Raw genomic sequence first — 56,949 nt, 5'->3', positions numbered from 1 at the left:
CCTAGAAAAGGCAGCCTGTAAATGCAAGCACCCCATTTAGAGGCTGTAAGGCTCCTCTTTACAGGTAAATAAAACACTTCACCATGGATTTTTCTCAGCTTCACATAATCAGTTTTTGTAATAGGAAGAAGATCATAGGGAAAGTAGCAGAGGATTTTGTGTGGCAGAAAGAATGTTGTGATTACCCAGTAACGTTTCCTTCATTAATTGCTTGGAAAAAAAAAAATTTCTGTTTACAAAGGTAAACAGGATTTACTGGGCTACCATGTAGCCACAGGGTATAATACTTGAACAAAAGAAGAGAAAAAAATAAGTTTTAATTGTAGGTGCTTGATGTGCACTGAAAGCAAGCAAATAAAGTCCAGAATGAAATCTTTATTTGCCGAGAATCTGCATGTGAAGCACTGCTGAAAAGCTTCAGTTTATCCAACTTGATTTACGAATGTGTTACCTGTTAACCTGAAATAGCTTTTGAGGGTTCTGAAGGTAATAAGTAACATGGATTTTGCATGAATTTTCATAAATTATTTGGGTTCTAAGGATCTATGTGCTTTTCTATTAACCTACTGAATTCTATGGAATTTAAAAATGTGGGCCAGATCTGGCCCTTTTTTTTTTTTTTTTTTTTTTTTTTTTTTTTTTTTGGAGCAGTTGAAGGCTGTGAATTTCTACTACAGTGACCAGAAGAAAGTAACTGAACATAAGGGACGTCTACAGACTTACAGACTGCGAAATACTAAAGATCAAGCAGCCCACTTCTTCCTAGTCAGGTATGATGATACAAGTGATAAGTAACTTAGAGTGAGCCTTCCTTTTAAAACTGCTCCTTCTCTTGTCTCTAAAGTACATTTGGCTTTTCCCATCTACATGGAAGACTTTCTGAATGCTTATCTTTTAATGAAACACAGAAGCAAAATGTTCCTTTGCAAGTCTCATGGAAAGAAGCATTTCTTGCAAGTTTTCCATTTTGCCCAACACGTTTTGAAGGTCTGCCAGTTGTATCAACAGCAAAACAACACTGGATTGTGTTAAACAGGAGCTGAAAATACAATGTGCCTGTCCCAGAAACGATGATCACATTGTTGGTCTTCGTGACACAGCCATGGCACAATTGCAATGAAATGTATTTCCTTTGGCTACAGGAGTCCACAGCTCCCACTGACACCAGGGAATGGAATTACCCTTAGGAGTATGCAGACATTGATCCAGATGCAGGAAAACATCACCAGAGCAACTGAACCCTGCTGTAATGAAGAGATGGGATGAGACAGTGAAGGGCCCTGGCTTTGCCCACGGCACCCACAGAGGCTGAGCTCCCCAGTGAGCTGGAAGCTGCTGACTTGACAAAGCACTGTCAACCAAAAGTGACAGCCGCTCCTGTCACATCTCATCTCTGCAGCTCGAGGACCAAAAGTAAAAAGCTCACTGGAGAGAAGATCTAGAGAGGATGTCTTCTGAGTGTTTGACAGAGCCTGGCCATTTCATTGCTATTCTACCAATACTCTACAGAGGATACTAATAATGCTTTTGTCACTGGAGCAAGAATTTGGAACTCACTTCTTAAAAAAATCGGAGCCATACAGGCAAGATTTTGGTTTTATTTGACACATTGTACTCCCATTGTACCTGAATAGCACCAGTGGATTCAGCTGTGTGGGGGAGTATGGGGCTGTGCAGCTTCCAGCATCACTCTCTGCTGTGGTACACTGCTGGCTACACTGGTGAGCAGCCACCTGAACTGCAGGCTCTGAACCAGCAGGCACTGCTGGATGGGCTAGAGGAAGTTTGCCCCGGGTTCATGCCCATTCCTTCCCTCTTCAATGTCCACATATTGTGTTAAGTTCTTCTGAGATGATTATATCTTATTACCCGAAGCCCTCATTTTTGCTTAGTTGAAAAGAATCATTACACACCTGATGATTTGGAAGCTTCACTGGAACGTTTCCAAATCCCACTCCTAATTAACAAAGGAGGAAACCCAGCACAGAACTACTTACTATGCCACTTTTTGCTGCCAGCGAGTCCAACATGAGTCTTATCTGAAGCTTACAGACATAGCTTTGGACTTAGGACTGGCTTTAAAATTAATCTGAAAAAAAATATATAAGAAGACATTAAAACTGATATCTCACCTCAAATGAGAATACTGATGCTGCTTCACACACACCTTGAAATGTATGGGCTGAGTGTACAATGTTTGCACTGAACACATCCCTGGTTGTGTAACTGATTTAAATGAATAAAACAGAAATTGTTTTCTCTCCGTGGCACCCATTTTGCAAATCTTTTTAGAATAACCAGGCTCTTAAAGCACCTGCAGAGTCTCCAGGGCCCTGGACTGCTGGTGTTTCAAGCAGACCTCTTACAGACAACATCATTGAAAAGCCTCTAAGCATGAGCCCACCCTGAGAACTACAATTTGCATTGAACTGTTTCAGTTCTGATGTTGCAGAACATCTCAAACCTAGGAAGGTGAGGACATTATGAGCAAAAGGGCTGGTCACAAGCTGCAGGCTGCATCATGAATCAGTGCTGATGACAACTATTTGTCAAATGTGTTTTACACTTAACAACAAACAACATAACATCCAAAACTGTCTGTTCATAGCTCACTGGTCTGAATTTATTTAGCTAAATGTTTCCTATGATTTCTTTCAACATGGGAATCATGGCCTTTAGCGCATTTCTTATCAAAGGAATCAGGCTCTTATTTCTCCCTAGCAGACTCAGTTCTCTGCTGTGTTAGATAGCAGATCCCTCCATTAGCTTGTATTAATACCTCCAAAAGCCTGTCAATGTGGTTACCTAAATCCAGTAAATAGCAGATCCCTCCATTAGCTATTAGGTATTAATATTATTAATATATTACCTCCATTAGGTATTAATACCTCCAAAAGCCTGTCAATGTGGTTACCTAAATCCAGTAAATGTGTACTAAATAGCAATGCTAACAATTTAACAATCTAGTTACAAGCAGTAAGTTACAAAAGAAGTAATCTCTGCCTTTCATTAATTTTCTCCTTAATGGTCTCATTAGTTTTTGTAGTTGGGCACAGCAGTTAATGGCCTCAACAATAAATCCTGCAAAGTGAGATTTTAAAACATCAAGGTAAATCTGTGCCACTGGTTTGTCTTGTTATTTTCTATGCTGACCTCTGCTACCTTTATTTAGGTCATTCTCCCTTAACTTTTAACTGTTTCAGAGTCTAACAAGTGATATCTAATTCTGAAATACTAAATCTGGACCGCACATATGCCAAATGAGTGCTCCAGGCTCTGCAAAATGATATAGCAAGACCTTCCAGGATTACAGTAGCTTAAAATAAGAAGTATTTGAAAACAGTGACAGTGAAAACATAGTTCCTTTTTATTTGTGTCTTGAACCTCTGAACTTTATTATTCAGGTCCTTCCAGCAGCCCTGTGATGGTCAGAAAGCCCCTTTTAAAAAATAACAACACAAAGCCGACAGTTTTTATTTAATCATCTGACTTGAGCACCTGGGAGCTTAAGGAAGAGCAACAAGGGAAACAAAAGTCACAATCAGAGCTCAAGGCTGGTAGCAATGTGCCTGACACAAAGACCCTGCTCGTGACTTTGGGATCAGTGTTCCACAATAATAACCAGATTAGTGATAAAGATCATTGCATTCTGTATTTCCTTTCTCTTGACAGATTTCATATCTGATTCACCAGGGTGCTTATTGAGTCCAGGGGTGTTCAGCCAGTGTACAACTGGAGTAAAACAGCCATGAATCATGCCCTGAAAGTGCTCTTTACCACAGCCGCTAACACTTTATAATGTTGTCTAGAAATCCAAAAGAATGATTTAGTCAAACCACGGCTTCTATTTCATTTTTATTAAACCTGGCTCTCTGCCTAAACTCTTGGCATTTTGAACAGTGAATATATTGCTTTATCCATAACATTTGTAACCTTCATTGATCCGTTCAGGTAAAAGCACCAAGTAAAAGTCCTTTATTATTGATGTGGAAAATATTACTTCTCCATTGCTTTTCGTCCACAAACATCTGTCACTTTTCCCTGACAAATCTCCTTAATCCTTCTTTGTTCTGGGCCTAGAAATCCCATCCATGATTATTTTGTGGGATGGAGTTGTTTTTCCATATAAATCATAGCATACTTTGGTTTGAAAGGGACTGTCCAAAGTCATCTGGTCTAACCCTGAGCAGGAACATCTCCAGGTTCAACCTGACCCTGAAAGTTTCCCCGGATGGGACACCTATCACCTCTCTGGGCAACATGTGCCAGTGTTAATTGAGTGGTTAAATTAAAACTGATTCACAGCACCTGCCCCATACCTCAGCTCTGAGTACAAACACAAAAATTTTGTGTGTGCAAAATTTTTGTGCAAAAAATTTTGCACAAACACAGCTTTTTGTGGCCATTCATCTTCTCAGAACAAAGTGGTATTTTCCTACAGCTTTGGGGAACCCTTGCCAGGGACCCCATTGCATTCACTGCAGCAGCACTACCCCAGGGTGAACACCCTTCCTGAGAGCACAGCAGGTCTGCAGCCTGCTCCTCCCAGTGTGTGCATGTTTTCCAGAGGAAAGTAAATTGTCAGCATAGCTTGTTGAGCAGAGCTTTGTTTTCTGATTTTATCACTCCTGTTTTTATTGCCCCCTGCTCCTCCTCTCCTGGTGCCACAGGAGCCGAGCTCCCCCCAGCAGTGGGGAGACAAACATCTGCACCTGCCCCAGAAGCTGTGGGTGTAATATCATGGCTAATGATTTCCTGATTTTTTTTTCCCTGCATGATGTCTCTAGTCTCTGCATCTGACAGTTTCAGCAGTGTAAGCAATAATTTTCCCACCTGTCACAAGTCCCATGACCCAGCTGCAGCCTGGGGAAGGTTGCTCTGTGCCTCTGCCCTGCCAGGGCTGCTATTCCAGCACCCTTTTTGCTCTTATGGCTTCTGAGGCAGAAGAAGCCTCCCAAGGTTTTCGGTCAGTGCATGGCTGTCGTATTTCATTTTGCCTAAGACACATCAAAGTGATACCTTTGACAAGTGCATTTTCCTATGCTATTTGTTGATTCCTTCTCTATAATTCCACCTGCTGGGACCCAAAGTGTCTCCACATCAGTCACCAGGGCACAGAAAATTTCATTGGCTATTTTCTGTGATTGTGTACAGTTGGGGTTTTTTACTTATTAGCACATAAAATTATTATAGCTTATTTTTTATGTATGTGTCTTTGGTGTGTATGAGTGTGCAGTTGCCATTTTTATTATTTCTTCATTCCCATCTGGGCCACATGTTAACTTTGTGTATATTGGTTTGCATATTGAGGGTGATATCATTCATCCCTGTACATGCATGGTGTGTGGGTCTGTGTGCATGCAAGCAGCTTACTTTATTCATCTCTTCTTCTATGTGCAGCATGTTCCTGTCTGTGTTACACAAAGATGAGCCAATGCTGTGGTTTGTTCTTATGCATGCAGCACATCTCCGTCTGCATGTTAATATTCCTCTGCACCCTGATGATTTAATCATGTACTAGGGGAGGAAGTCAGCACTGCTTCCCAGTGGAGAATATTTATTTTATGTTTCCATTTTCAGAAATTATTGCAGGATGATTCTCCACCATTATGAGAGGGGAAAAAAAGTAGCCCACTTGACTAAGCTATTTACTCATATTGGGATCAGTATTGTGCTCCTGCTGTACTAAAGAACATCTCTGGATCCAGTGGGGATGGATCCACCTCCCCTGTCTATGGCCATTGCAAAGTCAGGCTACTCCAAGCTCATCCTCATGGCTCCTTCTGTAGTCAGTGAAAAAACCATACAGATGTATAGACTCCCTCTGTAGACGGCCCATCCTGTGACAGATGTCTAAAGCTGTGAGAGGACCCCTGCCTAGGGACAGGTGTTTGTAGCAGCCCATCAAAACTTGCTGGGGTTTGCATTGCTCATGTAGGAGGAGAGCTGTACTCGCATCTTTATCTGATAAGGTCAGTCCTGGGACTCCAGAAAAGCAACACTAGCTGAACTGAATGTGTCAGGTTTTTTATGTTTCACGACTACAGTTGTTCTTGCAAGCAGGTTTTTCAAGTCTAGACATGACCCACACTGGATGAAAGGCATTAAAGGGAGTGGACTAGAATATGTAACCTATAAACAGCAAAGGCATTTAAAAGCAGAGATCCTAGACTAGCCCCAAAGCCCATGAAAACCAAACACCTTGAATTTATGAGCTGGAGTATCATCCCACAGGTGAATGATGATTATCTTCCAAATGCAGAAATCATCTGAATTTTAGTGAAGGTCAAGATCAACAGCTAATGTTTGTACTACACTGTAACTGCTGGTCAAACAGGTCATCAGCACTACAGCACTGCTGAGACTGACATGGAATCTATAGTAGCTATCCCCAAAGAAGCCTGAAGATGCTGAGCAAAAACAGTACAATCCAGGCAATGATCAATTAATACCCAGTTTTGGATGACTTCTCCAAGAGAACTGGGGAAAGATAAAAATTCAAGGTGAAACCTACTGCATTTTGTATCTATTAAAACATAAAACAGACACAGATTTGAACTTAACAAAACTACAAGATGTCTGTTATGCAGTGTACCTGGAACATCAAAAGGGTCTTGGAAGTCTAATAACATACTCAAATTTGTACAAAAGGGAAAGATATGAGCTTTCTCTTTTTGGGCTTTGATACTCTTGAGGCAATCAGTAATTTGATGGATCTAGAGAAGCACACTTATTTATAGAACAGAAAGGTTTTTTATGAGTATCAGGTTGGTGATATAAATAAAATTTACAGAAGTGGGCTTCTACGTTCCAAACCTCTCCTCTTAAAGTGAGTTTTTTAATGTGTGATCTGTTTACAGCTTATCTCTTTGCAGGGTCCCAGAATGACAGAATTTGAGGAAAAATAACTGCCAACACCTAATTTAAAGGGCTGAGAATTTATTAATCTTTTTTTTTTAGAATGTCACTGGACTTTGGTGGAGCTGAATCCAACTGTTTTGGAGACTGTATTGGATTTCACTGGTTTTACCATCAGAAATGTAGAAATGCTTCAGATTATTACTTTTTTCCAGGGCTGTAATGGTTGATTTGTGTTAGGCTGCCTTATAGCTGTAGCTTTTCATTATGTTCTTTGTTCCTCCCCTCCTCCAACATCCCATGACCCTTGATTCCTCGGTGTTCCTGTCTTCAGAGATCTATAGCACTGCATTTCCTTCCTACCAAGCAGCATCTTCTTTTGCTCTTAGACTTGGACCTGAGAGTGTAAAACGAAGTAAAGAAACATAACCTAACAATTCTCTCTCTTCCGTTCTTGAGTGTCAGCAGTACCTCTGCTCTCTCTTTTATATCTTATCTTTAATGCTGTCATGCCTCACTAAGAGGGCTTGACTCATGGGTTGGACACTACTGCTTTTGGTGATGACTTGTTACTTTTTTTGCCTTCTGTTTATCACGTCTGAGTGAACTCGACAGCATTCAGTCACTGCCAGGTTGTCAACACTGGACCCAGACAGTCTCTGTGCTCAGAACAAATGTGGTCATCTTTCCAAGTACAGCATCTAAAAGCCTGCTTCTCTCTGCTTCTTTCCTCTCCACATCAAATACGGCTCAATTTTTTCCTGGAGAGATGACACTGGCCCTGGGGAGGAGGGATTTGGCTTCTTTACTCACTTGCCGCGCTGCCTTTCAGTTGAGATGCCAGCCTGGGAGTCTGCAGTGATGCTGGTGTTGGGATGTGGCTTTCAGCAGAACTGGAATGGCTGTTTCCCATCTGGTTCAGAGCAGCTGTCAGACACAACGAATGCCAGTATCCGACAGCAGGAGCCTGTTTTTGTTGTGTGTGCTTGTTTGTGTGGTGCACGTGTAACTTCTGAAGAGCCTCTGTGCCGGGAAGCAGCTCTTCTCTTTGCTAATGGATGCTCATGTAAAGGTACACATAACCTGTGCTGTGGTCTGCAAACCACAGCTTGCATTGCTCTGGCTCACTAGCTAAAAGACCAAGTTAATGTGTAAGACTCAAAGTAATTTAATGAACTATTAACTGGAAATACACATTATTTATATTTTGCAAAGGGATCTGGGAGAGAAGCCAACTTGACATTTTAACTAAGAATCAAAAAGGACTGTGATAAGTCCTTGGTTTAACATATAACATGACCCAATGGCTAAAACATCAGCTATGATTTGTGTTCACACAGGAAACACGAAGGGAAGCAGGCTACCTGCAGGGTAGTCCTTCTGCAAGGACACCATGTTTTCAAGCATTATAGAAGCATCCTAAAGCCTGTAGCAAACCCACAAAATGGAAACAGGTTTAAAACTTTCCCTAACAGAACATTTTCAAATAAAAAAACTGTATGTCTTCTGGACAGCAGGTCAGTTGGAAAACTAAGGAAAAGTGAGGAGCATTTCAAAACTGATTATAGGGGAGGAAAGAAACCTAAATAGGTGAGTCACATTAAAAACGTGTGCTTCTTGTCTAGAATTCTGGACAAATCTTCTGTGAAGTTTTAGTTGCTTCAAGTATCGACTGGGTAACAGGACCAGCCTTCCAGCAGTTGCTCTTGCCCATCTGGCTGAGGCACTCTGTGTGCTTGGCCAGAACCTGGAAGCTTTCAGGACTGCTGGTGTGTGGCATTTAACCAGGGGGAGCAGCTGTTCCTTGTTGGAGAGCCAAGATCTTGCCTAGTCCCCAACTGAGAGCTTGTCATATAACATAGCTCCATAATGGAGATAATAATGCCTGCCCTTCTTTAGAAATTACTTTGAGATCTGCCAAAGAAAAAGGCCTATTCAAATGCAAAGCCTGATGCTTTTATTTATTAATAGATATTGTGCCAGAGTCGCCAATCTGCTCCTGGTGCCTTGTGTGGCTTTGAAAACAGAGGATCTGCTTGCTTGATTGAACCCAGCTGGTGAGTTGAGGCCTAGGGCTGTTTTGTGATATTGGAAGGAGAAGGAAACAGCCAGATGTTAACCAGCAACTACTCAAGCTTGGTGTTTCCCTGCCCATTATTCCTCTAAACCAGAGCAAACATGGGAGTGCCACCAGCAGCACCAGTGCTTCTGATGTGGAGGACTGGGCTTCTCAGAGCACGGCTGTTTCCTTAAAGGAGCTCATATGCTTGCAAAAAATAGCAGTTACAGGTAAAACTATTGTCTCCCCTGGGAAATATATTTTATCTACTCCACAGGATCCCATGGGAATTCTGTGCTGTAGCAGGCTCCTGGTGGGACCTGTGGTCCTGTGGAGAGGGAAGGCCATGCTGGAGAAGGGGAAGAGTGTGAGGAGTTCTCTCAGCAGAGGAGGAAGGAGTGGCGGGGACAACATGTGATGACCTGACCACAGCTCTCATTCCCCATTGCCTGTGCTGCTTGGGCATGGGAGGTAGAGAAGTCAGGAATTAAGTTGTGCCCAAAACCAAGAAGCGGTGGCAGGAATGTGTTTTAAAAATTAGTTTTATTTCTTATATTCCTGCTCTAATTTGACTGGTAAGAAATTCAGTTAATTTCCCCAAGCTGAGTTTGGTTTCCCATGACAGTAATGGGTGATGTCTCCCTGTCCTTATCCTGACCCATGAGCCTTTTGTATTTTGTCTCTGTAGCAGAGGAGGGGAGTTGTAGAGAGGCTTTGGTGGGAACCTGGCATCCAGCCAGGGTTAGCCCCCTATGGACTCAGAAGCACAGCACAGTATTAAAGGGTTCACCTGAAGCATTTTCTTTACTACAGCACTACCTGGCATCTCTGGAGCCTCTAGCTCAGTTCAATCCCAACAAAGATTTTCAGGAAAGACAGGCAGAAAAAAAAAAAAGCTTTTTTCAGTCTTGCTCTAGCTTAATCTCTCTGCTGTGAATGATTAACAGGTGGGAGGTCTGCTTGTGTAAATTTGTCCCTTCCTTATTTTATTTTTGGCTGCACTTTCCTGGTGTGGAAACCCTGCTACTGATTTCAGTCAATCCATGGCTCCCACTGCTCAATTCATTTTTGCTATCCTCAAGGGAGTCTTTCCATAGAATCACAGAATCACAGAATGTCTTGAGTCAGAAGAAACCTTAAAGACCCCCTTGTCCTGTCACTACACGACCTTGTCAAAAGTCCCCAGATGACTTTTTGAAACAATCCCATTAAAATGGAAGCAGTGGGTATGTTTCTACCCACAAACTGGTTGACAAACTTTATTTTATCAGATGAAATATAAATGGAAGTAACTTTACTAATGTGCTTTTACCAAGCTATCTCCTTAAGCTGATATGTTATTGTCCATTTCTTTCGATTTCTCATATTTAGAATTGATTTCTCACATTAGGATTTTTCCTGTAGCGTTTTTATCCCCGACATACTGTAAAGTGATGGATAATTTAAAAGGCTCCCTTACCACCTCGTAAGTTCGAGAGAGCACAGTAGAGCACTGCTGCTAGATGATGTACAGCGGGATGTTTTGATAAATAAAGGAAGGGCTTCAGCAGGACCAGATGATTTCCTCGCGGGGCTCCGAAGGCGGATCCGGCCGGGAGAGCCGGGAGGTGGCAGCCTCGGCTCGGCAGAGCCGCCTCGGCTCCGGGGCGCTCCCCCTCCTTAGACACAAAAATAAAACACTGCGTTGCCATGGATTTAAAGGAAAACCGAAGGGGTATTGTCAGGGAAAGGCTTTGCCTTGCTGCCCGGACGGTTCCTGCGGCCGCTTTCAGGGGGAACGGCGAGGAAAGCGGGACGGCGGCGAGGGAGCGGCGGGGGGAGCGCGCCGGGCTCGGGGAGCTCGGCGGGACAGATGCGGGCTCATGTCACCCGGGGCACGGCACTGCCATCCCCAGGTGCCAGAAGAAGAGGCTCACTGCAGCCAGTCGGGAGAGAAAAAGGGCAAGCTCTAAAATCAGTCCTGTTTGCTTTTCTCTCTGATTGCTAACACCTTTTAATGATGTTCTCTCTCACTACAGGGTGGATTTTCATTGGCTTACTTCACTTTCCATTGAAGTAACTCGGAAAATTCCAACAGCTTTGGTGGAAACAAATTCCCATAATCTGGGATTCTCTGAAGTGTGTTTCCTTTCCAAGAAACATAATCCTTCTGCGATAGAGAGAGCTCTATCATCTGCAGAACCTTAATGCATCACTTTTAATGCTGAAAATGCACCACACCAGAAATAATGCCCAGTGCAAATGCAATTATACACCGAGCTCCCTACTCAGATTAAATTGCACATTTAAAATATCTTGCATTATTTTTATTTGGTCTTTAATTTCATTTCTTTGCCTGACATTTGAAATTTATTGAACAGTCCAAGTTACACTCAAATTAATTCACTGTCTTCAATGAGTTTGACTTATATAGTGATTTTGGTTGGCTGTCTTTAAACATAGATTTCCGCTTCTAATTAGCAAATTCCTGGAGCTGTAAATGCTTTTCTTGATTTTTCTTACCTCCACAGTGCTGCTGTGAATTGATAGAATCACTCAGAAAGCAAAGCTATTTTCGGGTGTCTCCCTGGTCAATAAGGAAAAATGTTCCTCTTGCAAAAGAAAACTGTTTCTCTTCTGCATGAGTCATGACTCTGCTTGTATGCACAGAGCAAAAGATTTCCAGCTTCTCAGGCCTCACTGGCATTTGGGGTAGGATTCAGCCAGCCAAGATTCACATGTGGAAACTAAATATGGTCATAGGGTTACACTCCCATTTTTTGCCCATTACTCAGGCTTCTGCATGGTGTATTTCAGTGCCTACTCCCTTTCTGCTGCTGCATATCTCCCTCTGCAGTGATAGTTTACTCTGTGGATACTGCTAGTAAGATGTTAGCACTGGTTACAAAAAAGTAGTGTATTTCATCTGCTTGATGAAATAAAGAGAATCTGTAGTAATCCTGGGAGGAAAGCTAAAAGCTCAATACCTTTATAAAACTTCAGGCTAGAGAGTGTAATCTTAAGTCTTACTTGAGCTTTTATCTGTAATAATCACCACAGTTTTCATGGCAGAACCTGCCAAAAATAGACAAACATGAGGAAAAGAGCATGTTGTTTTTTTGAAAACAAAACAGCCCATGTATTTTCAGCAACAACAAGTCAGAGAGACATTTTTTTAATTATATACAACGTTAGAAGGGTTCTGATGTCATGGAAGTCAGAAAATACATCCTAAATTATACCACATTTCACTATGGAGGTTAATCAGCATGACAATGCTATTTTTAGGTGCCAGTAAAGATGTTCAGCCCCTGCTTGGGACTGGTCAGCAAGTGTGGCTGTGGAGGCGCAGCAAACACAAATTATGGGGTGTTCAGCTGTGCCCTGCTGTGACCCCCAGACAGCTCTCAGCAAAGCACTGCCTCCCTTCCCACCAGCTCTCCAGGGCCTCACAGCCAGCCCCAGGTGCTTTATAGATCCCTGTGGGAGTAGCAGGGGGTGGACCTTAGACTCAGGCATCAGTTTTGACTTCCTTAAGGGCTCTGTGTTCTCCTTTCATTTTCTGAGCTATTCTGGAGACACAAACTGCAATGCATCCAGAGAGATGGAGAGGTGGAGAGCTGATGTCTGTGTAGGTCACACTTTCCACCTTCAATTTCCATCCAGAATTCAGTACAGAATAGTAACAGCACCATGACCAAAGATTTCTATGAATGAGGCCTGTTTTCAGCAAAGCTTTTACATAGTGTCAAATTTATAAATTCTCCCAGGAAATTATATGAGACAAGACTTGATTAAAACAGAATTATGGTCAGGCTGGATTACCATTTGGTCAGGAGATATTTTGTTGCCTGATGAATTACACTTACCCTGTATAATCTCTGTGGGACTTTGTGGCTTGCTGCAATATTTCTACTAGAAACAAAACCCAATAATGTTTGACAATAGCTGTGGTGACTACATAGATTAGAACCATTGAACTAGGAGTATTTTATACAAATTTTTTCAGTCAAACATTTTAAATTACACTTATACTTTTCTACATTTTGTTGTGTTTAACTATAAAATAGTTACCAGTAGAAGAAATGAAAAATAAATTATTCTAACTTTAATTAGATAAATACAGCTCATTTCCACAATAAATACCACACACTAGAGTACCACAAAGTTTAAATTCACATCTGGCTATGCAAGAAAAATTCCTGCATCTTATTTCTTTACCATGAGAACCAGCCCTTTGAAGAGATGTAGGATAAGCAACGCTGCAGGGCAAAATGAAAGTGTTTCTACTTCTGTCATGTGTACCAATATTTATTCTGGAAACAGACAACTCCTTTTGTGAGAACTATTCCATTTCATGCCCCTTTCCAAGATTATTGAACTGGCTTTAGAAATATTCAGACGTTCCTTATGCCAAGTATTTGCACCTGTTACATTCTTTATGCAAAATTAAGTCACTGACTGTAAAGGTCCTAAGGGACTTATGTTCTGCCTCAGAAAATCATTTGGTGTTTATACATATGAAATTTGATAATGTGTGCCATGAAAATCAATCAGCATGACTGCTCATCTGGGCCTCAACTACCCACCTATCCTTGGCTGACAATAAGCTGGTGTTTCTATATTCATATAAGATAAAAGTGTTATTTTTTAACAGATTTTCATAAATAGCAGTGTTAACCCAGAAGAACAGCTTAGTTTTGAGAAGCACTTTAAAATTTGCATTGGATGTGACTCTTGGAGCCATGGCAAGTAGCACCATATACTGAAAAAACTGGATCTAATACATTGTTATCTGATCACATAGCCATTACCTGAATTTAGAAAAATAGTCCCAGAACTCAACACAGGGAAATAGAATGGTTATCTGTTACTTTATTAGTCACATTTTATCTGATTTCCTTAAAGAAATAAAGGCTTTTTGCTTCTAGTTGGTGTTTGCAAATGGAGACAAAAAAGAATGCAAGCTCCACCTCTGAGAAGCTTATGAAGTATTATTGAACAGGGAGAAGAACAGAGTGCTTTTATTACCCCTGTACCTGGCATGGGTGAAGCTGCACCTCGAGTGTGCCTTCAGCTCTGGGCCTCTCATCACAGGAAGGATATTGAGGTGCTGGAAAAGAGGGGCCACAGAGCTGGTGAAGGGTCTAGAAGAGTGAGTCATACGAGGAACAGGAACGGCTGGAAGAGCTGGGGGTGTTTGGCCTGGAGAAGGGAAGGCTCATGGGAGACCTTACTGCTCCCTACAACCACCTGGAAGGAGATTGTAGCCAGGTGGGATCAGCCTCTTCTCCCTGGCAGCCAGAGACAGGACAAGAGGAAATGGTGTCGAGCTGCACTAGGGGAGGTTCAGGTTTGACATCAGGAGGACTTTCTTCCCTAAAAGGAAGGTCAAGCATTGGAAAAGGCTGCCCAGGGAGGTAGATTCACCATCCCTAGAAGTGTTCAAGAAATGACTGAATGTGGCACTCAGTGCTATGGTTTGGTTGATATGGTGATGTGTGATCAAAGGTTGGACCCAGTGATCCTTGAGGTCGTTTCCAGCCTAACTGATTCTATGATTCTATTTGCATGAGCTTTCTATCCAGAATCACCTGCATAACTGCTGGAAGCTCATGCTGAAATGGAGGAAGCCTAGAACAGAGGTTAAAACAGAAATGGAGCAAGGACTGCTTTAAGACTCCTGAAAATTGTAGACCTGCTTCAAGATTTGATGAGCAAATATGGAGGTGACTTTGGAAGGAAAGAAATACCTTGAGCAGAAGCTGCTGAACAGAGAAGCATGGCTCTGTGAATTCTCTATAAGTGTCATAAAAAAGGGGGGTAAGGCTGAGCATTCCTATCAGCCAGCAACATGTCTGTGTAAATGAAGGAATTCCCAGATGTTGGGGTGGTGTAACACTGATGGCGAAACAGGGAGAAGGGCTAGCTGGAATAACAGTAGTGATCACAAAATGGCAATAGCTGAAGGCAGTACTCTGGCTGTGATGGCTGTGAAACTAAGTAAAATGTTTAGTGCAAAGAAATAAAGATAGAGCCTTTAATTTCTGTTGATACAAATAAATGATTAATTAATCTTTGTTAATTCTTCCCAATTTTGTTTTCCTTTTCCTTGTTTCTACAAAGGCTTAGTGTTCTAAATGAGAAATTTTGCTTATCAAGAGAGTCAGGGTTCAATGTCCCTACAATTCAAGCTGAAGATTCAGACTGAATCCTATTTTGCTATTGCTAAGAGGAATCCCTCTACATTTTAGCCCAGTTCCACTTGCCATCAGCAACAGGGTTTCTTTGAGTTTCAGGTCTCAATAATCCATAATGCAACAGGTAATTTACAATGATGTTTGGTGTTTTTTTTTTTTTTGTTTGTTTGTTTGTCTGTTTGGTTTTTTTAAAATTAATTTTGGATGAGTATCCACCAGCACAGTTTCTACTGTAAATTTTTTAGTCTCCCAGCCAGGAAGGAGTAAACCGATACATGGACAAGTCCAAGATTCTTGAGAACTCTGCAACAGAAAAGCTTTCCTCAATATACTGAATAGCTGGGCAGTGCTGGCTTTAAATTCTCACTGCTGAATTATGGTATTTGCTAAGACAACTCTGCAACCTAGAGGAGTAAATCTGTATTTTCAGTGGTCTCCTTCAAAGGATATTTGTTAGGCACATACAAAGGAATTTTTATACCTATAGAGATGATGCTCTAAACACACTCAGGTTCAGACCAAAATCCTGCTAAAATATGACAAAAACTGTTCCAGTTTTTCATCTCTTAAGCATCTCTATTTCATGAGTTTCTTTGGACTGTTTCAGCACAAATAGAATGAAACTTGCAGAATTCCAGCTGCTTCCAAATCTAGTTGAATCATTAATCATTGTCTAGCAGAGAGTAAGAACACCTGCTTTGGTTAAGACAGCTGAATTGACAATTATGTGTACCATTTGAATGGGAGCATACACATCATGAAATAAGGAGATAAGTTCGAGGTATGAACTGAAAAAAGGTATGAAAAGTCATCCCCTTCCTTTTTTTCCTTTTAGAAATCTCCATCCATTCCTTTCAGATGGAAGTGTGTCTGCTGTGCACAGCTTTGCGTCATTCCTTGAATATGAAAGGCAGACCTGAGATCTCTTATCCACTTGTACTTTGTATAGAATATACCTGCTCCTTTTGATCAGACTTTTTTTTCATTGCACCAATAGTTAGCTTCCATGTCAGTTTTTTCACTTGGGATTTTCTGCCAGTAGGGTTTCTGGCAACATGTATATCTGGGCAAGCTACATCTGGAGCTTTGGTTCCTGGAGATCAGCAGGCTGAATGTTTTGATGACTAATAGTCACAGATGAATGCCTATATTCTGATAGCTGCCAAAAAGTTATACAACTCTATAGTGCTTCATCCTTTGAGGCTACTCTGAGTGAATCCTTTGGTGTAAAACACTTTCTAGCTCAGAATAAATAGCCAGGAAAAGGCTGTCAGTGCCCAGATGTGCTGCAGGGGTACTCCACACCCTGGATAAAGGTTCAGAGATATGATCAACTGAGAATATCATAATTTATATCTAAATTAGTCCCTGGATGCCAACAAAACTCTTGAGGACTCCTGGCAGTCTGCAGATCAGCCTAGACTGCTAGTGTTTCAAGCTGGAAACAGAGTTATCGCTAGAAATGCTAGAACTGGAGGCCATAACGCCTTGATTCCCCTCTGATAGCCACTGATAGCCGCTAGATAGAAGGGAAAATCTGGAGACTTTAGATCAAAAATGGTGTCACAGAGCTTAGGCAATGCCTTTAAGGTGATCTGGCTTGTGTTGGAAGCCATCATGCCACATCAGGTGTCTATGGTTAGTTCCTTCAGAGCACACCATCGGTCTTATAAAAATTGGATTCACGGTAGTCAGCAAACTGAGTGGTGAGCAGCTGAAGTTGACACCTGGGAGTGCAGTGAGAGAAGTTTAAATCCTCTTTCTCAAGGAGTGAGATGTTAGACTACAAGCCTCAGAGAGACATCATTTCCTAGCACTTGCTAGGATCCCTGAGGGTATTTCTCATTTCCAGCTCCTACAGGAGAGGATCAGATAGGATAGCACCTCCTTAATACCTCCCTGCAGTATGTATGTGTAACCTGAGTAGCCTTTCAGTGAGTTTTAATGACCATAATGGGCCAAGGAAATTCAGGTTCTCAAAACAAAAGCAAACCACTTACTAGAATTGAGCCCAGGCACTGTGGATTGTGTTTTGAATCAGCACCAAAATTTGCTTTGACTATGAGAGAAGGCACAGGCTTGTAATGAGTATAATCACTGTCTTCCCACTTGTGCTGTCCTTAAATCATTAAAGCTGGAAACGACCTCAAGAATAATGATTCTTGAGTCCAACCATTGACCAAACACCACCACATCCACCAGACCATAGCACTAAGTGCCATGTTCAGTCATTTCTTGAACACTTCCAAGGATGGAGACTCTACCATCTACTTGGGTATCCTGTTCCAATGCTTGACCATCCTTTTAGGGAAGAAAGTCCTCCTGATGTCAAACCTGAACCTCCCCTAGTGCAGCTCGACACCATTTCCTCTTGTCCTGTCTCTGGTTGCCAGGGAGAAGAGGCTGATCCCACCTGGCTACAGCCTCATCTCAGGTACTTGCAGAGAGAGGTAAGGTCTCCCCTGGGCCTCCTTTTCTCCAGGATAAACAAATCCAGCTTCCTCAGCTGTTCCTCACAGGACTCACTCTCTAGATGCTTCACCAGCTTCCTTGCCCTTCTCTGGACTCACTCCAGCCCCTCAATGTCTTTCATGCAATGAGGGACCCAGACCTGGGCACAACACTCAAGGTGTGGCCTCACAAGTGTTGAGTACAGAGGGGCAATCATTTCTCTAGTCCTGCTGGGTATTTTTTATATAAAGACCTCTAAGTAATAGCAGTTACAAATTTAGTGAGAATACTGTGCATTTATATTTTCACAGTTATCAAACGTACATTTTACCACCGTCCCTTCAGAAGCCCCTAACAGAGAAAAGCATCTTGGAGACAGGATGTGCTAGTTGTACTATACGATTGAAATTTTAATTAAAGGTTCTACAGAAGAGAGCAAGATAGAAATAAAAAACTTGTGTCACACGGTGTCCCAGTGTCAGATAACATGAAATGAAAAAGTCAGGGTTTGTAAGACATAAATGAGGATAACAAAAGTGTTCTATCTTAGCAAAGACTTTTATTCTGCGCTTCTTTCCTCCTCCTCAGGACATGAGGAAACAAAAGAATGCTGCAGACACAAGGCAATGAAAGCAAACAGGTTAACAAAGAACAGCTCTAGTTAGACCTTAGTGAGGGTTAAAAGGTAGCCTGGGTGCAGATATGGAAATTCTCCATCATTACTAAAAGCCCAAGGTTTGTCATTGTATTTTGTTGCAACTACATTTCAATAAGTATATTTTAAAGAAATATTCTGTATTTGGTCCTCAGTCAAATTCAGATAGATCAACCACACAGCCAGACAGCTCACATGCTCTCAGTGCTTGGGTACTACACCTTGTTTGAAGTGCCCAGCTCTCCCATACATTGTCTCAGGAAACACAGCTCAAACTACATGGCAAAATCTAAGAACTGGTGACTCAGAGGATGAGAAGAGTGACCAATGGCAGCCACAAAAGTTTTCTGGTAAGAGGAAAAACTATACTGGGCCCACCTGAATGCACAGGTGCTGAGGCAGTTTATGACACTGACTTGTATCTAGCAGAGTGAGGCTGTCACATTTACAGCCAAGCCAAGAAATTCCCTGGTGCCACTATCCAACACCTAATGTCTAATCCTCTACTTGACAAACGTGGATCTTGCTATGGGGTGTATCTTGGCTATGGCCTAAGTGTTATGGCAGGAGCATGGGTACGAGACCCACAGCACAGCCACGTGGTCGCGGCTCAGCGAAGCGCCAGGGACAGGGCAATCATGGTGTGAATCTGCACATCTGTCCCATGAAGAGCCTTGCAGTCATGATATTATAAACAGGGTAGCCTGAATGTATCAGGCTCTTTGCAAAAACAAGACATTTTTGGATACTGAAGGTGTATTTGCTTTTCTTTCACATTACAACCTCCCTTCTACTTTTAAAATATTTTACATTTTCTAACATAGTCCAGTTCAACATAGTATTTGCTACCACTAGCCTATTGAGTGCTGCTCAATACACCATTCTGCTATTGGAAAAGATATGATGGACTACATTTATTTGGTATCTGCCATTTGAACATTAAAATACAGTTAACAGATTTGTAGACCATTCATAATAGCATGTTTTGTTGGGCTTTTCTGTAACAACGTGACAGGTATTGTGCAGAAAACCCATAGAAATGAACTGTCCTGTCACAAGTTACCTCCATACATGGCTGAATAAAAGCTGTCATTCCCCTATTTCCATACATTAAATGCTAAGGCTAATGAGCTTTTATTAGGAAAAATCCTGTTTCTAGTGGACTGACAAAGAAAGCTTTAAACAATTTTTGTCCATGTGACTTTCAAGGAAAAAGAAGTCAGACAGGATCTACCATTAAGCATCTTTTTATTGTAGTCTTTAATGTACATGCAGAATTTTAAAAAAAGGTGTCAGTTATATCTGTAATGCTTATAACAATAATGTAAATGTTTGGATCAGCAATGTATTTGGATTAGGGACTAAGAAATCTAAGTGAACAGACATCTTTCAGGATATACACTTTATATGGTAAATCAAGAAGGTTTCCTTTGGAGTGATTTTCCTCATAAAAAGATAAAATATTTCTTGCTTACAATCTTGGTTGTTTTTAATACTGAAAAAAAAAAATCTATAATAGTACACTCTTCATTATGTACATAGAAAAACATAAAACTATATCCATCCCAGTGTCTGTTTTAAATGCAAAAAGTAGTTAATAGCTTCGTAAATTTTTGTGCACCCTCTCCCGCCCACATTTTCCCTCCCCCACCCTCACTTAAAAATGCTGCATTTCCTAAGGTTTTCAATGCTTTGGCAGAAACAGAATGGAAGGCACTTCCATGTTAGGTAAAGCAATATGTGAAATATCAGCGCTAAATAAAAAGGCTGTAGGTGTACCAGACAGCTCCATGTTCATCCCAAGGGATGAATTTTGCACTCCTGCATGTCAAGAACTGGTTTGCTAGAGATTCCAGCTGGAGCAGGCTCAGACCCCAGCCTGGTTTACAATAAAGCTGATTAGCCTCACAGCTATTCTTACAAATGCTTCACACAAACCAATGAGGATGCAGAGAGCATCTCTGAACACAGTACTACCATGGGGGCAAAAAGCTCTTGCAGCTCACAGCATCAGAACATGTTGCAAAGGCCCCACTACTGAGCCCTTCCACTTTGCAACACGGTAGTTTCACACAACACCCTCTGTTTAAGACTTCCTGATGTGGCAGCTCAGCTAAAAATGAACAAAGCAACACACAAATGTGAAGATTCTAAAGCATCTCTTGTGATGGATAAATTTAGACTCAGCAAAGCATCCTGAAAACAATCTGTGTGCTAGTGGCAGGCTGACCTCTGCTGATAGGGAAGTTTTGAAAGCTGTAGAAAAGTTTCTCGCGGGAACAGCTCCTCTCTGGCCTCCTGTGGCTTGTTTGGCACTCCTTCATTTTCCTTTAAACTCAGGATTATCTCTGCCATATGCATTTATATTAATACTTTGCAAAAATACCCCAGATGCCAATGAGATAAGCACCTAAATGCTTGCTAAGGGATGTGTCATAAGTCACAGTCAGGAAAACATTTCTGTAATGACCAGTTTTAGCCCTCAACTGCAGTCTGCAATCCTAGCAAAGGCTGAGAAATGACTGGATGCTAACTTCCAAGACAGAATGAGACAGAAAGGCACCGACCAAAGCTCTTACACGTCAATGTCTCCAGCCTGACAAAATGTTAAATTTTCAGGACATATGCTAGTTCAGTAATATGTTTACTTAACTAATTTATCATACTGCACAATATCTGACCACGACTGTAAATAGCTGCAGTCAACTGACAACACAATTGAAAAAGAACATTCTGCTAAAACCTGCCAGCTGGTCACGTTCATTCTGCTGTGATGGCTCTGCGCTCTTTAGCCACAATAAAATGAATGGCTTTATAGTGTTGCAAAGCATTTTTGTCATTCTTCAGTATCACTGTGGATTTATCTCACAAGGAATGAAGGGTAAGATAAAAAGGCATCCAACAACACTTCAACCTCTGAATTGAACAGCCAGCAAAATAATATGCAGCTGGCATGGAGGAATAGCCCTTTAAGGTTAGTTTAAAATGCAGACCAAAGTTGGCGGGGGGGGGGGGGCAGGGGGAAGGCAAAAGAAAGGAAAAAAAATAAAAAGGCAAGTAATCCAGTAAGAATGAACAGTAGAAAAAGAAACTGAGCAAGTGATTCTTTGTTTTGGGCCAGTCCACCACCAGTTGCTGTATGTTGCTTTGGGAAACACAAAACTGGCACCAAAACACTTCAAAAAACACAAAACCTTCACCCCCTTCCTAGGCTGATGGCTCTCCTCGAATTGTCCCTCAGATCTCTTTCCGTACTGTGGCTCGGATGCTGCTGAACACTTTGCCTATGGCCTCAAAGAGCGGGTCGCAGAACGTGTGGATGCAGATGGAATAGACACGGCTGATGCACTGGATCTCAATCAGGTAGCTCCTTATGCACGGCACCACCGCCCAGATGTGCAGGAATGACAAAATGGCAAAGTAGATGCCCCAGATGAGAGCCATAGGAATACCAAAGATTGCTGACAGTAAACGATAGAACCAGTATTTCGTTACAGTGAAGGTGGTAAAACTGGCCTTCCAAATCCCATCAAAGCTGTGCGTTCCCTCTGGCTCAGCAATCACATCTTCAAAATCGATCTGCAGCAAAGAACACAAAGTCAGGTCAGTCAGACATTTGCATCAAGGGCGTATTCCAGAAACACTTTTCCTGGAGAGCCGTGGTCCCCTGCAAGAAAACACGAAGCACGTACTTCCTACACCCCCACGTGATTCAACCTATTACAACCCATGATTTAAGTAATGAATCTTCAGTAACCTTTACCCAGTGACTACCAGGGAGCCTCAATGATTAGCTCAAAATTAGACATCTAACTTCTAGATGGAGTTTTCCACTAAATGGAATACATTTTCCTCATCTCCTACAGCCCTAAGGTATGCAGTGCTCTTCTGGTCTACTTAAGGTACAAAACAGGTGAATAAAATCGTATTTCATAGTTTTGACTATTAATAAATCATTCAGAAAGTCACCTAAGGAAACAGTGCATTCCAACAGGCGTATTTTAGCACTCTCTGTTGAAATACTGACCTGTTCAGGAAGCTTAATTGTCATAATATTTCTATAAGAAAATTAACAGAATTGCAATGATGGTTCAGCTCCATGTCACACAGACGTGTTTGATATAACCCACAATGCAGGATATTTAATTTAGTCAGCACAATCAATTGCATAGGCACTGCAAACAACAGGAAAAACATAACTATTCCTCTGCAAGGAAATAAATGACGGTTTAAGTCAGATGAAAGACAAAAAAAATTGCATTCCTGGGACTGGATCCTGAAGTGAGATAATAATGCTGTCAAAAGTGAAGATTTACAGGAGCAAGGTAAGTATGACAGGGACCAGCAGCCTCAGAACTCCGGCAATTGTACCTTAGCATGCTGGAAGAAGGTGAATATACATATACTCTGTGTAAATACTGCTTATACTGTAAGAAAAGGCTCACAATCACTTATTTTAGTCGAAAATATACATATCAATTAAGAAGCACTCGTTCTTCTCTCCTGCTGAAACTTTTATCACCTCCAGGCATAAGTTACTAGCAAAGGGACAAATATAATACCACTGGACTTTCCAGCTTCTTAAAGAAAAAGGATAATTACAAGCAAAATTGTACAGTCTAGGTGCAATCTACATGAATGACTGGTAAGTCCTTGAGAGGAAATTTCTGAATTATCTGTGATATCCAACACCTTGAATGCCTAACACCAGACTGGCTTAATTGAACAAATTCACATTACTCTCTCTGTCAGTGCTTCTCTCTAGACATCCAGTCATGCAAATTACAAACCTCCTCTTTTTCTGCTACTCTGAACTAGGTTCTAGTGACCTGAAAGTCATTATTTGGGATGGATATTCATTGTCATTATCACCATCACACCTAAAGGCAGCATTTGAGTTGAAACTTGATCTCCACAGAAACCTATGTCAGACTGCATTGGCAGAGTAGATTTTCTTTTTAGAATATATAACGCAAGCAGATAAACAATCTGCTTCTGCAGCTATTCAAAAGCAAACTTTTGATTGTAGCCACATCTCATGTTAGCTCGTTTTCAAAGTGAAAGGGTGTTCTTGACTTTTTATCAAAATTTTCCTTGAAATCAGATAATAAAAATATCCCTATGATGGCAAAACCCAGGATGATGACGGTAAAAAAAAGCTGCTTCTCAAAAAATATTAATACACAAGGACTACATGGTTCAGCATAGCCCTCTTATTCTAAAACTTTAGTCAATTTATTGCATGCTTCCCACCAGCTGTAATCCTTGGCAAAGGTAACCCAGCCATCATAGAGGTTCAAAGCATTGAGGGCTAGTCAATGTCATATCTAAAGTCTTTTTATTAATTTCAGTTGTAGTGGAAATGCCATCTTGTGTTATTTCAACTAGCTGATAAGGGAAATATTAGATCTCATATAGAAAAAAAGTTTTAATTGAGCTCCATCAGCCTTTTCATGGTTGCATCTTTATTTTAGCCAAATGAGACCTATTTTTATCAGAAATGCATTTTTTTGGCAAGCAAAATGAAGCTGTAGTTTAATGTGAATTTTCTAGAATTTTTAAAATAGATAAAATTAGCCCATAATTTGACAACTTTCAAAGTAATTCATTGTAATTAAATGGAAAAAGGAAGCCAATAAACTCACTGGTTTTCAAATCAAATAGTAAACTTTCTGTAATTGTGATTCTCAGTAACTAATATTTTTCGCCTGTTGTCTTCAACAAAATGTCCATGGAGAGCTGAGGAGCTGACAGAAGAATCATGGCATATACCATTTCCAGATGGACAGCCCTGTACTCCTTCCAGGAGATGATGCTAATATTAGAACATTTATGATATATCTTTAGTCAGGATTTCCCAGCTCAAGTCATACCCTGTTGTCCTAAAAGTACTCAGGAATGAATCTGTCTGTGAGATAATAGCGATGTATTCACAACACCAGTCATTATCAAGAGATTAGCTTCTTGGAGCAATTTCAACAGCTCTCAGAATGTTTCTAACAATGCAGAGGAGTAGAAGAGATGGCCCTTAGGAATGGAAGCTGATGTCACACTACTGTGTCTGCCCATTTCATTATTCCTCAAATTCCGTTTCACATTACTCTAGTTTGAATAGGGGAACTTGTGAGTGAAAAGAAAAAAATGGCCTGACAACTTAAACTTTTAGCTGAATACAGTGTTAAAATGAAGCTGTTATCTTCCCCAGAGCTGCAAGGACATTATGAAACATAAGAACACTGTGTACATGCCAAGAAAGTCCAGCTACGCCTGGCACGTCAACCTCTGCAGGGCTGTCCAAAACCAGACTTACCTGCAGCAATGTCTAAATAAAGACAGGCAAGGAGTTGAGGTAATCTGGGCTCTTCTACTCATGTGCTAACCGAACACTGCCTGGGAAACACTATTTATTCGCTCTTCAAGCAGAACAGATAAGTCGTTATCTGCAGGAACTGAGATATCACTCAGCTTCTTCCTGCAGTAAACCACTCCCATGAAGGATCCGGATTTTAACTTGTAGGGATCAGTTCTCCACAGGCCGCAGGTGGAACAGGTGACTGGATGCATTTTGCCTTGCTATAGATTACACTTACATCACTCAGATTACTCAGTCCCTCCTACTACTCTCCTCTGGTTTTGAGTTCAGCAGCACTCCCTGACGGTGAGTGTCATCAGATTGATAAAGGGTGTCCAACTGAAGCGAGTAAAGTAAAAATAGGACTGACAGGAGAAAATATGATCCTACAGAAGAAAGACGCTGTCATTTCTGGTAATGAATCGAATTGTTTTGCAAGTATAAGACAACATTTTTAGGGTATTGTTCTCAAGGTCACTTTTGTCATAGCATCATGTGCATGTAGATCTGTGAACTCTCATTTTATCTACATAAAGGTTTTCTTAGGTTGTGCACAGGTCTTGTTTAGTAGCTTGCATGCTCCTTATGTAGTCTGTTCCTCCAGAGCTGTCAGGATGTGCTGTGAAATCACACTGAGGCCGTTGCCAAGCTAGTGAAAATACGTGCACATTCACTTGTGACACCAGAGAAGTACAGGAAATTTGGTTTGACCCTCTAAAGGATGCTAATCACCTGCTCTAGCCTTCTGTTTCAGACTGAACTATTAAACACTATCAACTCCTGCTCCATGCCTACAATGCACTTCCTGACTTCAGCTATTCTTTGTTTCCTACTATTCAGTTTGGTAAAGCCAGTTTTTACATTGCTTGAAGCTTTTGTCTGATTCTGCTATGAGAATTAATGCAGCTCCTTTTGCTCTGCACATGTTTATTAAACTTCTATCAGGAAACTGAGGAACCTGCTTTGATTCTAAAATAGATTTATTTACAAGAAAGGGAAATGGTATGGGATTTATTTACAAGATTTATTTACAAGAGAGGGAAAATGTCTATTTAAAGATCAGAACTATTAATCAAAAAAGCTTAGCAGTGTGAAGTTATCGTCTGACTCAATAATATATGCTATGAAATCAGCTGACCTGCTGACCTTGTCACTTCAAGTCCCTATGTATCAGAAGCTGGCTGGCTGGAAAGGTATATTAAATGCCAGGCTCGAATCACCTGCTTACCACTGTGCTTCTCAAAACTTTGTTCTTTGAGGTTTGTAATATTCATTACATAGAAAAAATTGCTGTGCTTGGTCTGTCAGAAAAAAAAAAAATATTTTTTATTTAGACCACCAGCATTAGGCTTTGACCTACATTTCTGTGACTGTAACTATCACAATTCATACCTTTGTGTGTGGTAGCTGCATGCTGCCGCTGTGCTCACAGCACACAGTTCACATAGCCAGGCACCACCCCTATTCCACTCCAGAGGAACCCAAACAAGTGCTGAGAATGCCTAAATTTTTGTGTGCTTTCAATATCTCTTGGAGTCAGTAAGAGGAGGCTTAGACCCTTACTGTATCTCTATTGACTGATCACTAATATGTCCAGGCAGGCAGAACACTTAAATATGCACACAAATGAAAAATGTTAATTGTCCCACTGATGTCAATATGCTTATATGCTCTGCCAGACCAGGGCTAAAGTGTAGGCTGAATGTACACAGAAAAGAGCCATAAGCTAGTTTTCTTTACATTTTTATGCCCAGAGTGTGGAAACTATCTTTACTGCTTACCCTGGGCTGTTTTTAAACAGGTTTTCTCTATTCCAAGACCGTAAGTATAATACTGTTTCACTGTATTAAAACATGTCCTTGCAAGGCATGAGGCAAATATGTTTTGGTTTTTTTCTGTTGTAATAAATGCAATTTGTAAAATTACCAAATATATCCAATGTTCTTTAAAGAAATATTAACGTAAGAGAATGCATAAAATATTACAAAATGACAAGCCTTTCTATGGCATGGGTAACATTTGGAAGGTGATGTTAAGGACAGATGCAACACTGTTCTTATGTTGGAGAAGGCTGTGATGTGCATTATTAAAAATAAGAAAATGTGTGAGCATATGAGATTATTATTACATTAGCACTTCCACACGCTATTTGGAACTCAAAAATTCCCACTTACAGTGCCTGGAGAAGAAAGACATCACAGCAGCTGAAATAAAAGTTCACCAATAAACTCACAACCTTTCTGTTAAATCACTGATGCCAGTTAAGCATTTATGTATTTCCTTGATCCTTTGGAATACCACATTACCACATATGATGCTTGTCTTGACTGCTTGTCCTGACTGCTGCCACAGTTTAACAGAAAATGATGAAAAAGTTTATATTGTTTCTACTGAATCTGCAGGAAAGAGGATGGGGACTTACAGGAGAAAGCTGCCCTTCTCCCTTCCCTCCCAGACACCCAAAAACTCATTCATCCTTTTAAGAGCACTGTGTTATCTCCATCTGGCAAGCCTGTAGCTATGTAGGAAAGCTGGCACTTTGTTCCTGAACACACAGAGCTTCATGATTCCTAGATGGTCTACTTCCTCACCAATCAGTGTTCCTGAACACACAGAGCTTCATGATTCCTAGATCTACTTCCTCACCAATCAGGTCTCAACAGCAAACATTACGTGATCTCAAGTGTTTACTAAAGCAAAAACTCATTCTGTCCCACAGTATTTAGACAAACCTCGAGCAAAAGGGTGACTACAAAACACGCACATCTAGCAGTGTTTTGTTCCCTCACAAAACAAGAAATCACCTTGAACCTTGGTATTGATGGCAAGCATCTAACAAGGGAACCCCAAGAGTCCCCCCAGGCTGGGTTGCAGCATGATTAGGCTTTGCCAGTCAACCTCAAACTCTGGTCTACTTCCTCACCAATCAGTGTTCCTGAACACACAGAGCTTCATGATTCCTAGATCTACTTCCTCACCAATCAGGTCTCAACAGCAAACATTACGTGATCTCAAGTGTTTACTAAAGCAAAAACTCATTCTGTCCCACAGTATTTAGACAAACCTCGAGCAAAAGGGTGACTACAAAACACAAAAAAAGATGCCATGGCTGCAGATGGCTAGGATCAGAGCTGTTGTGTAAGAGTCACTGAGTGCAGAAAAAAATTACAAACAAGTATTTCCAAAGTGAACAAAAGCCTAAACAAGCAAGCAGAACTGTTGCACTCCAGTTACTTGCACAAACTGACCAATGAATTTGCTCTACCTTTCCTGTCTCCCTGTGCCTGCTTTCCACAGTATGGCAAGAAAAGTGTTCTGCTGGCAGATCCCTTAATGGAAATAGTGAATCTTTCCTGAGCGCTACAGAGTATGCCAGAAAAGCAAACAATGCTTTAACAAACAAGGACATTCATGTTGGAAAGTGGAATTGAAGGACTGCACTCTTCTAGCCAAAGAAGAAAGCCAGTCTGGTCAGGAGTGACTCCTACTGCATGCAAAACAAATACTCAAATGCATTATGAAAATGTGTAAACGATGCCACGGCAAATGGTAATTGCAGATCACCATTTCACAAACTGAAAATCATAGAAAAAAGAAAAAAAAATTGCTTCTATTTACTGAGAGAACAACGTCCTGCTCCCTGCCTGTGCTGGTTACATACCAGAAAAGCCCTGCTGATGGTCTTTGCTTCATCAGATGGGCAGACTCACCAAAACCTGCGGAAGTACTCGTGAGAAAAACGTGATTGATGCCAATGGGTCAGCATTGTAGCCACCAGCTGTTCTCCAGAGATCTCTTCCTAAAGCCCTTGCCTCTCCTGTTGCAACACAGGCTGGCAGAAGGAAAGACAAGCATCCTCAAGGAAAGATCTGCCCTCTGCCACACAGCAAAGCTTCCTGTGCAGGTGGGGATACCATGTCAGCTAGTTCCTTGACAAATGTCTTGATGTTGTTGGAGTAAGCAGTCAGAAAATAAAATTAGTGTTTTCCTCCCTGGAAACTGTGTTGCTGGGAGGTTATTGCAGCTTCCCCAAAGAGAAACTCTTAAGAAACTTTCCTTGTTTTTATTATTTGGTTCATGTTTCACAGTTCCTTGTTTGATACAGCTATTTTAGCAAAGAACCTTAATACATTTATGTATATCCACATACATCTGTCCATCTGTATGTTTAAAGAGGTATATTTATGAGCATGAACACCAGTGTGAAGTTTTGACTACACTAAACACAGAAATTTTTTCCTTTATTTCACTGGTGCCTGGAGCACAAATGAATCCAAAAGCCTTAATAAAAGACATTGTGTAAACTGATGTTATATTTTAAATTATATTTAATAAATATAAATATGACAGATTTCTATTTTATTATGCTTACATACTATTAAGGTAATAAGCTGCATAACTTTTTAAAACTTAGTCTAACCTTATCATTCCTAAATTTAGGCAGTAATGGGAAGTGGAAATGTAGTGATCTCAGACTCTTTAGTAGTACATGGAGAGACAGGGACCCTTGGAGGTTGTTTTAGAGCTGGAAACCACTTTTTTCTCTTTATAGTTTGTAAAGGGAGTCTAAGGAGAGGAGATTCTTGATTATATTTTCACCTTTCCCCTCATTTGTACCTGAACCATGCTTATTGCTGACAGTGATGCAGTGATGCCCAGCTGCCTCTCTTTTCCTTTAAAAATAAACTTGTCCCAGCATTTGTACTGTTAGAAGCTTGTCTTTCTTATGGAAGAGCTTAAGTTATTCATCCTTAAATATATTTCTTTAATATTTCATAAAAATCAAGCTACTTTATAGTTCTGCTGCTGTCATAAACTGTGTGAGAACAGCAATGGGACTGAGTGCAAGCTTGCTGATGACATTGAGCTGTGTGGTGAAGCTGATACTCTGGAGGAAGGGATGCCTTGACAAGCTTGAGAGCTAGGCACCTGTGAGCCTCATGAAGTTCAACAAGGCCAAGTGAAAGGTCCTACACCTGTGCCAGGGCAGTCCCAACCACAAATACAGGCTGGGTAGTAACTAGATGGAGAGCAGCCCTGCAGGGAAGGACTTGGGGATGTTGGCTGATGAGCAGCCCAATAGGATCTGGCTTGCAGCCCAGAAAGCTGACAGCACCCTGGGCTGCATCAAAAGAAACAGGCTGAGGAAGGTGATTCTCCCACTGTGCTCTCACAAGACCTCAGCTGGAGTACTGTGTCCAGCTCTGGGGCCTCCAAGATGAGAATATGGGCCTGTTGGAGCAAGTCCAGAGGAGAGACAAAAAGTAGATTAGAGGGCTGGAGCACACCCTCTGTGAAGACAGGCTGAGAGACTTGTGGTTGTTCAGCCTGAAGAAGAGACTTGGAGTAATAAATAAAGTGGGCTATAGAGGGACTTTTACAAGGGCATGTAGTGACAGGACAAGGAGGAATGGCTTTAAACTGAAACAGAGTAGGTTTAGATTAGATATTAGGAATATTAGGAGAGGCAGTGGAACTGTGCATGCCCCAACCCTGGAAGCGTTCAAGGCTGGGATGAGGAGGCTTTGTGCAACCTGATCTAGTGAGTGGCATCCCAGCCCATGGCAGGGGCTGGAGCTGGATGATCTTTAAGGTCCCTTCCAACCCAGACCTTTCTATGATACTTGAATTTGGACTTCATAAAACAGTTGATGATTTTATGGCTGAGCTCTATGTGAGATCCCTGATCTTGAGGAAAACTGATTCTTTTTTTGTAGTATCTGTTTGAATTCCAAGAAGGGATTTCAAAGTTGAAGGAGGAAATGTTGCAATCCATCTATGAGACTCCCTTAGGCTTTTTCTGGAAGTCAGAATGTAAATTCAGCACAACAGGAGTTTGGACAGAGAATGTGATGCTTTCACCTTCAGCTGTGAGAATGCCTTCTCACTTCTTATCTATGAAGTTGAATTTATCAGTTCCTATTTGTTTAACTATAAACAAACTCCACCCTTGTACATCCCCACTAACATCTAGAGCACAGCTCCTACATCTTGAATAAAATAATATTTTATCAATTAATGAGCTCATTAAAATGGGACAGTGGCATGAAATTTTTTTTTGATTGCTCATGTAATCTGGTAACAATTTCTGACAAGAATGATACTGCACAAAGTTCAAAATTTTTTGAAACTTTTTCAATTTTTAATTTTTTTTTTTAATTTTTAGACATTTTTTGAATCAAAAGACATTTTCCTAAGAAATCTGTCATGAAAATATAAAGAGACTAATGGCATAAAACCTGCCTCCTCAATAAATCAAATGAAATTAAATGGCATAATTTCTCTTTCATGTTCAAAATAAGCAACCCTTTTAAAGTCCAAGATGGGTTTTATAACTGTCATTTGTCTGGAAAACAAATATGGTAGTTCTGGATCAAAAAGCTCAGAAAATCAGTTACTAGATATAGACTTCATGCTGGTGTTTATGAGAAGGGTATTTGAGAGCTGTGGGAAATACAAACTTAGTTTAGAACTGTATCTGAGATCATAATTGTTTCAGAATCACCCAAGTTCATTTGTATTTTCTTCTTTCTGTTGCCTAAAATACAACCAAGATAAAATTTCCTCACTGGGGACCTCATTGGAACACTATTCTACTGTACACAATTATTCATTTTTCCCCTGGAGAGTTTTGCATTTCAATATATTTTGTTTTAGATATCCATACTCTATGCAAGAAGACAGTGTTTCTATCCACATAATGGGCTAAAAATTCCAAAATCAATTCAAATTGTTCTTAATATTTTCAAACATATGATCTAAATTCTGTTGAAGTTATCAGAATTGAAAAGTATTTGCCTCTTTTGAATTTGAGATAGTGTCCAATAAATTCTAACAAAAGAAACAGCCATGCTGAATCATTTGCTCTGTCTCCATGGCCATCAAATTTTTTATGGAGTTATGAGTCATGTTCATCATGCCAAGCAAGAAGGCTGTGCATAAGGCTTTAATAATACCATGAGTTTAAATGCGAACACAGTTTTTTGAGAAAGAAGCTTTCATTAGAACAGATGCCATTATTAGCTGTACTCTTATGGACATTCAGAAATTCCATGTCTGAGAACTGATTGATGCGCAAGAAAAGTATTTTTCAGAACTCCTCAAACCTCGGTCAGACCTTGTATAAACTGGCATTCATAATGATTCAAGTTTTTTATCTCATACTCCTAGACAAGCCTTGGAAGAAATATTTGAAACAGAATTGAATCATGTGGTCAGCCAAAGTCAAACATTTGAATTTGCTTGCATTTTAAATCTAAATCCCATAGCTTGTTAATAGGACACAGCATTACAGAACCATTTCATTTCATTAGTTGTTTTGCACAAGTAAGGTGTCCTGTCTAAGCTACAAGTATCATCAACTGAGAGAAGCATGCCCCCTGAGAGCACTGCTTCTCCTGTCCTGTGGTTAGAGTTAAACACTGCGATGTGAATCCGCCTCCAGAGGCACCACACTTTGGTCACTGCCCAGAGCAAGAGCCCAGGTGACAAGCTTGGATTAGAACACATACACACACACATATACTCGTGTATTTATGTATTCATATGGACTTTTTAAAACTTAAACATTTGTCTATGTTCTTGTGACTTTTAACAATTTCTAAAAGTAAAGGGTCTGCACTAAATTTCATTTAATTGCTTATTTCAGAAATAGCACCTGATTGAGCTCTGCTTTTCTCTCATTTTACTATGTTGAAGAGCAGACCTGTGTTCCTCTCAGGTTGACACCTGTTGTCACATCTGACTGACAGCCCACCTTAGGTCTCCCATTCAAAAAGAGCATGGGGTGACACCTGCTATCCTTCCAGGAGGTTCTCAGGTGTGGGGATGGGAAGTGCTCTGACCAGTCATCTCTCTGTGCATCTTACACTGTGCTCAGTACAACAGGGAGGGACCTTATTCATGAAAAATTACATAAAATGTAAAGTACTTTTGAAAAACCCTCTCTTTTTATTATGAGGCAGAAATTGTAAATAGCTTCAAAAGCATGCCTGAGTAATACTTTCCTCCCTAATGAGTACATAAGGGTATTACAGTATTTGTCAACATCTGACTAAAAATTCCAGACTTTTCCTTGCAGTAAGCTGAATTGCCCTCAACTGCATTAGTTTTAAGTGGAAGACATTAATACGGAACTTTTTGAAACTTGGTACAAAAGCTCTGCATCCGCACATCTGTAGCCAAGTACTAGATTTTTTTTTTTTCCAGAGCAAAAAGGACTCCTATATAACCAACAGCAGATAGACACCACTTGTTTAAAACAGAATAATAATTATGTTCTAGATGGTAGACCAGCCACAGGCCTTTCTTCCTGGCACATCACTGTAGGAAAAAATGGTAAGCTGGCTGCAGATGTGATGACTGCACAGTGGCTCCTCACTAGTAAAAGTGAGAATTAGATTTTGTAGGGCTGGCTGCAAGGTCTGTCCCCATTCTCAGCAAGGAGAAAGAAGTTGGTGAGAAGAGTAATCTGTAGGAGAGCTGGCTTCCTCCTCTGTGTTTCCCAAATTCAGTAAGCTCTGTGCAGACTTGACCACAGGTATGTTGAGAAAGTTTGAACTCTAATACTCTAAGGCTGCAATTTAGCCTTACTCTGAAAAACACAAATACTGTGTTGGGAAACAAGAAAAGTAAAGCCTGAACTTCAGGCACCTTCATGTGAGTCCTGGGTCCTTGGGGAATGAATGACAGAAAAAAGCAATAAGCTTTCCACCCTGTTTGTTGTGTCTCATCACAAATAAAACCTGCGGGACACAAGTCTAAGAGCAGAACTGCCCGGTGAAGGACATATGAAACAGATAAAACTATGGCCAACCACCTGTATAATCACCAGCAAGACTCCTGGAGAGCTCCCACATGCACAGAGGCAAACTCTTTCTCCCTTACTAGATTCCCTCCTTGCCCCCTGCCTGACCAGCCACCTTCACAAGCCAGTGCCTGAAAGAATGGAACCACTAGTGCACATTGTCCCACTGTCTAGGTGATGTATGAGGACAGTTGTGTGAGGAAGAAAATCTTTTCTTTCTGCTCTCCACTGAAAAACTTGGGGGAAAAAAAAGGGAAATTCTATTGATTTTTACTAGTTTGTGCTTCCTCCTGTTCAGAGCTGTTACTTCCACTGTCTGCACACCTCAGGTTCCATAAGGCCTTGTTCACATCCCTCTCTGAACAGAAATCCAGTCATTTGCCCCATTTTTCTGGAAACCTCCCAGCACTAAGCTTCCACTTGGTAGTTAATTCAAAGACAAACCATAAGCAAAGTCACCAACAGCTTTGATGCAAAGCTGCTCCATGTGTGTAGTTTTCATAGAAGGATCTTGACTGGGTTTCTGCCCCTTGCTTGGATCCCCACCCTAAGGCTGCCTGCACCACACATCTGCTGCAGGGGAAGCTGGGCAGATGCTCTGTGCTGCAAATCAAGGGAACGTGCCTCTTGCTTCTCACAAGAGAAGGTTATTTTTAAAATGTGCTATGGGAAGTATTTGAATACAGACAACACTGAGGCCTTTTAGAGAGCTGCTTACAGAGCAGATTCCTCATCCTCTGTCTAATCATTTCTGTTTCATGGCTGACTGATTTGTCCCCAGTTTCCATGCTGTTGTGCCTCATAATCAAATGGCAAGAAATGCATAAAATAGCAGGTAAAAAGCAGAAAGTTCTGAATCTAGAAAAATGCAATGGCTTTAAACAAAATTGAGCTCAGCCTAAGCCATACTCCTGGCATTACAGGACTCCTACACTTTTTTTTCTCTGACTTTCAGCACTTAAGACTGCAGTCCCCTTCAGTTAGTTTAACACTCTGCCTGGAAGTTTTACAGTCAAAGTAAAAACGGCAGATGCATGTCAGAAGGGGACTACAGACTGATGGCTAAGGCAGGGACTGAATCTGTGTATTTTCACCCCAATCCAAGCCTGTCCCCTAGGTACTGGGTGTGAATTTTATTGCTATGTCTAATAGACTGAATCTGAACCCTGTGGTCCATATAAATGCAAATTGTGGCAAAAATCCTCTCTCTACTCTGCAGGTTGGTCTATCTACGAAATACTTAAAATAAAAGTTATTCTTATTTATCCTTGTAACAAAACAGAAAATGTTAATTTACAATGCTATTTTGTACACACGCTGCTGTTTTTATGATGTAAAATGGATCCTGTCTGGTCAACATCAAATTCATTTTGGTATATTCCTATGTCTTGATATGACTATCTTCACTACCAGGAGCTCACTTGCTGACATAGAGGCAGTACTGGTATTCTGGCTGTTTGCAGTTTTTCGGTGAATGCGTTGAACCACAATTATTTCAAAAGGACAAACTGAAAAGCTTGTTTTTCCCATTCCTATATTCAGCGAGTTTATTTTAGACGGAATGTAACAAACTTCCTTAATCTTTGTCTCTGTGGGAGGCAGAGAGGGCAGGATAGGCTTTGTAGGTTTCAGCTTAAGTCCATTATGTTTTTTTTTTTCCGTCAGTGGTCTCCCTCTTTTCCCATCAGGGTCTTTCTTTCATTAGGTTAGGTTGTGGACAGCAGAATTCTGACTTGCTTGGGAGCAATGACTCATCCTCAGAAGGTTTGGTTGCTTTGGGGACTTCTCCTGTTGACATATGCAACAAACTGTGATGCAGTGCTGTTCATGAGCTCTGGCATTACCTGTCTACTCAGCTGCTCCTCCATGGGTAGAAGAAAAAAGAATTGCTCTCTCCTTTTTAAAACCATCCATTTTTAAGGCAGTTTTGTACCATTAGGTACACAGATGATTTTTTTTGTAAACAAATAACAATTTAATGCCTTTTCATTTTTATACGGCTCCTTAAAGACACAGGCTGCTGTGATAATTCTTAGCATGGATCCAGAAATATGACCATGGCTTGTCATATTCAGCAACTTCAAGTTGTGTTGAAGTCTGGAATTTGAATTTACTCATGACCTTGTTAAATTGTCTGCACATAGCATGAATCATTTTACAGATACACATTCAGGATCCAGAGTTCGCCCTCTTGATTCTCTGGAAACAATACAGGATCTTTCTTTTTCAATAACGGTCTTCATTACAACAAACGTGGTGAATTGCACACACTCTGACACTGCTGGCCACTAAGTTCACTAAGCAAGCGAGTTAGTGGCTTAGTCACCCACTACAACTGGGCAGCTCCCATTTTTCCTAGGGTCTGACAAACCCAGATGACAGCATCCTCAATTTTCACATTGCAGTGGTGTATTCCCCTCTCCATCTTTCCAGGCTGCAGTGTGATCTGAGGAATGGTTGTTAGGCCTTGGCTTTGGAAACACCACCTGGGCTCAGCTCTTTTTAAGCTTACCAGAAACACTGTCTGCTCCCAGGCATTGCTAACAAGCTGATGTTTTCCTTATGACCACCCTTGGAAAATATTCCTCCTGCCTGAATGGCACAACATTCCTGTTGTCACACCTTCGGATAAAGTGCCGACCTAAACTGCGGCCAGGATGAAACACTGTTATGACCAAAGCCCAGTCTCTTGCAAGCCTATAAACAGCAGTCCAAAATGGGGCCATTTGAGCTCTCCTGGACTGCAGCAAGCTACCACCAGCAACCTCCCTCTGAGTGAGATGCCTCTCAGAGCCTCATGCATGGAAGACCACTGAAACAAGCTGCATCCTGGGCCAATATGCAGACTCCTCAAGGCCCAATCCTTTGCCCATTGGGAAGTGCAAAAGCATCCAAAGTGAGTATTTCATTGATCTCTGGCGGGAATTTTTCACAGGCAACTTGCTTGCACTGACTCTTCCTGTCTGTGTGCATGCTCCTGCACATATGCTACAGCAAATCTGGGAGAAATACTGCTTTCTTAGATGTCTGAGTACCTTGGGTATCTAAATTAGTTAGGCTAGTGAGTAAGGTTAGGTTATAGTTATAAACTTACTTAAATGCTATTAAGTATTGTTCTTTTGCTAAGTTGTTAAACATAAGTTATAAGCTAAGTGTTGCTAAGTGTTGTTCTTCTGCTGAGTTGCTAACTTCAAAGTTACAAATTAGGCTAAACGCTCTTCAATGTTATTCTCAGTAAACTGCTAATGTTAGGTTTAGTCATAAATTAAATTCAAGCTATAAGTTAGGTATAAGTGTTCTTCCTATGTTAAATTGTTAGGCTTAAGGTATAAGTTAATTACTGTTAAGTTAGAGTGTTGTTAAGCTTTCAGGCCCTGTTCCTTTTTATCCTTGCCTGCACTGTCTTTTGTCACACACACATACACCCCTAAGCACACGCACACACACACCCAGATAGTTCTCAGTTAATTTCTGTTTGGATTGCCTGGATTTTGTTTGGTTTTGTTGTTGCTTGTTTTCCCTTGTTGTGCCTTGGCTGTCCTGTAAGTAGTAGAGTGAATCTTGCCAATGAACTTGTCATGCTTTGCCACTTAATATTAAATCTGACTTTTGCTCACACCCTTGCCAGTGATTTTTTAAGTGATCTCAAACACTCTTGTTCGTAACACACGTGGATTGTACAAATTTGTCTGTATAAATTCTTCTTCTACAAGAAAACCTATCTCTGTGATATTTCTGACCAAAGTGACTTCAAGCAAAAATCTCCATCGACCCTGACTTGTCAAAGCAGTCAAACTGATTTATAAACCCAAGCAAAAAAAAAACTAGGCAAGGGCACAGTTAGATTTTGCTTAGCTTATCATCTTTTGGAAGGCAGGAAAAACACCAAAGAGAACAAAACAGAGCAAGGACACAAATCCAAGCGCCACCAGAATCTCCGATTTTGCACCCGCCAGGCTTAGGGAGGGCGATCTGGTTTGTGACATCTCCCCGCCCTGCCTCCGTGCGTGCCTCTGGGAAGGAAAATCCTTCCGACGGTGTTACACAAGGTCACGCAACTCATCCCGCGCTCCCTGGGCGGGACGTCCCGGCTGCAGAGCGGGCTGCCGGCACACCCCGCGGCGGGACCCCGCGGCCGCGGCCAGCCCAGCCCGGTGCGCCCCGGGACAGCGCGGCCGGCCCGAGAGAGGACCAGCCCCGCTGCGCACCCGAGCGAGGGGCTCCGCAGGGCTGCCCTGGCTGCTGCCCGCCCCTCTCCTGCCCACTCCGCCTTTTCTTTAAAAAAACCAAAACACCGATCAGCCCCTGGCCCGTTCCCTCCTGTAGCAGGTGGTTCGCGGGCATCAGCAGCCCTGACAGTGCCCGCGTACCCTGCCTCGGCAGGACTTGGTATCGCCCCCCGCGACGCCCCGCCTCGGTCCCTCACCTTCACCACGTCGTCGTTGAGGTGCTTGGGGTCTCGGTTGACCAGGTCGATCTCTTTGGTGTGCACGTCGTGCACCGCCTTTTCGCTCAGCTCATCTGCCATCATCTTGTTGTTGGGCTTGTAGATGTTGCCCTGCTCCCGGACGGGCGCCGTGTACAGAAAGCCCTGCGGGGAGCAGAGGGAGCGCGGGCGGGAGGGAGAGCCCAGTGAGGCGGGGAGGGCAGGGCCGGGCCGGGCCGGTCCGCGCCGCGCAGGAGGGCGGGCTGGGGAGGCGGCCCCGGGTCCCGCGGGCAGCGGGATCCAGGCTGCGGGGCGGCCCTCGCCCGGCTATTTAACCGCGGCCGCGGGCGCACACCACACCCCCGCCGTGCCAGGCGCCGGTCCCGCTCCCGCCGCCAGGCGGCCCCGGCCCCGCGGCGTTGCCCCAGGGCGGGGCGGGTGGCCCCTCGGCGGGGTGGGCGCTGGCGAGGCCCCGCGGGCACGGCAGGGAGCTTGCGGGGCTCCCCGCGCAGCGCCCTGCCCACACCGCCCTGCCCATACCGCCCTGGCCGCGCTGCCCTCGCCCTACCGCCCCCGCTGCGCTGACCTGAGCACGGTGCCCGCACCGCCCTGTCCTCACTGTACTTGCCCCTCTCTCTATACCGCCCTTCATGCACGGCCATCACCGTACCCTCTCCATCCCGGTGCTGTCGCTGTAGAGCTTTCCATACGTGCTCCTCCCGCACGGCAGCCAGCAGCCCTCCTCCCTGCGCCCCGCTGGACACGAGCGCCCCGGCTCCCCGTGACCCGCCGTCCCTGCCCGCAGGTGCCCGGCCGTCCGCCCTCCTGCCGCCGAGCCGCCCCTCGCCCCACTCCTCCGACGGCTCAGGGAGCCTGGGGCTCCGAGCCGCTGCAGGCAGCCGGCGGCGGGGCAGCATCCCGGCCCCATGCCCCGGTGGCCCTACCTCCGAGTCTACGTATTTGGTGCCGGACATGCTGCCGCGGGCTGCTGACGGATCTGCAGCGAGTTACTTTGCCCTGTGACTTGTAGGAGCGGAGGCAGGAAGACTCCGCTCTGCGGAGCGGCCGGCCGGGGGAGGTAGCTGCGAGGAGGGCTGGCCGCTGGCCAGGGCGGCTGCCTGCCTCCGGCTGGGGTGGATGACAGCGGCAGCACGGCCCCGCACACGGCAGGGCGGCCGGGAGCCGCCGAGGGTGGGAGGGGAAAATAGCCCTGCCCCGGCAACCTGGGAGCTGGCGGACCCGGTCCCGGATGCCCGGGCCACGCCGTGCGGACACAGGGGCTCGACAGGGAGAGGGACAGGGTCCCGTCCGCCTCGTCCGCCCTGTCCCTGCTGCCCACGACCCCCGCCAGTGGGTCCCCGCCGCTGGGTGCCGGGGCGACAGTGGCTGCTGCGGCAGAGCCACCTGGGCTAGATGAAGCAAGGAAGCAGTGAGGAGATGGAAAACTTTAGTTGTGTTCGGCGTCCAGAGCGAGCGAGGCGTTTGCCGGGCTCCCCCCTCCCGGCATTGACAAGAGTTTACACAGAAGCATCGCTACTCCAGGAACAATTGTGGAAACTTGGATATCCTTGGGATGAGGAAAAAGCGATTTTTCTCAACTGGTTCATTTCAAAACTATGCAAATATTTAACAGTTCTGCACTTTAACACTGCTTTATTTTTCCTGAGAAGAGATTGATCCGTGCATATCTGCCATGCATATTAACCACTGGGATTAACTTTTAAGGGGGAATGGTGTGACACCGTCTTGCCATGCTGTGTTCTCAAGGTTTTTTTGTAAGCTCAGGGACATATGTAGGTGTAAACGGTATAAATATAAAAATTCATCACTGTATTCAAGATGGCTCAGGTTAAGGTTGCAGCATCACTATACATTTAAAAAATGTATATTTCACTTTTTTGTGTGTGCATGAGTTTGGAGCCATTAGTTTTGTGTTAGGAAATCAGACTATGGTGACAGATTTATAACATTAACAGAAAAATTGTGACCTTAGTGTTATGCCATTTAGCACAGAATTGCAGCAACAGAAGTAGAAAATTCCTAACTACAGTATATTTGGCTTTGGCACTTCAACAGAGAAATGACCTCGAAGAAGCCCCTGGCTAAGATGCATGTAGACACCACAGATGTAAATAACTGCACCTGTTGAAAATGCAGTACACATGGATGTGTGTTACTGATACAGCAGTTAGCAGTCAACTTTCCTTACTTTATATTGTTCATAAACTTTAGAACAAATGCCTTGAATGGAAGATTTCCAACTTTCCAAGTTAGTCGTAATATTTAAACGTAACATTTTTATTGATGCAATAATTCACTTAAGCCATCATTAGAATATTTTTGCCTGTCCAAGCTTTTGAGTATGAATATGGAGCCAAATGAGTGTATTGAAAGTCATAGACTCTGAAATTTTTCTATCCATCTGAAAAAACCTGCAAGACAGTTCTTTGTTTTCATATCTAGGAAAATTTTTCAATTAGTCACTGTCCTCCACATTAATCAGAACATTTTGATCCATCATTCAATATGACTCTGTATCTCAAGAATTACTTTAAAAAAGGAGAAATAAGAGAGATACTTGTCGATTTGAAATGCTGAATTGATCCTGCAATAGTTTCTCAGAACCACAGTCCCCTTTAAAAAATATTTCTGAATCACATAACACTACTGCTGCTAGAATAATATCATAAACTGGTGGAATTTTTAAGTTTTATGAGATGAATTCCAGAATAGGCTGCATACAAAGCGAAATGAATGTTGGTAGTGCTTTCTTGAGCTGGAATACCAAGAAGACAGCCTACTCAGAAAAAAGCATGGGTACTACCAACATGTAGGAGTGAGCAAGTTACATCTGCAGAGATGGAGAGCGATGGAGCTATGGCCTGCTGCCTCTAGCACTGCTGTATGAGAAATGCACACCAACTCAACAGCCAGAGACCTGGCCTGGATGCACACAGGATCTCTGCAAGCATCTCCTGTTACACTCAGAGGAAGAGTAATAGCTCAATGGGAAAGGGCCAAGTAAAGGCCTGCAGAAATCTTCTGAAAGTGCAAAGGCTCCATTCCCCTTCTCAGATACTATGAATGGATTATCCAGGGGTGGCCAGAAATTACCAGAAATTGTAGACACTCAAGCTGGCCTTGGAAATGCCACCCAGTCTTCTCATGGAGCTTAGCTGTGTCTTCAGTAGTGCAGGTCAGTCGCTAAGCAGGACTACATGCCACCTTGGTTGGCCACCTCACTGCCTTTCTTCATCACACCAGCCTTAGGCATTTCATACCTAATTTTAAAAAGTTTTTATTGCTCCAAAATCTTGCCTTAATTGAAATTTCAAACCCTAGGATTACCTCAGTTGAAAACTTGCTCTAAACCTGGAGCAAATAATGTGTAATTTATGATTTATTTTATCCATTTTGAGGGGAGGAAAAGTTTTGTTATGGGTAGGGAAAAAAAAAAAAAGATTGGACAAAATCCCTCAAAAACTGTCAGAAAGTGAGTCATGAAACTGAACTGGATGTGGATGACTGCTCACTGAGTGTCTTCATCTGGTGTCAAACACTCCTCCTTCCTCCACTTCTCGCCCCCCTTTTCGTTTTAAGCTTGTGTAGTTATTCCAGTTATGATATTATTAATTCTCCTGATATATTCCAGTGTCAGCAAGATCAAAATCAGCCCTGGGAAACTGTTTCCTTTATGTGTTGTTTCAACACCAACAAGGCTGTCAGGTAACAGAGGCTGTCCATGAGCAGCCTGCTGTATGCAGAGCACTTAAAAACCTGAGGCTTAGGAGTGAAAGATCAGTGCTTTTTTGTGTGCCTTCTGTTCCTGCAGAACTGCTTAACCACATATTTTTATGAGCAGTTTTGTATGTTTTGCTGGATGAAAGCCTTAGCTGCCAAAACTGTTTGCATTGAATTTTTAGCAGTCATGCTACAGATCTCACCCTGTTGCATGATAACAAGCATTAGGATAGGATAAACCAGGCCAATGTTTTCCTTATGTCATTATTTAAAGACGTGTAGTCCTGGAGGATTCATGGTGGTCATCCTGTCCCAACTCTCTCGAGGGTTTCTGGATTTTAAAATATAAGTCACTAGATCAGAATTTTTCCATAGAGATAGGTTCTCCTGGCCCCAGTATACAGGGCTGCAGCTTCATGTACACATTTGGTATTTGGTCTGTTTGTGCCTTGAATCCAAGGATTAGTTATACCAGGAGAAATGGATAGCTCTTCTCACATTCCTTCCTTCTCGCAACCTCTAGACAGGAGTGATTTCATTTTATGTGAAAGTGATGCTGCCATAAAACATTTCACAATAGCCTAAGGGCTAGAAGACTCAAATCAACACCTGAGAAACCTGAAATCAATTTTTGCCTGAGGTGTGCTGCTGCATTTCGACTCACTCCTGGGAAAGTGTATTTTGGGAAGTACCTTATTCTGCTGATAGGCAGTTAAGTATATTTTGAGGAGTCTAAGGCCCCCCTTCTTTTGGGGTTCTGACGGCTTAGATGTGACTAAGATGCAAAGCTGCTCAAATAAGGGCAGTTCTGGGCATGACAAAAGTAAAACTGTAGGTATTGTTGTGGGGGGTTATGGGAAAGGGAGGTGCCTTCTGAGTTCAGACACGTTCCTGATGGGTGGCAGCTGGGCAGGGATTACAGTTTTGGATCAAAATGCATTACTTTTTCTCATCTCAATCCTGTAGTAGGTGTGTATATCTTTTATTAGGGCTAACCTCTGTAGGTCTTTATCTAGATAGGTTGTAACTGCCTTGACTGGAGAGGCAAATAGATTGAAAGCTTTAATTCTGCAAGACCCAGCGCAAACCAAGTCCCTCTTTTGATACCCTGTGCAATATCAGATACCTTGAAAACTGAGCTGGATCATGAACAGTGGTCTATGGCAATGCTGTTCTGTACCATTCTTCCAGTTCTACCATATTATTAAATGTTCATGTGTTTTATAGAAAATATCAGACTATGAGAATTTGTCTCATTAATGGCACTTGAATACCCACTCCTTAAGGCTTATGCAGGATGGGTTTTTTGTCACTCTGCTTCTCTACCTAAGCATTGGCTGGTAAATCCTAGCTGATAGTGTACCATTGTAATAGCTTTAATAGTGTAAAATATAAAAGCAAAATCAGGTACATGGGGTGAAAAGGCAGCTCTTATTGAGCTGAGACAGCTGGAAAAATAGACAAACCTTCCTCAAGGTTTGAAATAAAAGTGAATATCTATATTTTATTCCATCTGAGTGTCTTTAAGTAGGGTCTGATTCAGTGCTATGTGAAGGAGTCCTTCTTTCTCCCACTTGCAGTTGGAAGGGGAAGATAAACAACAGCTGAAACTGAATGTCTAACACAGGTGACACTCACCCCTGGCATCAGGTTGTGAGAGAAGGGTGTAGAGAAGAACCTGCCCCACTACTTTTATGAAACTCTAGTTGCTTCCATCGGCCTTCCCAATTCTGCAGCAAATACAACTTTTTCTGTAGCAAAGAAACCAAGCCAAGCCCAGCCCAATATTTTACACTAATCAGTACAGACTCTTGTCTCTAGAGGATGATTCAAATTATTAGCTCCTCTGAATTGCCTCTCAGAAGATGTTTTCCTTTTCTACAATAAGCTTAGGAAGATTAGTGTCACCAAGCTACAATTAGTCTTTATTAATTAGCCTAATTTGTAAATCCCTGAATGAAGAAAGAGCCTCCAATTTTAATGCCTAACTGCCAGTACAGTATTTCTGGAGGCCTTCAACTCTAATTTTCATGAGCATAGACAACAGACAACACTGGTAAAGTGTCTGGTGTTTGACCTTGTTCAATTTGCATTTTTATTTAAAAAAACCCCCAAACAGATGTATTTTTCCATGTTTTGTTAAAAGAGCTAATAACAGCAATAGTTTTATCTCTGCAGGTGGGGGAATGATCACACCCTGTAAAAATAAAGAACTTACCATTCTTTGGCTTCCACTTTATACGAGTGTGTGGTCTGAGGTCCCAGAGCTGCAGGGATGTTCTGAACTTTTTAGTAAGTGAGTGCTTAAGTGAACTTTTTGGATAGGTGGGAACAGGCTCTTCATTTACTAATACATCAAAGTTTCTGTTAAGAATTTCTTTCATTTTATATGGTGAACTACTAGGGTGGTGAAAGATAAAAGTTCCACAATCAGATTAGGAGCATTTTAGGAAACAGCTCTCATAAGTAGGTAGGTTAAACTTCTCTGTGAATTAAAATTAAGAAGTCCATAAACAAAAATCCAGGGTGAGTTCTGAATGTTAGTTGTGATCTTCAGGAAAAACAAGATGCTGAAATATTTTGCAAGTCAGAACTGAGTTTCCAGTTCATGGTTGTAGACCTAAGGTCTGAAGTAACAAGAGACAGGCTGGAATCATAACACCTCACACTTATTATTTGTAATAGCTGTACCATGATGATGGAAAATCTACTCTTGGTATGAGCAATAACATTTTCCCCATTCCACAGACACAAAGATACATGAAAATAATCTGAATTGGGCATAAATTTTCTTACATTTGTTGCAGACAATGAGATTCAGTTTCTGGACTCCTTAGCCTAAATTCTCATTTGTAAGTTGCTTTTAAGGGACAGTTTGTCCACATTTCAAAGAAATTGGAACAAACCTGCTCCTACATCGAAGAGCACAGTTCAGAGCCAGCTCCCATTCAGTCCACTGTCCAACAGTGCTGTGAGCTATTCACAGTATACGCTGTGCCAGACCTTCAGGATGTATGTCAGAACCATAAAACCCTGGGAATACTTGCCTGCCAGAGTTGCCTGGGGCAGACTCACACCTGAGTATTGGAGAGTCTGTAAATATTTCTACTTCCTTCCACTCCTTTTATGGACAAAATATGAGTATTTGCCAAGCATCCAATATTTTACCCGAAGTCTGAGAGTGCACTTTTTATTTCCTGATAGTAAGGGCACACCTGTTCCAGAGAAAGATATTGCTATAAATATCTAAGAAATGAAGAGCTTTAATTACAAGCTTGCTTGAGTCTTGTAGCAGCTAGAGAAATGGTGTAAAGAACTAATCAATGACAAGTCTAAATCAAAATAAGAACAAACCAAACCATTCCACTTAATTGTGGTAGCTAGAGCCAGCTGACTTCAGTAAGCTATTTAAGAATGCATATATCCAGAAATGCATACCATAAAATGATACATCTTTCTCTGGGGAATGGCCTCATTCTCAAATCTTGAATTGCAGACTTGGGTTCCTTCAAAGCTTAGGCTTTTATAGGACTCCTTTTAGACACAAGAACTAGTACTGATTGATTTATTTTCTTTTTCTCTTTTAAATGAATTCATCAAGGGGATATTTTTCAGTGGAAAATATCTTTGTAAAAGTCCTTGGACGCTGTAAAAGAAAATAACTCTCAAAAGAGTTCAAGCCTAGCCTGGCCAATTTTTATTTTCAAAAGCGTTATTTCCATTTTTAACACAAGAAAGGTATTTTGAAGAACACATCTGAAAAACAAGCTAACTTCTTGCAGAATAAAAAAAGAACAAGAGCAGTTTCCATGGGCACTAATCATTAAGATCCAGTTTTTTAAAGCCATATGAATCCCTCTCTAAATGGCACAAATGCTAAAAATACCTTTAACATGCAAAGATGTTCTTAATTTACAAAGAATATCCAGGTAGCTTTAACAGGCCAACAGACAAGAAAAGGAAAATTCTGCATCTCATCTGTAAAGAAAGCGTGCACCCGTAAAAAGCATTAAGCATTATTTTGAATGTTGCCGAAATTCTGCAGAGAGACCTACTTCAGAGATAGCAATCATTCTGTATGGGCTTAACTGCACACAGAGATATGTAATTTTCTACTATAAATACATTAAATGCAGTTGATAATAGGGGAATTGTATTGATACTCATCCATTTCTTTATCTCTCAGATGTTTTGGAAGAACTGCATAGTACTCTATGGTGTTTGGCATTTTAAGAGTTTGTTTAAAAGCTGAAAAATCTGAAAAAAAATGAAATTGAAAATGGGAAACAGCTGAAATTTTATTATTTTATTAGATATCTCTTGTTTGATACGAAATTTGAGACATTTTAGAAAATTACATTCCAAATCATACAAACATTTTACAATTGCAACTTACCATCTGTATTTAAATAAAACAGCAGCATAAGCCCACCAGAAGGCTAATGTAATTTTAATGTACCTCTGCACATTTTATGTTATTCGGGTTTAAAAAGTCATATTAGGTGCAGAAGAAAGAAGGGTCTTTTTCAGGGGTTAGGTCTTGAAATAGTAAGAAACTAACAGAGAGAGTCAAGTCAATAGGTTAGGGGAATTAGACAAGGATACCAAGTACATTCACTTGCCTTCTACAAGAGCTTGCTACCTAGTTAAAGTGCTAGCATAGTGTCTATTGCTTTAAATATCACAATGTTCACACCAATAATATACAGAAATAGGCAGGGTAGCATTTATTACACCCAATTTTTAATAAAAACTATTTCTCATAAACAGATATTTCTTTTGCATAAACAGATAAGTTTTTTGCATTATTGTGTATAGAAACACATATAATCTTTGCTTTTACAATCATATATAATTAATATATTAGAATTGCACAGCAATACTCAAAATCTACTTAATTTAGAAAAAGAAATTTTAGTTATCTAAAATAATTTTTGCAGTGTCTCACTTGCTGCTTAACAAGTTGGTTAGAATTCAAATACTAGAGAAACTATGCTTCATAAAAACCTGATCAACTGTAATTTACAAAGGTACAAAATATACAGCAAAGTTAATCTCTCATTAAATAAAATATACAGATTAGCTAATGTTACAGGTCATTAGCTAACACCTTATTTTAAGGGATAAACTTCTGGGGAGCTTCCCCCCTCCCCCCAATATAGGAGAATTACACAACAGTTCCTTTCCCTGTATGTTTATGCAATGAGTCACGTTCACTTTAACTGCTGATAACAGAGGACTGGGTTTATCATTCTGCATAGCGAGGCCAAAAATGATCCCTGGTGGAACTGCAGTAAAGTCAGTGTGAAACCCTAGAGATCAGTTTTGTCTAAGGTATCACAGCCTATTCATTTATTTATTTATAGCAATAACACCAATCATTATCACTCTGGTGGCTTTTAGTCCTCCATGAGAATTCTCCTGTAATCTACCAATCAACCTACCATTAAAATAAAGTGTTGCCAATATACTCCACGATCACTCAGTTGTTAAAATAGTGAGCTATGAAAACTGCCTATTAATTCTTAAATGGATCTCCCTGATAATAAATGAGTTTTAATAAAAACAGCATGTTCCCACTTAAACCAGCCATTGCAATTTCAGTTTGGAATGAATGGTAAGTGCTTGTATGTTAGGTTAGCAAAGTATAACACCAGCTACAGCTACAGCAGTGTCACATCTCTGATGTTTACTCTTGGTCCAGGCGTATATTAACCATGGCAAAGCACCGGCCTAGGCTCTGAAAGAATGGCACAACAAAAACATCTGTCAGGCTCTTCCATACAGTTTGCACTGAAGGCAGGACCATGAGACAGGTTTTCACAAATGGCACCACAACCCTGCAAAAGAGAAAATGAAAAGTTTGAAGACTGGTGCTGCAACAGCACAGGGAAATCAGGATAACGAAACACAAGTGTGACATCTTATGGAAGAGAAGTGGTTCTTTACCTTTTATAACTTCATATTATAAATAGAAATATTTAAGCAACTTGACTCCACTTTCTTGCAGTCATTCTCCATCAATTTTGTTTGCTCAAGCCCTCACACCTGCATATGCACGTGGTCCTCTGGGAGAATCATTTGTATGCAACATGGGAGTGCAGACACCAGGTTTCTTTTCGTTGTGTCTCTGTTTGCTAACTGGCAATTTCTTTACATGCCATTTAGAATGATGAACTTTTGCTGTCTCTCCCTGGTCCTGGCAGGGCTGGTGCATGTGATCTGCCATAGCCCTGCTGCCACCCACTGTGGCTGAAGAGCAGTCATCCCCTAAGGACTCACTTGTGCGGCGGTCATATCTGAATGTGGGTCTTTAGAGGTTGACAGAAACACTATGTTCCCCAGATTTGATTTACTGGAAACAGCCTTTACAATCTGTTCTTGCCCTGCTGCCTCTTCTGGTGTTTCTTTTATCTGTCTGTCTCACAGGCACACACAAGTGCACAGGCATGCATGCACATCACACCACTGGTGTCTCATTCCTACCCATTCCTGTTACGAGATGCTACAGTAAAACAGAAACGGAGGCAATATCCAGTTACATCAGACTATTACAATACAGGTACATGCCACATCTCAGAAAAATGGGCTGATCCTATAAAGTTCTTCATTTGTGAGTGAGAAATGAACATTAGAATATGGTCAGAATTCCTTATCAGGGGATAAGATCTTTTTATTCACTAAGGGTGCATACTACTAAGCATTGTGCTTTCATCTCCTGAGCTTTGGTAAGCATCTGGGGATTGCTCTCCATGTGTGCCAATTCCAAAGCAATGTCACTACTGGTGGCTTGAGCCAAGCATGCTAACAGTGGAGGAGAGCCAGAAGCGCACAGACGGGCAGCTCAGGAGGGCCAGCGGATACCTGACAACTGACCACAATATTTTAAGTTATTCTCCTTCCTTAATCATTTACTGGCCTAAACCTCTGGTCATTTCACTAAGCTGTTCTTACTTGGGTGCAGAAAAACTAAATGTATACATAAATAATACTGAAGTTCTAATAGCACAAGGTTTTAAATAAGTCTCTCTACCATACTGAACATGTTTAGTCCTAAACTAGGTAAAAGAAGCTATTGATTCTTTTGACAATGATAATAAACTCTGTTCTACTTTACTGTTGCATTCAAAATTTAAGTTCCCAGTCTTGCATTTGCATAATTGCACTGCAGAACTTTCACTGATTTTGACTGGAATGACAGAAAATGCCTAATTTAATATTTCATCATAAGTCTGAAAAAAAGTTGCTGTGTATTTACAATGCATACTCCTCAGATTAACATAGTAGAAAAAACCTACCACATTTAAAATTTTTTGAAGGTTAGAAATGTACAGAATCAAAATTAATTATTTTCAGTGTTTATCTAACAGCTTTGGTCATACAATGCAAGCCATATTCTAGTACATAAATGCTCTACTCAAAGCTAGCCCAGATGGATTTAAACAAGAATAGTTTTTCTAAAACCTTCTCTTTTGTCTCTGCTGAAACACCCCATATAGCACTGTGAGCATTACTGGAAAATTGTGCCTCTAGTTTTAAACCAAACTCTGTAAACGATGTGTTTATAACCACCTATAATATCACTGCATATAGAATAGATAATTCATAGAATGAAAAATTAGGCATTAACCTGTTAGAATACAGCTGAGAAACATCAATAATGCAAACAAAACAAAACAAAAAAAAAAAAGGCTATTTTTCCAAGCAACACAGGGAAAGCACCAGAAATGGCTATTTTGTTTGTGCTGACTTTACCTCTTTTCCATTTCAGATAGTTTATAAGGACAATGTAATCGTTCCTTTGATAGCATCTATAACCAATTTGGCCTGATTTTTTTAAAACCCAACTGAACTGGAGAGAAGCAGAAAACACATTTCTTTTGGACTCTCTGTTGACAGGATCACACAAAATACAAATGAAACAAATATCACAATATGCAGAAGATTTACAGAAAGATGTAGAAGGCTGGAGAAGCAGTGATCATAGTACTTGAAATTGCTGTAGAGGTCATTCACACTGGAACTCAACCTATTTTGATTAGTGGAACTCAATCTATTTTGATAATCTTAAGAAATATTAAAATGTTTTGGTAATGTTTTATAATCTTTAAGCACTTATTATTAAATTTTTAAATTTATGGTAAATGCATGCAAAACCCAATGTAGGCTGAATCCATAGGAGGATACACGAGACATAACAGCAACCAAAGCTAATTAATGTAAATAACTTTCAATTTTAAAATAAAAGCCCATCTACTTATAGAACAATTACTCAAACCTCTTTCCTCAGAGAAGAAAATCCTTTACACCAAGGTGAGTCATAAAAGGTATTTTCTAAGTTTTAAATTATGTGTGTATTTACATGTGTACAAGTCTGTGTCCCGTCCTGCACAGGATATCTTATCCGACAGTGTGATATTTCCAGGTTATCTGAGGGTGCAATGTGCTTTCTGTGGAGTGACCAGTCACACTTAAAAATTAATAATCACATGCCATTAGAAGCCACGTATTTGTTTTTGTGACCTGACAAATATAATGTACCCATCCTTTGCTGTGGATTTAGCCTGGTCTGCACTTCTATTCACAGACATGGCAGCTACCCTGATGCCCTACTGGTACTGCTAATGTTACCATGTAATACCACATTGGGAAGAAAATGAAAGGTCTGTTGAATTTGTCATCTAAGCTGAAGACAGGCACCTATATGACCTCTTGTTGAGTCTTGCTATGTATATATAATATAAAATACCCCTCCTTCGACCAAGTGGGATGAGTTGTGTCTTTTGGGAACTGTTGAACTGAAAAGTGCCAATTACTCAATTTTTTCCCTCCTATCCTATTTTCTCTTTATTCTGTTCAAGGCATGACATCTACAAAATTATACCCCTCAACTTTTCTCTCTTTTGCTCATGTTACTTTTTCTTCTTGCTAAGCCCTGAATGAACACTGTCAAGAACCAAACACCTCTTGGACAAGGCAGGGCACAGTTTAATTCCCACTGATAATGAGAATCAAGTTTTTACAGACTTGGGCAACAATGTTGGAGTAGTCATGCACCATTAATTCAGATTCTGGCTCCAAAGTGAAGAATCACACCTTCTCCTGTAATGTTTTTCAGAATGGAATCTCAGACACGTCTTAATACTATTTTTCAATTGCTCTATGTTTCTGTGCTTAAATTATCTAACTCCATGTACTACATCATGATTGTGAATTAAGTCTTGTAAGGCTCTACAGTACAAGCAAGCATTGTGAAAAGATAACTAAAAATTACCTAGCAGTTGTATAGTTTCTTGTTGCATGCCATTAACCATTGGGACAAGTGAGGCAACAGATAACCACCAATGCCTTTTCACAATTCATACACAGTATTTGAAGTACATTAAAATAAAATATTATGTATTCCAGACTGGAAAAGATAAAACTACTAAAAAAGAAGCAAGGCATCATCCACATACTTCCTTTTCCTAAACCAAGGGATATGTACTGGACATCAAAGAAGAGCATCAAGACAGCACCACCTGATTATAAGGTAGGCCTTCCTAGCTGTAGTGTAATTTATTTCGATTTTAAGCAGTCAAGGGACATGGTTTTAGGGTTGAATGTGATAGCAGCAGTTATATAAATGAAGTTGTAGAATACAAAAAGGTAAGAAATAATGCATGTCCATATCTGCTTTTCATGTAAGTCTATGGCTCTGTCTTAGCACTGTGAATGGAAGCTCAAGTGGAGAAGCGCTGTGAATACCTACGGCTTTAGCCTATGATGTACGGAGCTGAGTGAGCCCATCTCAGATCCAAGGCTCAAGTTATGGATCATTGATTCTTAGTGTAAATATGCAAAGTACTAGAATGTTATTTTGATAGGACTACAAAAAAGCATATATGACATTCAAGTGTTAATTTCCAAGAGGTTGCAAACATGTGTCTTGGAACAAGAATCAGTCACTCATCTACAAAAAATATAACAATTTTGCTTGAGCTACCTGTAAAGCCAGAAATGTTCTGTTCATGTTCAAAAATCAATAACCTTAAGAGCTACAATCTCAGGACATATTTAAAAGCTTGCTAATTCCACAGAAAGATGTCACAACTCAGTGTGGCCTGTATACTCTGGTGAGAATGACAGCCATCAATAAAGGAAAATGTGAAGTTGACTTCCTTGAACTGGCTTGTAAGTGGAACATCAGCCTGCTAGCTGGCCCAGGTTCAGCCCATCACTATCTTTTACTGGGTAGTGTGAAACCAGATTCTGGCTCAAGCAGCCGTTTTGGGAACACAATATGCTCCACCTTTATGGTCAAAAATGAAAATTAGTTGTATTACTATACTTTTTCTTAGCTTTCTTTTTGCAGGTGAGAGACAACATTTACTATCAGGTGTGATATGGTGTGATGGGGCAATTCACAAGGCATCCTTGAGCATGAGACATGCTAAGTTAGACTTATGTGGATTTTTAACACGCTGATGAAACTGCAACAGCATGCGTGACATCAACAGAGCATTCTGCTTGAGCACCTCCAGAAGTTGTTGAAACACTTTTGAATTTAGCCCCAGAAAAGGCTCCCTTACAACACATCAGCATCATCACCTCACTGGTTTGGATGATAAAAGTGAAGCACAGAGACTCTTAGTGGCAGCTAAGGCAGGTTTGCCCCAGGTTTCCCATGACATTTAAACAGCTGAAGACAGAGTTATAATGGAATTCCCTTTCTTTCATGTACAAAACAAGGAGTTTTTTTTTTTTTTCAGACCCAATGGGACTACAAGGGAACTAGTACCCTGTATTTAGGGCCTTTAAATGCGCACTGCTTTTGCACTACCCTCTCAAATGCAGCAACACTGAACTCCTCACTCGCATGACATCTGGAATATGAAGAGGTGACAACTTAGAGATGCCAACTTAGTCTCAGTGTGTTCCACCTTTGTGTCGGAACAAATCCAGCTTGAGTTTGTGGGAATATGAGGCAGTATTGCCTTTGGATGGTAGCACTGGATGGAGTCCAAGGGGATGCAGATAGCACTACTGAGTTATGTGATTCTTTCACATCCATCCCAGGTGCAAGGAAGATCAAAACCAAAGATGAATTCTATGTTGACAATGAACCTGGGCAAAGAAAATGATTTGTTGGGGAAGCAAGTGTGTTCACAGAAAGTTGAGAGAAACTTTTCAAGTGAAGTGCTACATTCAGACAGTACTATTTCACATGTACTGGGAACCCACAGTTCCTGAGATAGTCACTAGGGACTACGTGCATAAATAGTAACTGACCTCTGAGTCCTGCATCAGTAAAATCCTGTATCCAGTCTGTGAAATTCAGATACAAGATCCTTCTGAAGCACAAAAAAAAGTACTACAGTTTTAATAAATTTGTCATTGATTAATTTTTCCGCAGATATTTCACTACTGGAAACCTATATATACTCACCATACCCTTTTGCAGTCACACTGCACACTATGGCAGAGAGACAGCTGACAAATCTAAAAATCTGGGCAACACTATGCCTGTGAACTGTTTGTTTGTAACAATTTGGGAACAAGAGATATAGCAAGTGGGCATCCCTAAACTGCACGGCAACTCCTTTGGATATTATGCAAACACTCTGTTCCAAAATTCAAGTTAATCAGTTTTCAAAGCGGCTGGACAATGTGACCAACACAAGCTTCCATTGTACTTCCAAAAACTGAAATCTGCACCCATGAGATTGCCACCACAAGTTCAGATAATCAATGTATTCCTAGGGTTTTGAGTTCACTTCCAGTTTCTGTATTCTGTTTTCCTTGATAAAAGGAAAAGGATTCCAGTGTTAACCAAATCAAATTAAACTTTATCCAAAACTCATGTATACGGAAAATCCCGGTTTGCAGAAATAATGTCAATAATCTGCATTCATGCCTTCCTCTACAGCCTTTTGGATTGTCAGTTCTTTCCTCAACATCATTATACTCCTTGCCTTTCCTGGTTCTCCACCATCATCTTCCTTTGGTCCCAAAGTACTCTTCCTGATATTTTGTGATCATATTATGCTTAAAGTACACAGGTTTGCTGTGACTTGGATGGCCGGTGTATTTGCCTGTGAACTTGTGCCATGGCCAGAGCTCAGCAGGGTTTTTTGCTTAGGTGGGAGGGTTTTGGAGCACTGCATCTAAAGATAGCTATGCACCAGATGCAAGGCACTGGCACTACATTTTATGGCAGTAACATAGAGCCAGCTGGGCCCTCAAAAGCTTTCTTCAGTCTGTGAGAAAAACAATGAAAGAGGTAACGGTACTAAGAAGCTAGTAATAACTTCAGGTGTTATATTTCTGCCTACATAATTAATTTAAAACGCACATTTGAACAAATTCTGCACTTCAGTTTAGAAAACAAATTCAGTCACTATTATCACTGCAGAAGCCAGCCAAGGCTGGAATGCATTGCTGTAGGTGCTGTCCAAGTGGGAACACAGGCTCTCTGCCCCAAGGAGCTTATATAGTCATGACAGACCGCTGGTAAAACCGAGGCAGGGAACTGAATCACAGAGAAAGCAATGTTTCCTTTTCTGTTCCTTTAGAAATAAAGCAGCTGATATTAGCTGATCTGGCTAGCAGTGTAAAGTCGGCGCCCGGTGGCTGGGCAGTAATGAATGCTAGAGAAGGGTTCTGCGGGGCTGTCGGCAGAGCCCGGACACAGCACGCCCTTACCAGATGTGGAGGCAGCTGAGCGTCGCGAAAACGATCCCCACAACCAGGGCCATCGGAATGGCGAGGACCAGAGTCAGGACCTTGTAGATCACATACTTGCTGAGCTCAAACAGAGCGTGGCTGCAGATCCAGACCTTGTCGAAGGAGTGGGTGAGCTCGGGCTCCGCGATCACATCCTCGAACCCCAGCTGGAACAAGAGGAGGCTCTACCGTCACGGGGAGCCGGGGCCCGGGGAGCCCGCGGGGGACGCCCCTCGCCGAGGACCCGAGCACCGGCCCCGGCCCCGGCCCCGGCCCCGCCCGCCCCCGGCCCGGCCCGGCCCGGCCCGGCCCGGCCCGCACCTGCAGGTGGGAGTTCAGCCCGTGGGGGTCGCGGTCCAGCTCGTCCTCCGCGCACTTCTCCGCGTCCGACAGCGCGGGGCCGCCGCTCCGCGGGAAGCTGTCGTCGTCGTCCATGAAGATGCGGGTGTCCACTTTCTCCGTCTCCAGCCCCATGGCGCTGCCGCCGCTGCGCGGCTCCGGCCCGGCCCTGCCCCGTCCGCCGCCGCTGCCCCGCCGGGCCGGGCCGGGGCGGAGCGGGGCTGCCCGGGACACGCCCCGCGGGCCGCGCCGGCGGCCGGAGCCGTACCGAGACCCGGGGACCCGCGGGTCGGGCTCGGGGTGGGCGCCCTCCGGCAGCCCCTGCCCCTCGCCCTGGCAGCCGCTCGGTGGGCGCTGAGCCCTCCCCGCCGGCTGCGCTGGCTTTCCCCGTTCGTCTGCGGTGCCCGGCTGTCACCGCGGCCTCGCGCCCGGCTGGCCTTTGTCAGCGCTTGTGGCATCGCAACAACGGGCAGCGGAAACAGAAAGCGGAGGGGATTGTGCTCTGGGCCGTGCTGGGCCGTGTCTCTGGCCCCTTTGCAGCTGTAGGAAACAGGGAAAGAAGCGGGGAGGAGAGGTGGGTCGCCACTGCCCGCCGAGGTTCCCGTGCCCGGCCCCACTGGCCCCTCACACTCCAGCGGGATTTACTTGACTGGTGCTGCTTAAACTGACTAATTTTTGCTGCAATAAAATACTGCATCTGCCATTACAAGTATTTTCATGCTTTCTTTGGGTTTTAACTTCAGTCCATAAAAATTATTTCCTCTATTTTATTGAGAACGTGTTTTAAACTTGAGTGATCTGTATAAAGTCACAAAACTATTATAACGACTGCTAAAAGTACCTGATAATATTGATATGCAGAGTGATCTCATGAGCTGCCAGGAATTCATTCTTGCTGCATTCAATAGCCACAGTCACCTGTCAGTCTCAGACAGAAGTGATACTACTGATCAATCATTCAGACCTGTTAAATTAGAGAGGAAGTTGCTAATTTTAACTTCCTTTAATTTTCACCACTACAATAAGTTAAGGAGAGCTTTAAGCTTTAAAAAGCTCACAAGAAAGTGATACAAAAACAACTATTCAAAATTTGGGTATGATATCACCTGTTACAGTGCTCAGGTTCATGCCTCATTATTCTTGCCTGAAACTTGTGCAGAAAAGCTTTGCATCTATGTGTAACTCCTATTGATGGGCTTTTTTCTCCCTTATTAGTGAGCTTAGTGATGCTCACGTAAATGTTTTGGACTAGGTCTAAGAAGCCTGCAAATCTGAGTTTACAGTAGGTTCAAAGGCAAGCAAAGGAACAGCGCGATGACTCAAGACATACTTATGAGCTGCATTTCTGCCCTGCTTCCCCTCGCCCCTCCTGCCTTCCTCCATTACTCTTTGCTCCATGAGTGAGAAGAATAAAAAAACAATTGGAGTTGAGGCTCTGCCCTACCTTTCAGGGTCCTTCTGTCCAGCAACTGTTACTTTTTTGGCCTATTGATGTGGGGATGTGAGTGCAGCCCAAAGGCATTCATCAGGTTTCTAGAATTTGCTTGGCTTAGGCACAGAAATTTGGATTTGGTGCTTCTGAAAAGCAAGGTAGGAGCCAGCAACACAGGCTCCCAAACTAGCTCCTTAGTTAGGGGGGGCTAGGCTGACAGAAATCAGACCATACTGGTTTGTACCAACTATTTCCTACTTCTCCCCTCACTAGAGGCATGGATCAGGTGCATGTTCACAACCTTGGACCTGCTTCTGAGCAATTCTGCCCATTTCCCAACCCCTCCTGCTGCATCTCACTCAATCCAACCAGCTGGAGCTGTGAGTCCATAGCTTTATTGCTCAGTTCTAGCTTTCCTAAAAGCTAGAGAGTGGTTCTTCTTGAAAGATCTCCCAAATCACAGTCTGCCACTGAAGAGTGGGCTTGCAGTTTCAGTCCCATTTATGAAAAGCAAATAGCTCTTTCTTGTTCATGTCCATATACTTTTTAAAATTTGTTATTGTATTAATTAACATTGAGAAAGCACCATGGAAAAACCAAGAGTTTACCTTTGTAATCTCTGAGGATTTGAAATAAAGTGATGATGCAATTGCTCCTGAAAGAATAATATTTTTCGTGGAAAGCCTATTTAAGAGCAATAAAACCTCAAGTCTGCATATGACTGAGGATTTTGGTTATTAAAAGCCCCTTAAATCATGCTGTCTTCAATAACTTTGGTAGTTATTTTGGAAAATATTTGCATATGACTTATCTAGTGAAGTTGAGAGTAAAGTCAGAGCAGCATCAAGTTCTAATCCCTGGCTAATGCACAGAATAAGAGGAGGTATATACCATGTTCAATAAGGGGGATTTTTCCAGTATCCATGTTCAGGGACACCAGGTTCAG

General features: G+C 41.9%; 2 protein-coding genes across 3 annotated transcripts; both read right to left on the bottom strand.

Annotated features, from left to right (window-relative positions):
• Window positions 1-19,433: 19,433 nt before the first annotated feature.
• CAV1 (caveolin 1) lies at window positions 19,434-38,894 on the bottom strand. Of its 2 annotated transcripts, none has more exons than XM_041471460.1 (3): window positions 38,731-38,894; window positions 37,787-37,951; window positions 19,434-21,781 (listed from the first exon to the last, which is right to left on the bottom strand). In XM_041471460.1, exons 1-3 carry the CDS (start codon window positions 38,758-38,760, stop codon window positions 21,440-21,442), a joined length of 537 nt encoding a protein of 178 aa, XP_041327394.1. In that variant the 5' UTR covers window positions 38,761-38,894; the 3' UTR covers window positions 19,434-21,439. The 2 variants fall into 2 exon arrangements, with proteins under 2 accessions (XP_041327394.1, XP_041327393.1); XM_041471459.1 differs by lacking the exon at window positions 38,731-38,894 and adding an exon at window positions 38,457-38,689.
• A 6,307-nt stretch (window positions 38,895-45,201) lies between these two features.
• Window positions 45,202-54,781, bottom strand: CAV2 (caveolin 2). The gene is made up of 3 exons (XM_041471485.1): window positions 54,554-54,781; window positions 54,212-54,399; window positions 45,202-47,367 (listed from the first exon to the last, which is right to left on the bottom strand). Exons 1-3 carry the CDS (start codon window positions 54,704-54,706, stop codon window positions 47,217-47,219), a joined length of 492 nt encoding a protein of 163 aa, XP_041327419.1. The 5' UTR covers window positions 54,707-54,781; the 3' UTR covers window positions 45,202-47,216.
• Window positions 54,782-56,949: the final 2,168 nt, after the last annotated feature.

Source organism: Pyrgilauda ruficollis, unplaced genomic scaffold (genome assembly GCF_017590135.1).
Source record: "Pyrgilauda ruficollis isolate IOZ18807 unplaced genomic scaffold, ASM1759013v1 scaffold27, whole genome shotgun sequence".
Lineage (NCBI taxonomy): Eukaryota > Metazoa > Chordata > Aves > Passeriformes > Passeridae > Pyrgilauda > Pyrgilauda ruficollis.
The sequence above is the reverse complement of the archived record's forward strand: the minus strand, read 5'-3'. Positions and strand labels throughout refer to the sequence as shown.

Bases quoted from the DNA above. Each gene is read 5' to 3' on its own strand.
- CAV1 (XM_041471460.1), bottom strand. From the start codon at position 38,760: ATGTCCGGCACCAAATACGTAGACTCGGAG. The intron at 37,952-38,730 runs GTAGGGCCACCG...TGCTCCCCGCAG, and splicing joins CCAAATACGTAGACTCGGAG to GGCTTTCTGTACACGGCGCC. The intron at 21,782-37,786 runs GTGAGGGACCGA...TCTTTGCTGCAG, and splicing joins TCAACGACGACGTGGTGAAG to ATCGATTTTGAAGATGTGAT.
- CAV2 (XM_041471485.1), bottom strand. From the start codon at position 54,706: ATGGGGCTGGAGACGGAGAAAGTGGACACCCGCATCTTCATGGACGAC. The intron at 54,400-54,553 runs GTGCGGGCCGGG...CTCTTGTTCCAG, and splicing joins GGCTGAACTCCCACCTGCAG to CTGGGGTTCGAGGATGTGAT. The intron at 47,368-54,211 runs GTAAGGGCGTGC...TCTCTTTTGCAG, and splicing joins CTCAGCTGCCTCCACATCTG to GGTTGTGGTGCCATTTGTGA.